The sequence below is a fragment of the Triticum urartu genome, chromosome 7 (assembly GCF_003073215.2).
Source record: "Triticum urartu cultivar G1812 chromosome 7, Tu2.1, whole genome shotgun sequence".
Lineage (NCBI taxonomy): Eukaryota > Viridiplantae > Streptophyta > Magnoliopsida > Poales > Poaceae > Triticum > Triticum urartu.
Window position 1 is genome coordinate 190,614,861 of NC_053028.1, and position 71,496 is coordinate 190,686,356.

A 71,496-nucleotide genomic window follows, 5' to 3' on the forward strand; every position below is an offset into this window, starting at 1 on the left:
CTCGGTCATGTCTGCATGTCTCCCGAACCCGTAGGGTCTACACACTTAAGGTTCGGTAACGCTAGGGTTATAGAAATATTAGTATGCGGTAACCAGAAAGTTGTTCAGAGTCCCGGATGAGATCCCGGACATCACGAGGAGTTCTGGAATGGTCCGGAGGTAAAGAATTATATATAGGAAGTGCTATTTCGGCCATCGGGACAAGTTTCGGGGTCACCAGTATTGTACCGGGACCACCGGAAGGGTCCCGGGGGTCCACCGGGTGGGGTCACCTACCCCGGGGGGCCACATGGGCTGTAGGGGTATGCGCCTTGGACTATATGGGCCAAGGGCACCAGTCCCAAGAGGCCCATGCACCAAGAGATAAGGAAAGGAAGAGTCCTAAAGGGGGAAGGCACCTCCGAGGTGCCTTGGGGAGGATGGACTCCTCCCTGGCCGCACCCTTCCTTGGAGGAAGGGCCAAGGCTGCGCCCCCCCCTCTCCCTTGGCCCTATATATAGTAGGGGGAAGGGAGGGAAACTATACCTAAGCCCTGGCGCCTCCCTCTCCCTCCCATGACAGATCTCCCTCCTCCCGCAGCGCTTGGCGAAGCCCTGTTGGAATCCCGCTACTTCCACCACCACGCCGTCGTGCTGCTGGATCTCCATCAACCTCTCCTTCCCCCTTGCTGGATCAAGAAGGAGGAGACGTCGCTGCTCCGTACGTGTGTTGAACGCGGAGGTGCCGTCCGTTCGGCGCTAGGATCATCAGTGATTTGGATCACGACGAGTACGACTCCATCAACCCCGTTCTCTTGAACGCTTCCGCGCGCGATCTACAAGGGTATGTAGATCCACTCCTCCCTCGTTGCTAGATGACTCCATAGATAGATCTTGGTGACACGTAGGAAAATTTTGAATTTATGCTACGTTACCCAACAGAAGAACGTTTTGGTACACCCCCGTACAACCCTGAAGTTGTTCTCGAGGAGAACGTGTCCAACCCTCCAGCTCCTGAAGTGGAGGTTACCAATACTGAGGCGGCCACCAATATCAACACTGAAGCCAATACGGTTGTCATGGCTGAAGCTAATGTGGCGCCTGAAGCTAATGTGGTGCCAGAAGTGAATGCACCCGAAGCCAATGCAGCACCCGAAGCAAATCCGCTGCCTGAAGCCAATGCCTCTGCTCATGTACCTCCTCCAAGGCCACACACCATCGAGAAAGCATATGATCGTGGACAACTTGTTACTGTCCACTGGTCAATCCTGGTTCCTCCGCCTGCTACCGGACCTCAGTTTGCCTATCATGTGGAGCACAGGCCTCAGGTCCAGAAGCCAAAGCCAAGGCTACCACAGTTTCCATGTACTACAACTTCACCAGGATCATTTAATTTGAATGGATTCAAGGCACACAACACATTCTTCAACAGTGCCAAGAACCCCTACACAAGGCCAAGAATCTCTTTGGACCAATTCTGGAGTTATCAGCAGCGAAGCTATTATTCATGCATCTTGTACAATCAGGGACGCATCTTCCCTCACATGCATCTTGATTGTGAAGCCATTGCTGGACTGCCATGCCTTGAAGAAGCCCTTGACTGCTTCCGTGATGCGGGTCTGCTTAATTTTGTGACTGACAAGGAACACTGGAATGAAGAACTTCTGCTTCAGTTCTATGCTACCCTCCACATTCGTGGATACAACAGGGATCCGAAGACTTGGATCCTTGAGTGGATGACAGGAGATGTTCATCATGAAGCTAAAGCTCAAGACATCATTGAGCTCATAGCCCTGCCCACTCCTGGTGAATACTATGAACCAGGTTGTCAACAACACCAGAATGCTTTGGAGAGCATTTTTCAGAAGCCAGAACCCAACATGAGCCAAATGCTAAGCATGATTAAGCCTTTGCCACGCGACGCTGAATACCCAACCAAATTCTTTGTCGAAGACCTAGAGTATCTGCCCCGTACCATTTACCATATCATCAGAAAAACTCTATGGCCTGTCAAAGGACATTCATCTGTAGCGAAGCTTGAAGGAGCAATGAAGACTTTGGTTTTCTATATCTTCAATGGCATCAGCTTCAATGCTCAAGACTTCTTCATCAGGCAGTTGGCTGCATCTGGCTCCGACATTTTTGGTCTGAAGTTCTATGCTCCATGGGTAATGCGTCTTATCAAGCTTCACTCTGCCTTCAACTATCAGCCGTCTGCGCGCAATCATCTTGTATTCTTGCCAGAGGTTGATCTGTCTGTTGAAGCTATTTACCCAGAGCCTGCTAAGGATCCAATTTATCTTCACAATGTTGATCGTCAAAGCTTCACCTAGCCCATTGAAGGAGTTCAGGCAGTCTCTCGTGTTTATCCCTTGGCTAGTAACACACGTGCCCCTCGCGCCCAAACTGATGCCACTGGAAGAACCATTGCCCAAAGGCCTCGGAAGCGATCTCGTGTTCTCAATGACCGAGAGCTTCTCATCGCACCACATCAGAAACAAGATAAGCATCATGACTGGCTTAAGCGTCAGATGCAAAGCCTCTTGGTGGACGTCAATCGCATTCGCAATCTTGCCACCAAGAATTCCTTTGTTACACATGAAACCTGTCGAAGGTCCTAGAAGAGTTTGACTTTGCTCACTGCTGAAGAAGATCTTCAAGACGATAGCTTCACAGAAAGATTCAAGTTTGACTCCACTCCTCCAAGGAATGCTCACTTGCGTTGGACTCCCTCCCTTGAAGACTCTGACTATTCTTCCTCAGCTGCCACGGTGAATGCCAGAGTTATCGATGATCAAGATGATGCCACTTCACCACCCCCACCTTCAGCGCGTCTCGACACTACACCAAGTTCTTCTGCACCGCCGGACCTCAACGAAGACCCTGCTGCTTCGCCTGCACCTCATGGGAACGAGTAGAAGCTCTGTGTCTTCAAACCTTTTTGGTCCTTCCTAACAAAAGGGGGAGAAGCATATGAGTTGATAGTCTTCAAGCGGGTCCATATGGGTGGTTGCTTTACTTTTTGCTACTTTTGCCAAGTGCTTACAACTCTCTCTTTTGAAACATTTGGTTCTTTTTGAGTTGTAACACTTCAACTTGATGGTCGTCTGCTACCTTTTTCGACACTATGTGATGCGATGATAAATTCCGCATGTGCGGCGATAAATTCCGCACGAAGTCATTTTGCAGACGTCCATTTTTCATTATGCATGTCATTATCTTCGATATATCCTTTCATGCATGATGAATTGTCTTCATAAGTAAAAGAGGAGCTCCGCAAGTACAACCTGCCATGTGCATTTGCATTCAAAAGCAAAATACTTATATGCACATCTTCAGGGGAGCCTTTCTGCTACTTACAAAGACAATACTTAAATCCTTTACAATTTCACATATTTCTATCCACGTTGAAAATTTCAACCAGTTTGTCATCAATCACCAAAAAGGGGGAGATTGTAAGTGCATCTAGTGCCACCCCCAGTTGGTTTTGGAGTATTGACGACAAACCTGGTTGAGGGACTAATGTGTTTTTGAGAATTGCAGGATAACACAGGTAGAAGTCCCTCATTGATTCGGTTTTCCTACCAGAGATGACCCCTAAAAATGTATGAAGACATTGAAGTCAAAGGTGGTATGTGAAGACATTCACATTGAAGACTATGACAAGAGAAGACATCGCGTGAAGACTATGGAGCGCGAAGACTTAGTTGTTTCATCGTTCTTTTTCTTCTTTGTTGAGTCATAGGAACCACCGTACTGTTAAGTGGGGTCCAAGTAAACCAGTCAGAATGACTGAAGTGATGCTTAACCAAAATCCTATGTCTTCGAGCGAAGACAATGAGAGCAAATCTTATCCAGAGCTGGATAAGTCCGCTTTGCTTTTAGCTCAAGTAAAGTTGCCGTGTGTGTTTGAAATCTGACCATTGGAACACGTGTCAGGTCCTTAGTGACCTAGGGTCATTTCGAACAAATCAGGTCGGGTTGCCTAGTGGCTATAAATAGCCCGCCCCCTACACCATAAATTGGTTGGCTGCTCAGAGTTAGTGCACGGCTTTTGTCGTTTGAGAGCAACCCACCTCGAAGCCTTTGAGAGAGAAATCCTTGCGAGGACAAAGCCCTAAACACCCAGAGCCAAAGAGTGTTAGGCATCACTTAAGTCTTCTTGTCTATGTGATCTGAACACTTATTACACTTGAGGATTGTGAATCCTCCAGCCGGTTAGGCGTCGCGTTCTGGGCATCCAAGAGTCATTGTGGATCGCCAGTGAACGAAGTCTGTGAAGGTTTGGAAGTCTACCTTGAAGACTTACCAGAGTAATTGGGCGAGGACTGGGTGTCCTTAGCTCAAGGGGAATAAGGTGAAGACGCAGTCTTCTGAGTTGAATCTCAGCCTCCCTAACCAGACGTACAGTTGTCACAGCAACTGGAACTGGTCCAACAAATCATTGTCTTCAATGAGCCACTGGTTCCATCCTTCCCATCTCTTTATTTGCAGATTGGTCCTTGTGAAGTCATTGCATGTTTGCATTATCTATTTGTCTTCACTGTGTGACTGCTTGTTCTGATTGGCTTCATACTATCTTCCATCCTGATCTATACTGCCTAGCTGCTATTAGTCTTTGTGCTTTCATTTCATTGAATACTTGACTATGGCTTGCTTAGTGTAGTCTACCTTCCACTGCATGGTAATAGGTTTATTTCTATCGTTTGTCTTCGAAACTTCCATGTTTTGAAGACTTTCATAAAAATCGCCTATTCACCCCCCTCTAGTCGATCACTAGCACTTTCACTCTTTTGCCAGCCGGTTGTGGCTTTTATTTTTGTTCCTTAGCTCTTTGTGAGCAGCTTTTGTTGGAGACGTTAAGACTATTGTTGAACCTATTTGCTTGCTAATAAAGGTGGCCGTATGCATCACTCTGATGCAGAGGTCGGGGATGTCCCCCTTTTCTAAAAAAAATTCCTAAGACCATGAGATCATGCAACTCCCGGATACCAGAGGAATACCTTGTGTGCTATCAAACGTCACTTTGTAACTGGGCGATCATAAAGAGATGCTCTAAAGGTATCTCCGAAGGTGTCTGGTGGGTTGGCATGGATAGAGATTGAGATTTGTCACTCTGTATGACAGAGAGATATCTCTGGGCCCTCTCGGTAATACACTATCATAAAGAGCTTGCAAGCAATGTGGCTAATGAGTTAGTCACAAGATCTTGTAGTACATAATGAGTAAGAGACCTGCCAGTAACGAGATTGAACTAGGTATGGAGATACCGACGATCGAATCTCGGGAAAGTAACATATCGTTGGACAAAGGGAATTGCATACGGGATTGACTGAATCCTTAACATCGTGGTTCAACCAATAAAGATCTCGTTGAATATGTGGGAATCAATATGGTCATCTAGGTCCCGCTATTGATTATTGATCGGAGAGGAGTCTTGGTCATGTCTACATGATTCTCGAACCTGTAGGGTCGCACGCTTAACGTTCGGTAGTGCTAGGGTAGTATTGAGATATTAATAGTGGAAAGTTTGAAGGTTGTTTGGAGTCTCGGGCGGGATCTGGGACATCACAAGGAGCTATGGAATGGTCCAAAGGTAAATACTTATATATGGAAAGTTGTTGTGGGGTTCCGAAAAAAGTTTGATTTTTTCGGTATTGTACCGGGAAGCTTCCAAAAGGTTTCAAAGGACTCCGGAGGGGTTCACTACTAGGGAAAACCATATACACAGAACTTTAGCAGTAGCGCATGTTAAAAAAGCATGCTAGTGCTAAGTAACAGTAGCACGTTGGCGTAAACAGCGCTATAGATACAATTGTTGTAGTAGCGCGCCTGAAGATAAAAGCGCTACTACTAAAATTCCCACTACTAAGCCGATAGGCTACACATAGTAGTAGCGATGTACTGTGAATAGCGCTACCACTACTTGCTTTGTAGCAGCGCGTTTATGCAGGGGCGCTACTGCTAAAGGAAATAAAATTAAATGGAAAGCAAAAAGAAAAGTAAATGAAAATGAAAGAAATAGAAAAAGGAGAAAGGAAAAAAATAAAATGAAAAGAAAAATAAATGAAAAGGGGGAAAAAGAGAAAGGAATAGCAGTAGTGCATATCCGGAAATGCGCTATAGCTAACTTAGCAGTAGCACACTTCCCGGAACGCGCTACTGCTACTTTTGACTTAACCGCACGGTTCATTCTTCCCCATGACCACTTCCCCCAAATCCCAACTCCTTCGCTGTCGCCGCCGCCGTCACCCGTCGGCTGCCGCACGCTCTCCCGTCGCTCTCCGCACACCCTCGACGCCGCCCCGACCCCGACCTCGACGCCGCCCCCGGCCCCGACCTTGACGCTGCCCTCCACCGCGCGCCCGAGCCCCGACCCTGACCTCGATGACGCCTGCCCCTCCCTCGCCGCAAGCACCCAAGGTGAGCACGCCTGCTCCTCCCCCTCCCCTACCTCTGCCTAGGGTTCTTCAAATTTTAATTGCATCAAATTAGTTAGGGTTCATCTAGGGGTGGAAACGAATCGGGTGTGGATCGGATAGTGCTCTTACCACTTCCGTTTTCATATTTAGAAAACGAATACGGATGCGGCTCGGATGTTTTCTTGATTCAGAACGGATACGAATAATAGCGATATATTGCTTAAGTGTATTAGTCAATAGCTATGTGACATGAAGTATTCAACTTGTGACATACAATAAGTCAATGATAAATAGGTTTATGAATAAACACTATTGTAATGCATAATAATTTCTAAGATTAATCATAAAACGAGTAAAATTTGACCACTTATTTGACTTTTAAGTTGGATAACTAGAATATCTGATCGAATACGTATATCGGATATTTCGGATTATCCGCTACCACTTTCCACCCCTAGGTTCATCAAATTAGATGGTAATTAGGGCAGTAGTTCCTAGGTACTAATTAGTTAGTAAGAACTAGGTACTAATTAGGTACTAGTTTATTTTTATTTATAGTAAGTTTATTTTTAGTAAGAACTAGTTGAATTAATAGAACCAGTTGAACATGTCACATTTGTTGTTATTTTTTTAGTTAAAGCAATTATTCCTGCATCGACGTCGACGATGCCTATCCCGCATCCTCGTCGTCGACTCGGTGGAGGACACCTGCTTGACCAGATGGGCCATTTCCGGGACTGGGCTCCGCCGGGCTGGTACTGGGAGGCGCTACCTACCGGGGGCGCAGCTTGGTGAGAAGTCAGCCCGTCGTTGAACCAAACCTTCTTTGGTGGCGGTCGCGTGGGCCAGTGACGGTCCAGAGGCTTGAGGACCCCGCGGAGGTGGTACGTCACCATGTCAGTGAGGAGGACGCGCACGTCCGTCGCTACTTAGTTGCGTTGGAGCACATGTTCTCCAATACCTGGCAGGTTCTCCAGGGATCTCATTGGAGCTATGATCCTGTGATGGTTCCTTCTCTTTGGGTGTCCACCGCCCGCGCCGATACCCGTCGTTCACTAGGGTTTTAGTTGTATTAGTGATGTTATATGTATGATACTATTCGGGATGTATTAGTGATAATATTCGACGATGTACGGAGCAAGAGATGATTTACTTTTGCTTATTGAATGCATGCTAATTTGAATACTTATTTATTTTACGATTTGGTTTTGCTTATTGAATGCTCATGTCAATATGAGTCCTATAAGATATTTTGAAATGTATATCTTATGTTACTCAAATAGGATATGTGCTTGCCCAAGTGGCCGGTCATGTTTGCAGGTTACACCTCCGAGTGGCCTATGTTTTGCCGGAGTGTTGATTCATTTCCGTTCCGGCAAATTTTAGGCACTCGATATGTCCTATTTTAGCAAAGGTCATGCCAGATTTTTTCCATGAATTTTGGCATGACTTGTGCCAGAATATGTACGAAATATCGAGTGCCCCGGATTTGTGTGTTAAGTATCCTGGTAGTTGCCTTCGATCGATTTTCAATTAATGTTTCAACTATGAACATAGTAAATGTCTGACGACGAAAAGTATTTCGGTATTTGCGAATACTGTGAAGACGAGTGCGACCTATGCGACATAATCTTCCTAGATGATGATAGGCGCTTCAGCATCAAGCTAGACGAGAACTTCGAAGTGGATACAGTAAGTCACAACGACAAGTATTTTTTTGTAATTAAGCATGACATCAGCTTCATTTGCTTCAACTTATAATTTATTTTTTACTATTCTACTAGCGTATCCCCTGCCATGCAAGAGTTTTTGTTTTGGATAAGATAGGTTTCAGTCCTATGAAAACTACTATGGAGGTAAAGAGAGTTTACTTGAAGACCGAGCATGGTTATACTTTCCATGCAAAATTATACAACGCAGACAACTACACCTATTTTGAATGCAAAACTTGGCACGCACTATGCAAGACTTATGCATTTGAGCCTGATATGGTTATCACCTTTGATATTCGTCCGGAAGATGATATTGAAGGTAATATCGACATCTGGGTCGATGTGCAGACGCCTCCAGTTATACCATTATGTGAGTTTCTCAACCATATTTATGTCTTCGATATTATTTATTCAAAAACAGTTGATAACTAATTTCTATTGACAACTTTTTTGCATTCAAGCAAACATGTCCGGTGCTTGGTAGACATGACCATCCACTGTCCCGGGACTGAACTAAATTGCGAGGAGATAGGTCATTATGTTTCATGGCTTGAGGATCTTCATACTGTCAAGACAAATTATTTTCCTGGACTTAAAAATCTTAGTACTAAAAACGTGCGACCAATAGTGTTCGTATTGAACTATACGGTCACATCTAAATAGGAAAGATGGTAAAATGTTTACTATTTGTCCTCAGTGCATCTTTTGCATACATTATTTTTTAAGCTAAACTTCATTGCTAAGTATGTTACTATACTATGTTCTTCAACAGACTCCTGATGAATGTTGTGTCTCATTGGATCGAGACTAAAGGTCGCATGAGAATGGTTAGCTTACGGCCAAGACATCCTACACTGCACTTTAGTGCATTCAGGATTTCTAAAAGCGAGGAATGCTTAATAGTGAAAGACTGGAGCAAAATTATGAACGATCGCTGAGAAGTACTAGGGGGCAGCAATTAGAAGCGTAGCCCACAATTAGGAGACATGTTCATCTACATGCTCCAACATGATGAAGCAGGAGTGCTACACATGTTTTATGCTATTTTACCTGAGAGAGAGAGAGCAGCAGCAGGAGTGATTAGCTAGCTAGAAATGAGTTTGAAGATGATGATGTGCTACACTATGACTATGATGATTAAATAGCTAGTGTTGGTGGTAATGACTATGATGATTATTATTAGCTAGTGTTGGTGGTGATTAGATAGCTACCGCAGCTAGTGTTGGTGGTGATTAGCGAGCTAGAATGAGTTTGAAGATGATGATGTGCTACACCATGACTATGATGATTAAATAGCTACTGTTGGTGGTAATGACTATGATGATGATTAAATAGCTTGTGTTGGCGAATTAGACTCAAGTGGAGGCAACATGTGGTGCACGTCAAAAGTACTACTAGTCCAAACTAGATCAAGTTAGGATTAGTAGTATACTTTTGACATGCACCACATGTTGCCTCCACTTGAACCTAATCCACCTTCATTTGACACACTGTTATGGACATAATGATATAACAACCTCAAAATTGGTATTATACCAAAATTTGTATAATGGCGTATAAATACACTAAAAAAGAATACTAGTAGCGATGGAGAGTAAACACGCTACTACTAGCTATATTAGCAGTAGTGCGGGAGTGAACAAACGCTGCGGCTATATGTCTTAACAGTAGCGTGTGTCGCACGCGCTACTGCTAAGGAATAGCTGTAGCGCCTTACTAGTAGCGCGGTGTCCCGTGCTACTAGTAGGCATTAAACCCACGCTACTACTATGCTTTTCCCTAGTAGTGGTTCGGAAGTCCGTAAAGGGTTCCACCATGTCCCATACAGTAGCATGGAACATAGGGGGCGCCTAGCCCCTACAAGGCCCATGCGCCTCGGGAAGGGAAACCCTAAGGGGGAGGGCCCTCCACTTGGCTTGGAGGGCACTCCTTCCCCCTTGGTGGCCGCCCCCTTCCTTGGGAGGGGGGCTAGGGCTAGCACGACCCTCCCTCACCCCTATATATAGTGGGGAGGCACAGGGGGTAGCCAGCCCCTCCATGCTTGCCCCGTCTCCCTCCCGTTACTCCTCCACGTTCCGACAGCGCTTGGCGAGGCCCTGCCGAAATTCCGCTGCTACCCCCACCACACCGTCGTGTTGGTTCATATATCATCTACCTCCTTTCCCTCACGTGCTGGATCAAGAAGGAGAGGACGCCGCTGAGCCATACATGTGTTAAACTCGAAGGTGCCGTCTGTTTGGCACTAGATCAGATTGGATCGCGATTGGATCGTGAAGAGTATGACTACATCACCCGCGTTACGACGCTAACATTTTCAGTCTACAAGGGTATGTAGACACACTCCCCTCTCGTTGCCTTGCATCTCCTGGATTAGATCTTGGGTGTTTGGATGATTTTTTTTATTTTCATGCTTTGTTCCCCATCAGTGGCATCAAGAGATAGGTCTATGCGTAGATGTATATGCACAAGTAGAACACAAAGAAGTTGTGGGTGTTGATGTTCAAATTGCTCACTTCCTTTGTCTCATTTGGATTCGGTGGTATTGTGGGATGAAGCAGCTCGGACCAACCTTACTGTCAACGCACAAGAGACCGGTTCCACTGACTGATATGCAACTTGTATTGCATAAAAGTGGCTTTGTGGGTGTCTGTCTCTCCCACCTTAGTTGGATCTGATTTGACAATGATGGTCCTGGTAGAAGGTTAAATGACAGCTTGTATATCACCATTGTGTTTTTGCGTATATAATAATGGTTCTTATAGTTTGCCCTAGCAACCAGTAAAAATTGCAACAACAAAGTAGAGGACGTCTAACTTGTTTTTGCAGGGCATGTTGTGATGTGGTATGGCCAAAACATGATGTGATATCTGTTGATGTATGAGATGATCATGTTTTGTAATAGGTTCATGACTTGCATGTCGATTAGTACGGCAACCTACATGAGCCGTAGGGCCATCTTTAATTTGTTGTATGACCTACGTGTCAATCATTAAACGCCATGTAGCTGCTTTACTTTATCATATGTGTTAGCAATAGTTGTAGAAGCAATAGTAGGTGAGACAACCACGTGATGACATGATGATGGAGATTGTGGTGTCATGCCGGTGACGATGGAGATCATGTTGGTGCTTTGGAGATGGAGATCAAAAGCACAAGATGATAATGGCCGTATCATGTCACATATTTTGATTGCATGTAATGTTTATCTTTTATGCACCTTATTTTTCTTAGGACGACGGTAGCATTATAAAATAATCCCTTCACTTAATTTCAAGATAAAAGTGTTCTCCCTAAAGTATGCAACATTGCAAAAGTTTGTTGTTTCGAAGCATCTCGCGATGATCAGGTGTGATAGACTCTACGTTCACATACAATGGGTGTAAGCCAGTTTTACACATGCAGAATACTTGGGTTAAACTTGACGAGCCTAGCATGTACAGACATGGCCTCGGAACAGAGAGGGCCGAAAAGTCAAACATGAGTCATATAGTAGATATGATAAACATAAAGATGTTTACCATTGATGACGACCCCATCTCATGTGATGATCGAACATGGGTAGTTGATTTGGATCATGTAACACTTAGACAACTCGAGGGATGTTGATTTCAGTGGGAGTTCACTAGTAATTTGATTAACTGGACCAATTATCATGAACATAGTCTAAATGTCTTCACAAATTATGTTGTAGATCAATAGCTCGCGTTGTAGCTAATACGTCTCCGTCGTATCTATAATTTTTGATTGCTCCATGCCAATATTCTACAACTTTCATATACTTTTGGCAACTTTTTATACTATTTTTGGGACTAACATATTTATCCAGTGCCCAGTGCCAGTTCCTGTTTGTTGCATGTTTTTTGTTTTGCAGAATATCCATATCAAACGGAGTCCAAACGGAATAAAAACTGGCAGAGATTTTTTTGGAATATATATGATTTTTGGGAAGAAAAATCCACGCGAGATGATGCTCGAGGGGCCCACGAGGCAGGGGGCGCGCCCCTGACCCTCGTGGCCACCCCATAAGGCGGTTGATGCCCTTCTTTTGCCGCAAGAAATCTAATATCCGGACAGAGATCGTGTTAAAATTTCAGCCCAATCGGAGTTACGGATCTCCGGGAATATAAGAAACGGTGAAAGGGAAGAATCTGGGAACGCGGAAACAGAGAGAGACAGAGAGCCAAATCCAATCTCGGAGGGGCTCTCGCCCCTCCCTTGCCATGGAGGCCATGGACCATAGGGGAAACCCTTCTCCCATCTTGGGAGGAGGTCAAGGAAGAATAAGAAGGAGGGGGGATCTCTCCCCCTCGCTTCCGGTGGCACCGAGTGCCACCGGGGGCCATCATCATCACCGCGATCTACACCAACACCTCCGCCATCGTCACCAACATCTCCATCACCTTCCCCCCTCTATCTACAGCGGTCCACTCTCCCGCAACCTGATGTACCCTCTACTTGAACATGGTGCTTTATGCTACATATTATTATCCAATGATGTGTTGCCATCCTATGATGTCTGAGTAGATTTTTGTTGTCCTATCGGTGGTTGATGAATTGCTATGATTGACTTAATTTTCTTGTGGTTATGTTGCTGTCCTTTGGTGCCCATCATATGATTGCGCGCGTGGATCACACACTAGGGTTAGTTGTATGTTGATAGGACTATGTATTGGAGGGCAAGAGTGACAGAAGCTTCAACCTAGCATAGAAATTGATGCATACGGGATTGAAGGGGGACCAATATATCTTAATGCTATGGTTGGGTTTTACCTTAATGAACATTAGTAGTTGCGGATGCTTGCTAATAGTTCCAATCATAAGTGCATAGAATTCCAAGTCAGGGATGACATGCTAGCAGTGGCCTCTCCCACATAATACTTGCTATCGGTCTAGTAAAGTAGTCAATTGCTTAGGGCAATTTCGCAACTCCTACCACAACTTTTCCACACTCGCTATATTTACTTTATTGCTTCTTTACTTATAAACAGCCCCTACTTTTTATTTATGTACTCTTTATATTCTTGCAAACCTATCCAACAACAGCTACAAAGTACTTCTAGTTTCATACTTGTTCTAGGTAAAGTAAACGTTAAGCGTGCGTAGAGTTGTATCGGTGGTTGATAGAACTTGAGGGAATATTTATTCTACCTTTAGCTCCTCATTGGGTTCGACACTCTTATCGAAAACGGTTGTGATCCCCTATACTTGTGGTTTATCAAGACCTTTTTCTGGCGCCGTTGCCGGGGAGCAATAGCGTGGGGTGAATATTCTCGTGTGTGCTTGTTTGCTTTATCACTAAGTAATTTTTATTTGCTGTTCTTAGTTGTTCTTTATATTTAGTTATCGATATGGAGCATGAAATACCAAAAAAATTAGGTGTACTTTCTGCCCATGGAGATGAGGAACCTCCTAAAACCCTCGATGCTGGTTATGTGAAAGATATTATGTACTACTTTAATAATCCTAAGAAAACCCCATTCAATTATGTAATGGGAGTAACGTTGGATCAACATGAATACTTTAGGGATTACCGCTTGACACAAAAAGGGAAACTATTATGGGATCAAATTCATATATTGAATTGGTATGCTAGGCAACTATGCTTGAGATATGATTATACTTGTTGCTCTAAGATGAAGGCTCCACACCTTCCCTTTTTATGCGAATTTAATGATAATAAAACCTTATCTTCTTATGCTAGAGGTATATATGATTACTATGATGTGGAACAAATAGAAGAATTTGTTTCTTTTATGGGTGCTTATGAAATTGAATCTATGTTTAAAGAGTTTGAAGATTTTGATGATTCGGTTTATAGACCTGAAAATTTAGCTATCCATAAATATTGTTATGAGAATTATGAATACAATTACGATATTAATGCACTTATTGAGAAAGTCTTCGCTGTCTAAGAAGAGACTAATATTTTGCAAGAATCTATAGAAGAAGAAGTTGATGAAACTGTGAGCTCATTGGATAAAAAGATGAGGAGGAGAGCGAAGAACAAAAGGAGGAAGAGCGGATTGATCACCCATGCCCACCTTCTAATGAGAGTAACTCTTCAACTCATACATTGTTTAATTTCCCTTCGTGCTTACCGAAGGATGAATGCTATGATAATTGCTATGATCCCGTCGATTCTTTTGGAATATCCCCCTTTGATGATGCTTGCTATGCTTGTGGCCAAGATGCCAATATGAATTATGCTTATGGAGATGAACTTGCTATAGTTCCTTATGTTAAACATGAAATTGTTGCTATTGCACCCACGCATGATAGTCCTATTATCTTTTTGAATTCTCCCGACTACACTATATCGGAGAAGTTTGCACTTATTAAGGATTATATTGATGGGTTGCCTTTTACCGTTGCACATGATGATTTTGATGAATATAATATGCATGTGCTTGCTGCTCCTACTTGCAATTATTATGAGAGAGGAACTATATCTCCACCTCTCTATGTTTCCAATATGACAAAATTGCAAGAAGCTGTTTATACTATGCATTGGCCTTTACTATGTGTGCATGAATTGTTCTTTTATGACATGCCGATGCATAGGAAGAGAGTTATAATTCGTCATTACATGATATATGTTACCATGTCCTCACCACTAAATTACAAATCATTGTTAATTAAAATTGGCTTTGATATACCTTGGGATCCGGGTGGATCCATTAGTTGAGCACTATATGCCTAGCTTAATGGCTTTAAAGAAAGCGCTGCCAGGGAGACAACCCGGAAGTTTTAGAGAGTCACTTATTTCTTGAGTGCTTTTATATAGTTTAAAAACAACAAAAATAAAGAGGGGAACCCAAAACTTTTTCAAAAAGGAAAGCGAAAGTGAGAAAGACAAGCATTGTTGAAGTGGGAGCTAGCTTTGAACTTTGTTCATGCTCATGGAAACTTTGTGAATCTTGATTACAGAAAATTTTCAATAAAAATAATTATCCCCTTGTACAATTCCATTGTATTATAAAAATAATGTGCCAAGGTTTGCCTTTAGGATGTTTACATTTGCTTGATGGTTTGTACGGTGCAGGACAGAAACTTTGGCTGTAGTGCGCGATTTTACATTTTTTGCTGGAACGTCAAATGGTTCTGATTATCTTTGAATTGTCTTCCTATACAAAATTTTTATTTTTCCTAATTTTGGTAGAATTTTTCAAGTATCATAAGTATGGTGAATGTTCATATTATTACAGACTGTTCTGTTTTAGACAGATTCTGTTTTTGATGCATAGTTTGCTTGTTTTGATGAAACTATCGATTCATATCAGTGGATTAAGCCATGAAAAAGTTATATTACAGTAGACACAATGCAAAAACAAAATATGAATTGGTTTTCAACATTACTTAGAGTAGTGATTTGCTTTATTATACTAACGGATCTTACCGAGTTTTCTGTTGAAGTTTTGTGTGGATGAAGTGTTCGATGATCGAGAAGGTCTCGATGTGAGAAGAAGGAAGAGAGGCAAGAGCTCAAGCTTGGGGATGCCCGAGGAACCCCAAGTAAATATTCAAGGAGACTCAAGCATCTAAGCTTGGGGATGCCCCGGAAGGCATCCCCTCTTTCTTCAACAAGTATCGGTATGTTTTCGGATTCGTTTCGTTCATGTGATATGTGCAATCTTGGAGCGTCTTTTGCATTTAGTTTTCATTTTTATTTTATGCACCATGCTGGTATGAGATAGTCCTTGGTTGATTTATAGAATTCTCTTTGCACTTCACTTATATCTTTTGACTATGGCTTTATAGAATGCTTCATGTGCTTCACTTATATCATTTGAAGTTTGGATTGCCTGTTTCTCTTTACATAGACAACCGCCATTTGTAGAATGCTCTTTTGCTTCACTTAGATTTGTTAGAGCACGGGCATATCTTTTTTGTAGAAATAATTAAACTCTCTTGCTTCACTTATATCTATTTGGAGAGATGACAGGAACTGGTCATTCACATGGTTAGTCATAAAATCCTACATAAAACTTGTAGATCACTAAATATGATATGTTTGATTCCTTGCAATAGTTTTGCGATATAAAGATGGTGATATTAGAGTCATGATAGTGGGTAGTTGTGGATTGTAGAAATACTTGTGTTGAGGTTTGTGATTCCCGTAGCATGCACGTATGGTGAACCGTTATGTAACAAAGTCGGAGCATGATTTATTTATTGATTGTCTTCCTTATGAGTGGCGGTCGGGGACGAGCGATGGTCTTTTCCTACCAATCTATCCCCCTAGGAGCATGCACGTAGTACTTTGTTTCGACGACTAATAGATTTTTGCAATAAGTATGTGAGTTCTTTATGACTAATGTTGAGTCCATGGATTATACGCACTCTCACCCTTCCATCATTGCTAGCCTCTCTAATATCGCGCAACTTTCACCGGTACCTTAAACCCACCATATACCTTTCTCAAAACAGCCACCATACCTACCTATCATGGTATTTCCATAGCCATTCCGAGATATATTGCCATGCAACTTCCATCATCATCATATACATGACTTGAGCATTCATTGTCATATTGCTTTGCATGATCGTACGATAGCTAGCATGATGTTTTCATGGCTTGTCCGTTTTTTGATGTCATTGCTACGCTAGATCATTGCACATCCCGGTATACCACCGGAGGCATTCATATAGATTCATATCCTTGTTCTAGATATCGAGTTGTAAGTAAATAAAAGTGTGATGATCATCATTATTAGAGCATTGCCCCAGTGAGGAAAGGATGATGGAGACTATGACCCCCCCACAAGTCGGGATGAGACTCCGGACTTTAAAAATAAATAAAAGAGGCCAAAGAAGCCCAATTAAAAAAAGAGGCCAAAGAAGCCCAAATAAAAAAACGAGGCCAAAGAAGCCCACCAAAAATATATATAAAAAAATATGAGAGAAAAAGAGAGAAGGGGCAGTGCTACTATCCTTTTTTCCACACTTGTGCTTCAAAGTAGCACCATGTTCTTCGTATAGAGAGTCTCTTGAGTTATCACTTTCATATACTAGTGGGAATTTTCATTGTAGAACTTGGCTTGTATATTCCAACGATGGGCTTCCTCAAATGCCCTAGGTCTTCATGAGCAAGCAGGTTGGATGCACACCCACTTAGTTTCAGTTTGAGATTTCATATACTTATAGCTCTGGTGCATTCGTTGCATGGAAATCCCTACTCACTCACATTGATATCTATTTATGGGCATCTCCATAGCCCGTTGATACGCCTAGTTGATGTGAGACTATCTTCTCCGTTTTGTCTTCTCCACAACCACCATTCTATTCCACCTATAGTGCTATGTCCATGGCTCACGCTCATGTATTGCGTGAAAGTCGCAAAGGTTTGAGAACGTCAAAAGTATGAAACAATTGCTTGGCTTGTCATCGGGGTTGTGCATGATGTGAATATTTTGTGTGGTGAAGATGGAGCATAGCCAGACTATATGATTTTGTAGGGATAACTTTCTTTGGCCATGTTATTTTGAAAAGACATGATTGCTTTATTAGTAGGCTTGAAGTATTATTGTTTTTATGTCAAATGATAGACTATTGCTTTGAATCACTTGTATCTTAATATTCATGCCATGATTAGATTACATGATCAAGATTATGCTAGGTAGCATTCCACATCAAAAATTATCTTTTTTATCATTTACCTACTCGAGGACGAGCAGGAATTAAGCTTGGGGATGTTGATACGTCTCCGTCGTATCTATAATTTTTGATTGATCCATGCTAATATTCTACAACTTTCATATACTTTTGGCAACTTTTTATACTATTTTTGGGAATAACATATTGATCCAATGCCCAGTGCCAGTTCCTATTTGTTGCATGTTTTTTGTTTCGTAGAATATCCATATCAAACGGAGTCCAAACGGAATAAAAACTGACGGAGATTTTTTTGGAATATATATGATTTTTGGGAAGAAAAATCCACGCGAGACGATGCTCGAGGGGCCCACGAGGCAGGGCAGCGCGCCCCTGACCCTCGTGGCCACCCCGTAAGGCGGTTGATGCTCTTCTTTCGCCGCAAGAAATCTAATATCCGGATAGAGATCGTGTTAAAATTTCAGCCCAATCGGAGTTACGGATCTCCGGGAATATAAGAAATGGTGAAAGGGAAGAATCTGGGAACGCAGAAACAAAGAGAGACAGATCCAATCTCGGAGGGGCTCTCGCCCCTCCCTTGCCAGGGAGGCCATGGACCAGAGGGGAAACCCTTCTCCCATCTAGGGAGGAGGTCAAGGAAGAAGAAGAAGAAGGAGGGGGCTCTCTCCCCCTCACTTCCGGTGGCACCGAGTGCCACCGGGAGCCATCATCATCACCGCGATCTACACCAACACCTCCGCCATCTTCACCAACATCTCCATCACCTTACCCCCTCTATCTACAGTGTTCCACTCTCCCGCAACCCGCTGTACCCTCTACTTGAACATGGTGCTTTATGCTTCATATTATTATCCAATGATGTGTTGCCATCCTATGATGTCTGAGTAGATTTTCGTTGTCCTATCGGTGGTTGATGAATTGCTATGATTGATTTAATTTGCTTGTGGTTATGTTGCTGTCCTTTGGTGCCCATCATATGATTGCGCGCGTGGATCACACCCTAGGGTTAGTTTTATGTTGATAGGACTATGTATTGGAGGGCAAGAGTGACAGAAGCTTCAACCTAGCATAGAAATTGATGCATACGAGATTGAAGGGGGACCAATATATCTTAATGCTATGGTTGGGTTTTACCTTAATGAACATTAGTAGTTGCGGATGCTTGCTAATAGTTCCAATCATAAGTGCATAGAATTCCAAGTCAGGGATGACATGCTAGCAGTGGCCTCTCCCACATAATACTTGCTATCGGTCTAGTAAAGTAGTCAATTTCTTAGGGGCAATTTCGCAACTCCTACCACCACTTTTCCACACTCGCTATATTTACTTTATTGCTTCTTTACTTATAAACAACCCCTACTTTTTATTTATGTACTCTTTATATTCTTGCAAACCTATCCAACAACACCTACAAAGTACTTCTAGTTTCATACTTGTTCTAGGTAAAGTAAATGTTAAGCGTGCGTAGAGTTGTATCGGTGGTCGATAGAACTTGAGGGAATATTTATTCTACCTTTAGCTCCTCATTGGGTTCGACACTCTTATCGAAAACCGTTGCGATCCCCTATACTTGTGGGTTATCAAGAGTAGCTCCCCTGAATTTTAATGCATTCCTAGAGAAATAAAAGTTGAAAGATGATGGAAGCAACTATCCGGACTGGTATGTAATTTGAGAATTATCCTCATTGTTGCACAGAAGGCTTATGTCCTTGATGCACCGCTAGGTGAACCACCCGCTCCCAAAAATCTGGACGCTATGAATGTCTGGCAGACTAAAAGTGATTACTACACGATAGTTAGTGTGCCATGCTTTACGTCTTAGAACCAGGGCTCCAAAGACGTTTTGAGCACCACATACCATATGCGATGTTCCAGGAGCTGAAATTAGTTTTTCAGGCTCATGCCCGGGTTGAGTGGTATGACACCTCCGGCAAGTTCTTTAGCTATAAGATGGAGGAGAACAGCTCTGTTAGTGAGCACGCGCGTACTCAAGATGTTTGGGTACTACAACTGCTTGAATCAGTTGGGAGTTAATCTTCCAGATGAAGTAGCGGTTGACAGAGTTCTTCAGTCACTGCCACCAAGATACAAGGGCTTTGTGATGAACTATAATATGCAAGAGATGGAGAAAACGATCTCCAAGATCTTCGCGATGCTTAAGGCCGCGGAGGTAGAAATAAAGAAAGAGCATCAAGTGTTGATGGTTAATAAGAACACTAGTTTCAAGGAAGGCAAGGGAAAGAAAGGGAACTTCAAGAAGAATGACAATACAATTTCCTCTCCCATGTAGAAACCCAAGGCTGGACCCAAACCTGAGACTAAGTGCTTCTATTGCAAAGGGAATGGTCAATGGAAGCGAAACTGCCCTAAGTATTTGGAAAATAAGAAGGTTGGCAATGTCAACAAAGGTATATTTGATATACATGTTATTCATGTGTACCTTACTAGTGCTCGTAGTAGCGCCTAGGTATTTGATACTGGTTTGGTTGCTCTTATTTGTAACTCGAAACAGAAGCTATGGAGTAAATGGAGATTAGCTAAGGACAAGGTGGCGATGCGCATCGGAAATGGTTCAAAGGTTGATGTGATCACCGTCGGCACGCTCCCTCTACATCTACCTTTGAGATTAGCTTTAAACCTAAATAATTGTTATTTGGTGCCTATGTTAAGCATGAACATTATATCTGGATATTATTTATTTTGAGATGGCTATTCATTTAAGACATAGAATAATGGTTGTTCTATATATATGGATAATATCTTTTATGGTCACGCACCCCTTGTGAATGGTTTATTCTTATTGAATCTCGATCGTAATGATACACATATTCATAATATTGATGCCAAAAGATGCAAGGTTAATGATGATAGTACCACATACTTGTGGCACTGCCGCTTAGGTCATATTGGTGTAAAATGCATGAAGAAACACCATGCTTATGGACTTTTGAAATCACTTGATTATGAATCATTTGAAACATGTGAACCATGCCTCATGGGCAAGATGACTAAAACCCCATTTTCCGGTACGATGGAGCGGGCAAGTGACCTGTTGGAAATAATACACACCGATGTATGCGGTCCGATGAGTATTGGGGCGTGCGGTGCAATATCGTTATTTCCTAACCTTCACAGATGACTTAAGTAGATATGGGTATATTTACTTAAACACAAGCCTAAAACATTTGAAAAGTTCAAGGAATTTCAGAATGAAGTGGAGAATCATCATAACAAGAAAATAAAGTTTCCGCAATCTGATCGTGGAGGCGAATATTTGAGTTACGAGTTTGGCGCATTTAAGACAATGCATAATTGTTTCACAACTCACGCCACCTGGAACACCACAGCGTAATGGTGTGTCTGAACGTCGTAACCGTACTTTATTGGATATTGTGCGTTCTATGATGTCTCTTACTGATTTGCCACTATCGTTTTGGGGCTATGCATTAGACACAGCCGCACTCACTTTAAATAGGGCACCGTCTAAGTCCGTTGAGAGGACACCGTATGAATTATGGTTTGGCAAGAAACCTAAGATGTTGTTTCTTAAAGTTTGGGGATGTGACATTTATGTCAAGAGGCCTCATCCTGATAAGCTCGAATCCAAAGTGGAGAAGTGTGTCTTCATAGGATACACTAAAGAGACCATTAGGTATACCTTCTATCAAAGATCCAAGGGCAAGATTTTTGTTGCTAAGAATGGGTCCTTTCTATAGAAGGAGTTTGTCTCAAAAGAAGTGAGTGGGAGAAAAGTAGAACTTGGTAAGGTAATCATACCTTCTCTCTAATCGGAGAGTACGACATCACAAAAAGCAGTTCCCATGATGCCTACGCCAACCAAAGAGGAAGCTAATGATTATGATCATTAAACTCCGGATCAAGTTACTACTGAACTTCGTAGGTCGACCATGACACATTTTGCACCAGAGTGGTATGGTAATCTTGTCCTGGAAGTTATGTTGTTTGACAACGGTGAACCTATGAACTATGAAGAGGCAATGATGAGCCCGGATTCTGACAAATGGCTAGAGCCATGAAATTTGAAATAGGATCCATGTATGAGAACCAAGTCTGGACTTTGGTAGACTTACCCGTTGACTGGTAGGCCATCGAGAACAAATGGATCTTTAAGAAGAAAACAAACGCTGATGGTAATGTCACTATCTATAAAGCTCGATTCGCTGCAAAGGGTTTTTGGCAAGTTCAAGGAGTTGACTGCGACGAGACTTTCTCACCCATGGCGATGCTTAAGTCCGTTAGAATTATGTTAGCAATTGCTACATTTTTCGATTATGAAATCTCGCAGATGGATGTGAAAACCACTTTCCTTAAGGCAGAATTGTATATGATCCAGCATAAAGGTTTTATGGATCCTAAGGATGCTAAAAAAAGTATGCAAACTCTAGCGATCCATCTATGGACTCATGCAAGCATCTTGGAGTTGGAATATATGCTTTGATGAGGTGATAAAAGCTTTTTGGGTCTATACGAAGTTTATGAAGAAACTTTTATTTGCAAGGAAGTGAGTGGGAACTCTATAGCATTTCTAACAGTATATGTGGATGACATATTGTTAATTGGAAATGATGTAGAATTTCTGGAAAGCATAAAGGGTTGTTTGAAATGAGTTTTTCAAAGGAAGACCTGGGTAAAGCTGCTTACATATTGGGCATTAAGATCTATAGAGATATATAAAGACACCTAATAAGACTTTCGCAGAGCACATACCTTGACAAGATTTTGAAAGAGTTCAAAATGGATCAGTCAAACAAGGTGTTCTTGCCTATATTGTAGGGTGTGAAGTTGAGTAAGACTCAAAGCTCAACCATGGTAGAAGAAAGAGAAAGGATGAAAGTCGTCCCCTATGTCTCAGCCACATGCTCTATAATGTATGCCATGTTGTACCGTACCTGATGTGTGCCTTGCCATGAGTGTGGCAAGGGGGCACAAGAGTGACCCAGGAGTGGATCACTAGACATCGGTCAAAATTATCCTTAGGCACCTAAAGAGGACTGAGGAAATGTTTCTCGGTTAAGGAGGTGATAAAGAGTTCATTGTAAAGGGTTATGTTGATGCAAGCTTTGACACCGATGCAGATGACTCTGAGGTGCAAACCTGATACGTATAGTGGAGTAGTCATTTGGAATAGCTCCATGTGGAGCATGGTAGCAGCATCTACAGTATGACATAGAGATTTGCAAAGTACACACGGATCTGAATGTTGCAGACCCATTGACTAAAACCTCACAAGCAAAACATGATCAAACCCCAGAACTCATTCGATGTTAATCACTTAGCGATGTGAAGTAGATTATTGACTCTAGTGCAAGTGGGAGACTGTTGAAAATATGCCCTAGAGGCAATGATAAAATGGTTATTATCATATTTCCCGTTCATGATAAATGTTTATTATTCATGTTAGAATTGTATTGACCGTAAACTTAGATACATGTGTGAATACATAAACAACACCGTGTCCCTAGTAGGCCTCTACTAGACTAGCTCGTTGATCAAAGATGGTTAAGGTTTCCTAATGATCGACCTAAGTTGTCATTTGATAACGAGATCACATCGTCAGGAGAATGATGTTATGGACAGGACCCAATCGTAAGCTTAGCATATGATCGTATCACTTAAGTTTATTGCTACAACTTTCTTCATGTCAAGTATCTATTCCTAAGACCATGAGATCATGCAACTCCCGGATATCGGAGGAATAACTTGTGTGCTATCAAACGTCACTTCTTAACTGGGTGATCATAAATATGATCTATAGGTATCTCCGAAGGTGTCTGTTGGGTTGGCATGGATCGAGACTGGGATTCGTCAGTCCGTATGACGGAGAGATATCTCTGGGCCATTGTGACGCCCCCGATTTGACCGTACACTAATCATGCACGCAAATGTGTACGATCAAGATCAAGGACTCACGGGAAGATATCACAACACAACTCTACAAATGGAAATAAGTCATACAAGCATCATATTACAAGCCAGGGGCCTCGAGGGCTCGAATACAAGAACTCGATCATAGACGAGTCAGCGGAAGCAACAATATCTGAGTACAGACATAAGTTAAACAAGATTGCCTTAAGAAGGCTAGCACAAACTGGGATACAGATCAAAAGAGGCGCAGGCCTCCTGCCTGGGATCCTCCTAACTACACCTGGTCGTCGTCAGCGGGCAGCACATAGTAGTAGGCACCTCCGGTGTAGTAGGAGTCGTTGTCGACGGTGGCGTCTGGATCCTGGGCTCCAACATCAGGTTGCGACAACCAGGTAGAAGGGATAGGGGGAAAAGAGGGAGAAAGCAACCGTGAGTACTCATCCAAAGTACTCGCAAGCAAGGAGCTACACTACATATGCATGGGTAAATGTGTAAAGGGCCATATCGATGGACTAAACTGCAGAAAGCTAGAATAAGAGGGGGATAGCTAATCCTGTCGAAGACTACGCTTCTGGCCACCTCCATCTTGCAACATGTAGAAGAGAGTAGACTGAAGTCCTCCAAGTAGCATCGTATAGCATAATCCTAACCGATGATCCTCCCCTCGTCGCCCTGTGAGAGAGCGATCACCGGTTGTATCTGGCACTTGGAAGGGTGTGTTTTATTAAGTATCCAGTTCTAGTTGTCATAAGGTCAAGGTACAACTCCAAGTCGTCCTGTTACCGAAGATCACGGCTATTCGAATAGATTAACTTCCCTGCAGGGGTGCACCACATAACCCAACACGCTCGATCCCATTTGGCCGGACACACTTTCCTGGGTCATGCCCGGCCTCGGAAGATCAACATGTCGCAGCCCTACCTAGGCACAACAGAGAGGCCAGCACGCCGGTCTAAACCTAAGCGCACAGGGGTCTGGGCCCATCACCCATAGCACACCTGCACGTTGCGTACGCGGCCGGAGAGCAGACCTAGCAACCTCCATTACAAAGGAAGTCACGTTACGCGGTCCAACCTGGCGCGCGCCGCTCAGTCGCTGGCGTCATGAAGTGCTTCGGCTGATACCACGATGTCGAGTGCCCATAACTGTCCCCGCGTAGATGGTTAGTGTGTATAAGCCAGTGGCCAGACTCAGATCAAATACCAAGATCTCGTTAAACGTGTTAAGTATCCGCGAACGCCGACTAGGGCCAGGCCCACCTCTCTCCTAGGTGGTCTCAACCTGCCCTGTCGCTCCGCCTCAAGTAACAGTCGGGGGCCGTCGGGAACCCAGGCCCACCACTACCTGGATGGAGCCACCTGCCCCTTTAGCCCCCATCTCCGAACAGTATCACAGGTAAGGTAACTGTGTAAAGTATATTGTATATGCCCGTGATCACCTCCCGAAGTGATCACGGCCCAGTAGTATAGCATGGCAGACGGACAAGAGTGTAGGGCCACTGATGGAACACTAGCATCCTATACTAAGCATTAGGATTGCAGGTAAAGGTAGCAACAGTAGTAGCAAGGATAGGCTATGCATCAGGATAGGATTAACGGAAAGCGGTAACATGCTACACTACTCTAATGCAAGCAGTATAGCGAAAAGAGTAATAGCGAAAAGAGTAGGCGATATCTGGTGATCAAAGGGGGGGCTTGCCTGGTTGCTCTGGCAAGAGAGAGTGGTCGTCAACACCGTAGTCGAACTGGGTAGCAGCGGCGTCGGTCTCGGTGTCTAGCGAGAGAAGAGGGGGAAGAAACAATAAATATAATGCAAGCATATGCATAGTGATGCATGACATGACAAGTAACGACGTTAGAGGTGCCCTAACGCGGTAGTAGGTGATACCGGTGAAGGGGGATGACATCCGGGAAAGTATCCCCGGTGTTTTGCATTTTCGGACCGGTGAACCGGAGGGGGAAAGTTGCGAGTTCGATAGGTTAGGGATGCGTGGCGGACGAACGGGCTGCGTATCCGGGTTCGTCTCATTGTTTTGAGCAACTTTCATGTAGAAAGTATTTTCATCTGAGTTACGGTTTATTTTATATGATTTTTAAAAAGGTTTAAATCAATTTTAGAATTTATTTAATTAATTTAGTTCAACATTATCCAAAACAGTGTTTGGTGACGTCAGCATGACGTAAGGGTGACGTCAGCGGTCAACGGTCCACAGACCAGAGTCAAACCTGACCAGTGGGTCTAGTGGGACCCACTTGTCATAGTTTGAGACTAACTAATCAGGTTTTAATTAGTTTATTTAATTTATTAGGTTAATTACTGATTAGATTAATCTAAATATGATTAATTAACATAATTAAATCCTTAATTAATTAATTAATTTAATTATTTATTTATTTAATTCCTTTTTTCTTTTGTTTTTTTTGTTTTCGTTTGAGCGGGTGGGGCCCCTAGCCAGTGGCTCTGTTGAGCCATAGTTGGCGCGGGCGTCGGGCACATGCGCCTTGGCGTGGCCGAACCCGACTGAGCGCTGCGGTGCGCCAGGGGCCACGGCGCTGGCCAGGAGGCCGGAGCGGCGGCCGCGGGGGCGAGGGGCGGCGCGGGGACACGGCGGCGGTGGCCGGCGAGCAGTTGCAGGGTGGAGCTGGCGGTGAGAGAGGGCCAGCAGCGGGCGCGGCTGGAGACTACGTGCGTGTGGGGATGGGGAGCTCGGGCGAACAGGGGCATGGCCGGCGCGGGGTAGCGAGCAGTGCGAGGCTGCACGGCGAGGGCGAGGCGGCATCAGTGGGGCGCGCGGGCGAGCAGGGAGGAGGGGCACCGAGCGCTGGGCGCGAGTGGGCCGCGCGCGTGCACCGCGAGGAGGCCGGGGCGCGTAAAGACGCGGACGCGGCGTGCGTGTACAGGGGCGCGGAGGACCATGGAGAGGCGCAGGGCCGAGCGTGGTCGGCGCGCGGTGGACGGCGCCGGCGACAGAGAACGAGGGGAGAGAGGGGGGACGGGGCTCACCGAGCCCTGTAGTTGAGCAAAGCCGGCTCGAGGAGGAGTCGGGGCTGGCGCGACGGGGCGGAGAAGTTCCAGGCGACGAGCAGCGACGGCAGGGTATTCCGGCGACAGTGAGGCCTTCGGGCGGCGGCGCATCCAGATCGGAGAAGAGGGGAAGGCGAGGCGGTACGGCGATGGGCGGCGAGGTTCGAGGGCGACCCGTGGGCAGGATGACGGGGACGGAGAGGTAGCAGTCCGGCGGGGAGGGGGAGGCAAGCCGGCGAGGTTGCGGTCTGGCGAGGGGGCCTCCAGCGACGGAGAGGAGCGCGGCGATGGCGTCCGGTGATGGATCGCAGGGGGGGTCGAGCGGTGCGGTCGATGGGGTTGATTCCCCCGATCCAATCGGGGGGACAGAGGGAGGAGCGGGGTGTGGGGAGGGGAAGTGGGGCGAGTGGGGTGGGGTTTCGATCTAGGGTTTCTGGGGGGTGGGGGATAAGGGGGACTGGGGGTGGGCCGGCCTGGGTCGGTTGGTTCGGCGGCCAGTTGGGCCGTTCGGCCCAGTTGGCTAGGGGGGTTTCCTCTTTCTTTTGTTATTTTTTTTTGTTTTACCTTTTATTCATTTCTCTTTTATTTTAGTTGCACTATATTTTTGGTTTAGTAAAATATGAAAACAGCTCCAAAAATAGTGTGTCAAATTAATCCACTGTTCTAAGAAGTTTTACCTCAGAATAAAAATAGTTTAGTATTTGGTAAAATATATTAGGAGTATAACTAATTGTTTTGATGTTGTTTTAATCACTTAAGGGTATTTAAATATTTTATAAAGATGTTGTTACTCCACCAATAATATCCATGATTTACTTGTCACATTAAGAACATTTTAGTTTTGACTTTTGAAAACTTTAATTGTTTGACTTGATTTTAAATTTGAATTCGAACCGTTTTTGAACCATCGCGAGATTGATAACAGTAACCGAGGTGACGTGGCATCATTAGCATGGAATTACTGTAGCATGATTACCCGGGCGTCAGAGCCATCTCGATAATATAACATCATAAACAACTTGCAAGCAATGTGGCTAATGAGTTAGTGTGAGGACCGGATTTTCGGGGTATTAATTTCCCAAAAGCGGCCCTTGTGCTCACCAGCCCCAGGATTACTGTTAGCTGATGAGGCACCAACTTGTTACAGAAACTCCAAGCAAAATATAAGGTATGTAGTACAAGACCATTCTGGCCTATGAGTACAACGAATGGTTTCTAGTGGTTGATGGCGGAAGCGGTTTGTGGGTCATCAGTGTCTATGGGACTCCATTTCCCACAGGAACAGCTGACCAGGATAACTCCTATCTTCGCGAGGCTGCTATCTCCATTGCGTAGGTTCCGGGGCTGTCATCGCAACGCTCCTGTCCATGCAAGAAATCTGGCCAAGACAATAGCCAGGGACAAGCCAGTGAGTACTTTGAATGTACTCGCAAACATCATGAACACTGGTATAATAAATCAAAAGATAATCATGCTCTGAAACATGCCATGATCACTACGTCAGTCATAAATGAAACTCATGATGCATGCAAGCAGGTCAATCATGTCAAATATGAATATGCAATCAGGGAGTAAAAATAGAGTGCACCGATCGGGTGTCTGAAGCGACGCTTCGAAAGGATAATAATATAAAGCCTGCCTCAGTCGGGCGTCTGAGCGACAACACATAAAGGGCTTATAAATAATTGAAATAACAAGCATGCCACAGTCGGGTGTCTGAGCGACACCACATAAAGGGCTTATAAATAATTGAAATAACAAGCATGCCACAGTCGGGCGTCTGAGCAACACCATATAAAGGGCTTATAAATAATTGAAATAACAAGCATGCTACAGTCGGGCGTCTGAGCGACACCACATAAAGGGCTTATAAATAATTGAAATAACAAGCATGCCACAGTCGTGTGTCTGAGCGACACCACATAAAGGGCTTTATAAGTAAATGAAAATAACAAGCATGCCACAGTCGGGCGTCTCAGCGACACCGCATAAAGGGCTTATATATAAAAATAATCACAGTGAATATCTAGGAGGTAGAACCGTCCCAGGGATACTCATTAATTTCAAATAATACAAATGATTAGTCCACAATAATAATCATAATCATCATATGTCACATGTCATAATCAATGTTCTGGTTTAGTAGTTTCTCCTCCGAAGACCGACACTAAGACCGACACTTGACCCATCCCAGACTGTAGTTCTTAACCATTGACACGGCTATTCGAATAGGTATAATCTCTGCAGAGGGTGTACTCTTTACCCACGAGTAACGGATTCCTTTAGTCCATCAGGACTAATTCCGGCTACGGTCTTTTAATTGAAAACCCACCTAACCGCACACACCAGCCAAACTCACCGGTGTCTGGAATCACCCTTGACACCCGTTAAGCAAAACTCTAAGTGGGGAGGCTACAACCTCGACTTAGCATGGGATCACAAAATTTATACCGCGCGCAAACTGGGGGAGCTACCCCCTTCGGCTACAACCGAAAACACCCATGCCCCCGAACCAGGTGGCATGCCTACCGGAGGCCTCCGGTATCTTCCACCATGGCCTCTCTGTACGGTGTGTGCTAGGAAAGGGGTTGACAACTTACTGAACCGTACCCTACTTGTGGCAGGGACAAGTGGTAGTACGAAACAAGTATGGGGGTTACCGGAACAAGACTCGATCTATGGTCGACTCAGGAGGTTTAAGTATTTCCTGCATGGTTAGCATAACAAATATGTTTCAACCAACAGACAAAGTCACCACTCTTCATGCCTCACTTTGCCGTACCGGACACAACCGTCTCAACGAAGACCGGAGACAAGCTCGTGTCTACCCAAGACAGAGGCTCTCCCGACTTCCTCCCGGTAGGCAAGAAAGGTATACGAGGGTGTCTACTATCACAATATATCGAATGCCAACAACCCAGAATTCAGCAATATGCACTTATGAGTATAATCATATCATCACATGAAATAACGAAAACTTCGTGTCGAGGTGGTGTTGCGATCGTATCAAACAACACACAATAATATTATGACATGGTTCAAAAATGGTTGCCTTCAAGGTGTGGAGAGGTGAGGTGCTCTCCAAAACTTTTGAAAGTTTTCTTCTCCCTCTCCAAATTCCTATTTTAAATAAATTTAAATTAACACATACTTTAAAAACAGTACAAAAAGGTTGTTTGGAAAATTTTGAAATAAATATGAAAATAAACTAGACCAAATTTGAGGAACAACAGAAAAAGAATCAAGTCATTTGGACTTATATTTAAAAAGATAAGCCCAGTCAAAGTTTAGTCAAAGTTCTGTTATTTAAAGAAAACAGAAAAAGGAAAACGGTTCGCCTGGAATACGTCTTCTGTGAGTGGTCGCGTACTTACCCGAAATACGCTTCCACCAGAGGAAAACACATCGGACGGGTTGCGCCACTAGTGGCTTGGGTTGGCTCACCGACAGGTGGTCCCCACCTGTCGGGTTCATCTTCTCCCCCCTATGCGCGCCTCGACAGAGACAGGGGCCGTTTCCAACGGCGATCCCCAGTGACACAAGCCACCATTCGACGCCCTCACGATATGGGGGTGATCGGGAGGAGGCACCGCATCCACCTGCAGTGGTTAGGGGCGCGGGGAAGCTTGAGGGTGAGAGCACCTTCCTCCATTGCGGAGTGGAAGCTTCGGGAGGGAGTGGAGCTTTGCACACCTCGACTCCCGGGCGAAATTGGATGCTGGAAAGGGTCCTCGGGGTCATGATGGAGCTAATGGTGGTGATAGGGCAGAGGGAGGGGCTCTGGTGGTGTCGGGATGAACAGAAGGGCGGCGGTGAGCGTCTCGGCCGGAGGTGAAGGAGATGGCCTCTGCGGGTCAATTTGATGTGCGGGATTGGTCTAAGGGAAATATACGGTGCTACCTGTGGCTGACAGAGCGAGGGGGGTTCGTTTTATAGGCGCCAGAGGTCGGTTCGTCGGCTGCCCGAGGATAAGCACGACGGCGGCGGCACTATTGCAGAGCAGGGGAGGTGGGGGCTGGCTGGCAGGGCTTGCAGAGGTAGGCGATGGGGTTGTGGATGAGCACGGTGGGCGGGGGTACTCGGGGACGCGCCAGGTGGCCCGTACGGCACCGACCACAGCAGGCGGCGATGGCGGCTAGCTTCTGGCTTGCCGGAGACGTGGCGAGGGGCTGTGGTGCTCGTGAGGGGGTACAGGTCGAGGCTTGGCCCTACGCTGCGAGCGGCAGAGGGTCAGGAGGCACGGAGTAAGCGCGACGCGGCGGCTCAGGTGCGTGGCTGCAGTTGGCGCGCTCTGGGCGCGCCCAGTGCAAGCCCACCAACTGCTCGGCGAAATGCCATGGCACCCCAGAGGGCTTGGATGATACTGCAAGTTACCAGACTAGTTAGGGTGGTTACTAAACCTCTAGTGGACAAGCTGGCTAGGCAAGTAAAGCAACTCTATAATGCTAACTAAAATCTATGCCAAAATAGTTCATGCACTCCAACTGTTCGACGAAATGCTAGGGGCACCCAGAAGGTTTTGCAAGTGACCAAAGTTTCCAGATCAGAGTCTCTTTAGGTACTAGAAGACATGGCATGGTTGGTTTGGGAAACATCAAAACTTGATAGTGCAAGTTTTTGAGAAAGCCAAATCTGGACAGAAAGATAAGGGTATTTTTGCATGCACTTAAAATCCTCCAATGGGTCCACTCTCCTGGACTTAAGGGTTTTGTAGGGTGGTCTAAAAGCAGGAAAAAGAATCATGGGTAAAAGAGTAAGTAAAAATATGGTTGCAGTACAAATCACCAAGCTGGACCAGAATGAAGATGGGGTTGATTTACTCGAATTTTTCAAAGAACATCAGTGGATTTTTGCATAAAGTTGAATTATATACTGCCACTGATATCCCATAATTTTGGTGGAAGCTTTAAATAAATATTTAAATAGGTTGTAGTGCAAAATTGCCAACTATTCCAGATTTGAAAATTTGGCGTAGAGCTCAAAATATCCAATGAATAAAAGATGTTTTTCCATAAAAGTGATTTAAAAACATCACATGACATCCCCAAATTTTGGTTGGAATTTTAAATAAATTTATCAAAGGGTTGTAGTTCAAATGGTACCCTAAAACCATGGGATACCATTTTTAAAGAAATAAAGATCAGGAAAATAATTATATAATTAATTCCTCTGATAAAAAGAAAAGTTTTCTTGAGAGGGTATACAAGTCCAACAAAACATTTGGAAAGTTTTCACTTGCGGTAAAAACTCCATACTAACCAAGAAAAGAATGGTTCTGAAATCAAAAGGAAATCCAGAAAATAAAAATTTTATTTCCTGGCAAAATTTTAATTAATTTAAAACAAGGTCAAAAATTTTGGGGTGTCACAGTTAGTCACGGGATCTTGTATTACGGAACGAGTAAAGATACTTGCTGGTAATGAGAATGAACTAGGTATGGAGATACCGACGATCGAATCTCGGGCAAGTAACATATCGCTGGACAAAGGGAATTGCATACGAGATTGACTGAATCCTTGACATCGTGGTTCAACCGATAATGATGTTCGTTGAATATGTGGGAATCAATATGGGCATCTAGGTCCCGCTATTGATTATTGATCGGAGAGGAGTCTCGGTCATGTCTACATGATTCTTGAACCCATAGGGTCGCACGCTTAACGTTCAATAGCACTAGGGTAGTATTGAGATATTAATAGTGGAAAGTCGGAAGGTTGTTCGGAGTCCTGGTCGGGATCCGGGACATCACGAGGAGCTCCAGAGGTAAAGATTTATATATGAAAAGTTGTTGTCGGGGTTTTGAAAAAAGTTTGGTTTTTTCGGTATTGTACCAGGAAGGTTCCAAAAGGTTTCGGAAGTCCGTAAAGGGTTCCACCACGTCCCATACAGTAGCATGGGCCATAGGGGGGCGCCCTGGCCTTATTGGGCAGGCGCACCAGCCCCTACAAGGCCCATGCACCCGAGGAATGGAAAACCTAAGGGAGGGCCCTCCACTTGGCTTGGAGGGCGCTCCTCCCCCTTGGCCGCCACCCCCTGCCTTGGGAGGAGGGCTAGGGCTGGCACGCCCCTCCCTCATCCCTATATATAATGGGGAGGCGCACGGGACAGCCAGCCCCTCCATGCTTGCTTCGTCTCCCTCCCGTTACTCCTTCATGTTCCGTCAGCGCTTGGCGAAGCCCTGCCGGAATTTCGCTGCCACCATCACCATCCCGCCTCGTGTTCGTTCATATCTCATCTACCTCCTTTCCCTCACTTTCTGGATTAAGAAGGAGAGGACGCCGCTGAGCCGTACATGTTCTAAATTCAGAGGTGCCCTCTGTTCGGCACTTGATCGGATTGGATCGCGATTGGGTCATGAAGAGTACGATTGGATCAACCGCGTTACGACGCTAACGTTTTCGGTCTACAAGGTTATGTAGACACACTCCATTCTTGTTGCCTTGCATCTCCTAGATTAGATCTTTGGTGCTCGTAGGATTTTTTTTGATTTTCATGCTTCGTTCCCCGTCACAAACCCCTGGTTTGATGCTTTGGTGTCCCAAAAAGTTGGAATATTCTTTCAGGTGGAGGCGACGTTTTCGTCGATAGTGAGGTGCCTGTGGTGACTTCATCAATCTCAAGACCCGTCGGCTCAGTCTCTTCCAGATGTTCATAGGAAGAGTATGCATGCATGCGTTTATAGAGGTGAGTGTATGTACGTGTTTTTGAGCGTGTGCATATGTACCGTGTTTCTCAAAAAAGACATCAACACTCAGATAGCCCCAATACCATTATCCAATTTTGAGCCTCAATATCAACTTCCAAACGGTGCCTGATTTCTCTTTCTACTCGTGCACCGGCCGACAAAATAAACCCTGCATCTAAGTGTATCTGCCGTAGATACGTCTGTTTGGCAGACAAGTTAAATTCTGTGCTCCTTTGGTCCGGATCGAGCGAGCCTTCTTTTGGTCCGGATCAACAAACTCGAGCAAGCCTTCCTTTAGTTCGGATCGGACAAGACGACGGGTGCCAAGTGCAAAGTGAATTGGGAGATTGTCTGTCGGCCGCGTGAATATGGTGGTCTAGGGGTCCTCAACACCGACAAATTTGCGAGGGCCTTGCGTTTGAGGTGGCCATGGTTTAAATGGACGATGCCTCACAAGATGTGGGTGGGATTGGGAAACCCATGTGACGAGGAGGACCTTGACTTCTTTTATGCATCCACAACCATCACCATGGGGAATGGTGCTAAAACATCTTTTTAGGATTCTCCTTGGCTTCATGGATGCAAACCCAAGGATGTCGCTCCTCTCATTTTTGAGGCCTCCTCGAGGAAGAATTGGAAGGTGCGCGAGGCTCTAAAAAATAATGCGTGGATCCTCAAGATCAACACCTCCACGGTCGTATCAGTTGAACACCTTCGGCAATTCTTCACTCTTTGGACGCTTTTAATTGATGTCCACCTTGTTGAACATGCCGAAGACACCATTGTGTGGAAGCACATGACAAGTGGGCATTACTCTGCGGCCTCCGCCTACAAGGCCCAATTTCTAGGATTGGTCCTCTCCCCCATGGATCAAATGATTTGGAAGGCTTGGGCGCCGCCAAAGGCTAAATTCTTTGCTTGGTTGGCTATCTAAGATAGAATTTGGACTGCGGATAGGCTTGCAAACCGGGGATGGTCAAACTGCGGGCTTTGCACTCTCTGCAAGAGAGATCAAGAAAGTGGACCACATCTCTTCTTCAAATGCCGATACACCATTCGGCTATGGAACTCGGTCATCGCGAAATTCGGCCTTCACCACTTGGACACTACTACTTGGCAGCTACATGATTCGGTAGAGGAGTGGTGGACAAATATAACCGGTGCCGGAGTCCCCAATAGGAAGGCTATGGCCTCTCTTACCATGCTCGTGTCATGAACCACTTGGAATGAGAGGAATGCCCGTGTTTTTCGACAGAAGAGCGCTCCGCCAACAATCTTGCTCAACTTCATCATTTGCGAGGCAAACCTTTGGGTCACTGCCGGTGCAAAGAAATTAGGGGCTATTATTTTATGCGAGTAATCACTCATGCCGTGTAAGAGTGACTTCTATAACAAACTCTCTTCTTATCTTAATTAATAGATGAGGCAAATCTTTTGCCTTCGTTTCAAAAAAAAATCTGTGCTCCCTAAGCAAAAGCAGTGCACAAATTACGCACTTAACTGAGAATCGGGACTTGAGAAGCAGCGCCACATTACTCGTCAATAATTCAGTAATCGCTTCGCCCAGAGCATCGTCACCACAGATAATAATTTGTGTCCCTAAAAAATAATCATTTGGGTGGATAAACTCAGACGCATCTATTGTGACAAACTATGTGCGTTGAAAGCTACCGGAAAGATTCCAACGAACCACTCGCACACACTATATAGAGGCCACAAGAACAAGCCTACTGAACGTCCTCAAGAAGAAGCAGAAGCTTTTAGCCCGCAACACCATGGAGTCGCTTCTTCTTCTTCTCGCAGGCTCTCTCATCTTCCCTCTTGTGACTCCTGCCAGGGAGATCACCAACGCCTGCACCTCACAAGCTAATGGTACTCCCATAATACTCAGTAATATTGGCAGTGTATTTATCTCTTCCCCAGTTAGTTTTCCGTCCATCATAGCTTTTTTATTATAGAGGTTTCCATCATCGTAGATACCATCTTGTTGCGCAGTACACAACCTAACTTGAACCGTTCATGGGACCATGATAAGTAGACGGATGGATGGCTTATGGTTGAATCAGGGCTGGATACTATGTCGTTTGTTCTTTTGGCGTTGTAGAGCTTAGACAGGCAGCATGTGGTGATAACTATATTAACCACCTTCACTAACCATGGATCGCAGGTGCCAGGTTTGTTAAATAGATTAGCATACACATTCCCAGGAACATCTATAGTATAGGAGAGTATTTGAAATTCATAACGCATATTTCTATAGAAATTCAGGCGCCAGATAGCCAGCGAACCAGATAATTAGAGAGATATCAACCGTTAAGCTACAAGAAAGTAAGCAACAGTGCTTAGGAAAAGAGAAGGTGACCACACAGAGCAAACCAAGCAGTGATAAGTGGCACGAATAGACGCTTGCGTGAACCAGCCTGACTCTCCCTTCCCATAACTGTCGACGAATCAATTCAGTTTACTCCATTTGACGGGTTTCCTCTGGCGTTGGACTTTCGGGTAGTACAATCATGGACAAATTGGTAACCTGTCAATAATTGATTAAGACTTGAAAGTTGTGATGTGGAGACAAATGAGAGGGCATGGCAACCGGTGCTCCATGGGATGGGAGCATCGTCTGTTGGTGCCTGGATGAGACCCCATTGATGAGAAGGGAGAAAGAGAAAAAAAAACAGGAGATTCCGCGACAAATTTCGGTTGCAGCTGGTGACAAAATGGATAGGGTTTTAGTACATTACGGAAGGCGTGTATAATTGATAAAATGGTTTGTGACAGAATTCATTCATAGAATGTTAGGCCAGATTCTCCTGTTTGCTAATCTGCTGACGATCCCTTTCGTTTTGTAGTTCTCCACGTCAACACCAGACCGTGACTCCGTACCAACTTATATCCAAACATCGCTGGAATGAATAACCCGACGCGTCATGGTCGTGTGCGTGCAAAGTTACGTGCAGTCCGCTGCTACCAAAATATGCAGGGCCGGACGGTTTGTACCCTACCACCGGTGAGCTAGCAATCATCGGTTGGACGGACGGACTAGCTCCATCTGAAAGCAAACCACATTTTTTTAAAATATTAGTACAGACACAAGCGCTCATATACACGCGCATATACTCATCCCTATAAACGCACACATGCACACCCTACCTTTATGAACACCTTCAAAAGACTGAGCCGGCATATCATGTTAAGATTTACAAAGTCACCATAGACGTCTCGTCGTTGACGGAAACGTCTCCTCCGACTGAATGCAATGCGAGTATCCGGATTTAAACCCTGGTGAGTGGGGATACCATACAGTCTCTCTAACCATCGAACCACAGGTTGGTTCACGAAAGCAAACCACATTGAGTAGTCAGAAAACATGGCGCCACTCTCTTAGTAAGAGTAGAGTTGGAAATTTTATAAACCATTACTATCAGTTAATCCCAGCAAACAGTAACATGTTAAGATAATGGCGTGAGTAATACTAACAAACTATACGATGGTCGTTTGTTGCAGATTTTCAGCACATGAATGGCACCGGCATGCACCTAACGCTGCACCACCCGCAGAGCCCCTGCTCGCCGGCGCCTCTGCCGTCGGACCTCCCCTTCTCCGCCGTGATCGCCCACGACGAGGCGCGCATCGCCCGCCTCGCCTCGCGCCTCGCCAAGACTCCCTCCCGCCACCCGACGTCGCTCCGCCAACAGCACCGCGAGAAGTCCTCCGGCGATAACCACCTCGCCGACTCGCTGTCCAGCTCGGTGCCGCTCGCGCCCGGCGCGTCGGTGGGCGTGGGAAACTACGTCACCCAGCTGGGCCTCGGCACGCCGGCGACCTCCTACGCCATGGTCGTCGACACGGGGTCGTCGCTCACGTGGCTCCAGTGCTCCCCCTGCGTGGTGTCGTGCCACCGGCAGGCCGGCCCGCTCTACAACCCGCGCACGTCCAGCACGTACGCCGCGGTGCCGTGCTCGGCGCCGCAGTGCGGGGAGCTGCAGGCCGCCACGCTCAACCCGTCCGCGTGCTCCGCCTCCGGCGTCTGCATCTACCAGGCCACCTACGGCGACAGCTCCTTCTCCCTCGGGTACCTCAGCAGGGACACCGTCTCCTTCGGCTCCGGCAGGTTCCCCGGCTTCTACTACGGGTGCGGCCAGGACAACGAGGGCCTCTTCGGCCGGTCGGCCGGGCTCATCGGCCTCGCGCGGAACAAGCTGTCGCTGCTCTACCAGCTCGCGCCGAGCCTCGGCGACTCTTTCTCCTACTGCCTGCCGACATCGGCGTCGACCGGGTACCTGTCCTTCGGGTCGTACAGCCCGGGACAGTACTCGTACACGCCCATGGTGTCCAGCTCGCTCGACGCCTCGCTCTACTTCGTCAGCCTCGCCAGCATGTCCGTCGCCGGGAGCCCGCTCACGGTGTCGCCGTCGGAGTACGGAAGCCTGCCGACGATCATCGACTCCGGCACGGTGATCACGCGCCTGCCCACGGCCGTGTACACGGCGCTGAGCAAGGCGCTAGGCGCAGCCATGGGCGGAGCGCCCCGCGCGCCGGCGTACTCCATCCTGGACACGTGCTTCAAGGGCCAGGCGTCAACGCTGCGCGTGCCGGCCATGGACATGGCGTTCCCCGGAGGCGCGACGCTCAAGCTGGCGCCGGGCAACGTGCTGATCGACGTGGACGAGTCCACGACGTGCCTCGCGTTCGCGGCCACCGACAGCACGGCGATCATCGGGAACACGCAGCAGCAGACGTTCAGCGTCGTCTACGACGTCGCGCAGTCCAGGATCGGCTTCGCGGCCGGCGGCTGCAGCTGAAGAATGGATGAAACGAACCGCACCTGCATCGCATGCATGGACCCAACTAGGTAAATCTGCAACCAGAGCACGCCAAGCTACTTGCAAATACAATTACACCAAAGAAGATAAACAATGTCATAAAGCAATGATGCATGTGAAATAGTACTGTGTCAAACACAGGCAGGGCAACTGCTGTGTTTGCTCTTCTTCTGTCTTTACAAGTGCTTCAACCACTGTATTGTAAATGTACAAAAAGTATTGCAATGGCCTAAAGATTTGGGATTATGGGATATGATACACTCATGACTTGTTAATGTGCGTTCTCCAACGATTCATTGATTCCCTGTTTCCATTCGACGAACAATTTCCTTATCATAAATTTTGCAACAAATGACAAATGCAGAACATTAGCCAAACTATTCAATTGGTTTGGATGTTTTGCCGCCTCCAATAATTGCTACTCTCTCTATTCATAAATATAAGATGTTTTGGATACTTTAATATGGACTACATACAGGCTGACACGAGTGAACAAGCACACTAAAACATGTCTATATACATCTGATTCAGAAAAAAGTTAAAACATCTTATGTTTGTGAACGGAGAGTACATGGATGGATGACAAGTACTTCTCGATGTGGAGGAAGCTGCCCATGATGGATGGCAAGACTGCCAGGACATGCATATATCGAAAGTGACAACAAAACAAAGATACTGATAACTAACCGGTGTTATTCTCTTCTAATAGAATTGCAATCTTCTTGATAAGCTTCGTAGAAGAAAAGGAAAAACTAACACCAATTATACGAGAAAGCACAACTAGTTTACATTTACATGCAGATAAGGACTTCGTCCATTTATAATCTGTTAATCTCTCGAGTGAAGAAGACCAAAAGCTTGTGAAGCAGCAAATTCCATGCAGAGCACAGATAGATGATCCAAGAAATCATCCTACATATAGAATAACCAGTATGCTCTCATTTCAACGGTCTGTAAATCAGCTCTTCAATGGTTCAGAAATCCCTGATGGGCATCCATTACGTCTCCAGGTCTTCACTGTTATAAGGGTACAATCAGTGTCGGGCACTAGATTGTGGGTCCTCATAAGAAAAACAGTAGCTTCCGAATTGTAACTAAATTTATGCATACATGTTATAGTAATGTTGTTCATGTGTCATACAGTATGAGTTGGTTCCGAACAAAATCCACAGAAGTAGTTCACTTCATAAAGTACACATAGCCAACCAAGAACCAACTAACGTCATATGCTAACAGCATAAAAACTCACAAGGGAAAATTCAGAGGTCTCCGTATTACACAATTGACATGATGCCTTAAATTTAAACCATGTCTGTATCGCAGAAAGTAGATGATGTAAAATGCTGCAGGATGACCAGTTCTACATGATGAGTGATTGCTATCTAGGACTAACAGATCTCGATGCCGATAAACCGATTTTATCATCTTTTGGACTAGAACCAAAAATGGAGACTAGGAATCCTTCAGAGCCAACTGGTGAGGGCTCATGTCAATGGCTGGGGCCTAACATAAATTGTTCGCCAGCATACACCACAGGACAGCTGAAAGGGACCATACGAGTCTTGATGTGGCATAATGGCAGCGGTGTGCAAGACATCCAAATGGCTTTGGGGTTTGCTTTGTCTTAGTTGGCTATGGCCTACAGATAGGATAATATGAAAGGGTTCTTTGACATTGACACATGAGCTGTGAAAGTGGAACACTTCTATGTGGTACCCACCAGGCAGCTGGCTTTGACAAGAACAATTTATGATATTCAGTTTCTTATTGTTGGATTCTTTATAAGGCTTTGACAAGAACAATAAGTGAAGGCTGCACAAAATAAAAACAAAGAGCAACAAACATGTGCTGGTTGGTGTTTCACTCTCTGATGTTGCCACATTAAACATATTTTAGGAAGGCAACTTAAGGGCCATGGTCTGAGTTTTGTGACAGAAGCCTATGTCATAATAATTTTGTCATACACAAACCAATTTAGGTTACACGGTTCAGGTTCACAGCAAAATTTGGAAGAGATGGCACTGCAGAGACCTAGACCCTTGTACCAAAAGTTGGATGAACCATGTTTCTGGAAATTACACTTAGGCCCCGCTTGGAATGTCTGTGAAATTTTACAACTGTAAATTGTTACACCTGGATATTACTGTACACCAGTAAAATACAACCGAATACATTTCCGCCTGTAATCCGCCGTCAGATTGCAACACCCAAGCGGCCCCGATGTGTCTCAGCACTGTATCATCCAACGATGATTGAAGAAATACAACAAACATCCAAAGGATGGGGAGGGGGCAGAGGTGACCGCGAGCATGGTGCGGATCTGGCCGCTTGGAGCAGGAGGAGGGAGCGAGCGGCCGCCGCTCGCCGCCGTCAACATCACGTTCAAACGGCCGCCTGCCCTTAGACCCCGCGCATATCGTGGTCGCCGGGGACCTCGCCGGCTTCGGAGCGGACGGCACCAGACAGTTCACCCAAAAGCTCAAGGTAATGGAGAAAGGTGGGCAATGCCATACCCCCCCCCCCCCCCTCACGTGTGGCTCCCTCAGGAACATGGATCAAAAGTGGGTTGCGGTTTTATTAGAGTGCCCCAAATGGTCTTCGACTTGCCTGCAATCACGTTGATAGCGCCAACGACGACTTGGGACATGTCCACGGTCATGATGACAACGGCCTAGGGTGGCGTGGAAGTCAGGATGCAAGCTGGACGGGACTACCCGCTTGGCCGCAACGCCGCCCCACAAAGTATGCCCGCTAAGCGCTGTTGGACAAACCGTATGGTCATAAGTGGGCTCAAGCGATATGGCCGCTTTGTCCGGCGGGCGCCGCAGCATCCCGCATCTCCAACTAAAACATAACTCGTACTATGAGCTCTATCCAACCGGGAGAATCCCTGAAAATTCACAGCAGTAAATGAGCAAGCCGCATCTACTGTACATGCACAGTAAACTCGCACCCTGAAAATTGCGCGGCCGGCAGCGGTCGGCAGGCAGCATTGCCTCAGGTGGCGCGGGAGATGGACTGTGTGGACGTGCAGTAGGGAAGCTGTGTTGGGACCGAGAGTATATCGACCAAAGGGGGGTGAATGGGAGATTAAAAAAATTCTTCGAATGTTTGAATTGAACCGAATCACAGCGGCGGAATAAGTTCGGTAAAGCAAAAGCTAAACATGCACTTCAGAGAAGAACAAATCTTTCGAGGAAAGATGCGATAATTGTTCGTGCATAGTAGAACATAGGTCTGACTATTACGATGGTAATCCAGTAGGTCAGCAGATATTGTAGCATGGGAAGATATATGACAACAATATAACCGATAGGAATACTAGCTAGGAAAACAGGTATAACACCGAATGAAAACAAGCTGAATAGATAGAGACAAACACAAAGAAGACCATGCTGACAAACAACCTAAGTACGAACTAAAAGGATGCGAACCGATAGAGTGAAACAGAGGAAAGCACGAAATACTAAAATAGATCAAATAAGTCTATCGACACAGAGCACGGAAGTAAACTGCTAAGGGAAAAGCAGTAAAGTAAAGTGAACAAGTGGTACTTGATGGCGACAGATGAATTTGATAGACCAGTTCGTCCTTCTACCAAAGGACTATGTCTGACTTGTGATTGAACACAAGAGCAAACATGATGCGGAGCATCCTACGGACATCACCATGTCAAGAGTCCGTTTGGCAAGTGACAAGTGCCACATCTAGTTCACATACATAAAGGCGAACCATCTCCTTTACGCGTGTTCACTTGACCCCTTCGAGGATGGTATACTACTTGACAGTTGACACCCCTCTCGTGTGCATACATAGGTATTATTAGAACTTCAGGGATGACAAGGAGTGCAAGCGCAAGGGAACGACTACACCATCCAAGGAAGTGGAGAAGGAACCGTCAAGAGGAAGGCCAAGTTCCACCAACACCGACGGGAAGATCTCGAGGAAGCCAGAAGCCAACAACACGAAGGAAGAAGACGCACCCAGGCGACCCCGTGTGCTCGGTCCCTCCTGACCCAGTGCGCACGACCCCTCCGGAGAGCTACTGGACATACTCCGCGCGCACGAGCCCAGGACCCCGTGCCCACGGTACAAGCCCGTGTGCACGGGCTAAGTCGTCAGGCCGCTGGATACCCCGTGCGCACAGGCTGCACTTACCCCGTGCACACGGGGCTGCCTGTGTGCAGCTGTTGGGCTTTGCCCATGTATTCACATTTCGCCCCTCCTTACCCCTTCATGTCTTGGACCTATATATACTGCTCCATTTAGGGATAGCTAAGAATAGATCTAGACATTAGAGCTTAGCTCATGTATCTCCCCTTATGGGATTCCGAGAGAGAGAGAAGACTCCATGGGAGTTCAAGACCTCCATTGGAGAAGATCCTTAGGGATTCAAGACCCCTTCAAGGGAAGATTCCTCCATGGAATTCAAGACCCATCTCTCCTAGAGATGTGGATGAACTACCTTGTATCTTTATTTCCCTTGTTGTCTTTGGATCTTGATGCACCTCTTGCATTGCTTGTGATTTGAGGAGTACTTGGAGTGAATCTTGTCCATTAGAGTGTTCTTCTTGTGTTTTCCCCTTGTGTTCTTGGTGTTCTTCCTCAAATCGACCTCCAATTAGGTGGCCTGATGTTCACGATTTGGAGGTGAATTTGAGGAAGAACATCAAGAACACAAGGGGAAAACACAAGAACACTCTAATGGACAAGATTCACTCCAAGTACTCCTCAAATCACAAGTAATGCAAGGGGTGCATCAAAATCCAAAGACAACAAGGGAAATAAAGATACAAGATAGTTCATCTAGATCTCTAGGAGAAATGGGTCTTGAATTCCATGGAGGAATCTTCCCTTGAAGGGGTCTTCAAATCCCTAAGGATCTTCTCCAACGGATGTCTTGAACTCCAATGGAGTCTTCTCTCTCTCAAGAGGAATCCCACAAGGGGAGATACATGAGTGAAGCTCTAATGTCTAGATCTATTCTTAGCTATCCCTAAATGGAGCAGTATATATAGGTCCAAAACATGAAGGAGTAAGGAGGGGCGAAATGTGAATACATGGGCAAAGCCCAACAGCTGCACACAGGCAGCCCCGTGTGCACAGGGTAAGTGAGCCTGTGCGCACGGGGTATCCAGCGGCCTGATGACTTAGCCCGTGCGCACGGAGTATGTCCGGCGGAGTATTGAGCCGGCGGCGATAGCATGCCATGATTGTTTATAATCCTTTATCAATTGGAAAGCGTGGGTATTTCACTAGTTATGTGTAGTCCTCCACTTGACTAGTGTCATAAAGTGAAGAAGTCAAGCAATAACTTCATTTCCTTTTCAGGGCCATAAGTTAGTATTCCCCTAGGTGGTACGTGCGTTGCTGGAAATGGTGAGATCATCAATTGTGACAACATATGGCATGGTATCATGGCTAGCAGCATGTAAGTCGTACCAGCATTCAAGACCCCAGTGGTAAAACCAATTACCGCAAGTATCTTATGATCTTTGCCGAATTCAGTTTTCCAAAAGTAAATTGGGTTGAATTTTAATTTTATAATAACTAAGATTTTGAAACTATCTTTGGAATATATAAGTCCAAATCAAGCATTCGATCAAATGTGAAATATAGAAGGGCTGGTGAGTACTAAGAGAAACCAAATTCAAAAAGTTGACTTTTTTAACAATAGGGCTGAACCCATTCACGGCTACAATAAGGAAAACAATAAGTAGAACAAAATGTTGCTCACGAGTAAAACATGGTATGAACTATATAAGTTTGCTACTGCAAACCATAATTTATTCATTTGACATTATCTTGACTTCACCGACGGTATAGTAACTAATCTTACAAAAGTAAATTCTAATCTGAAAACATCAATCTTATGTATGCTATAATCTACTCGTTGAGATCCAGGTAAGAGCTTACCAGTTTCCATTTGAGAGGCTTCCTTTGCAGCAGATAACCCAAGTTGATTTTTCAGTATTGAAGCAACAAGCAAGCCCATCTCTCTCAAAAAGTTCAACTCATCTCCTCCACCATCAGCATCCACTACTACCTTAAATCTTCAAACCATAAACTTTACTAACTCTCAATGTGAGCATCCCATAAATATGTTTATGGTACTTGATTCCTCATAGGTATTGCTCCTCTGGGTTCATGGTACTCCAGCAGTATAATAGCTCTTGAACTACTAATTGTCCCTTTTTCCATTTTATGAGATAGCATGAGAACCCTACACAAGGGCTATTGCAAAATTACAAGTCACGCGTAATGGTTGTAAGGCAATGTACAACAGATTCTAAAAGAGAAGAAGGTCACTTATTCTTAGGATCCTAAAAGCAGTGCAATGAAACTAGGGGTTTTATCATTTATGCCACTAAGTTTCAACTGCTCAAAAATGACATCGCTGCATTAGGCGCATGCTAAAAAATGCCACTAGACACCATTACTGTCAGCTCAAAGCCTGTTTCCCATGATATATGACCAAAATAACCATGGACCAAAATGTCAGCTCTCCCTCTATCTCACTACAATAAAGTGTGGGTCCCACTCGACCCCCAACAACGTTCTTATTTTCCTCTAAAATTATTTGCTTGCTTACTCATGACAAGTGGGGCCCACACTTATCATTGTGAAATAGAGAGAGCTGACATATGGGTCTAGGGGTACTTTGGTCATATAACATGGTCAACGGGTTTGACCTGACAGTAACGGTGTCTAATGACATTTTTGAGCAAGCATCTAATGGAACGATGGCATTTTTTAGGTGTATAATGGCATTTTTGAGCAAGCATCTCACAAAACGATAGCATTTTTAGCAGTTGTAACTTCTACTGGCAAAACTTAGTGGGACACAACTAGTGGCATACATGATAAAAACCCATGAAACTAATCATACCAATATAATCAAGCTGAACAGAAAAAACTAGCTTTTTACTCACTACCAGCCCTATGAAGATCAAATGCTGACAACGTTGATGTTCAAGTAACAACAGAACTTTCATTAAATGGATATATCAAATCTAAGACCACATCAAGACACAAACAAAGAACATTTGTACCAAGTACCTACCAACTACCCAGACTAGTAATTTTAAGCATAATACCCCTGAATATGCTACCGCTCTTTTTCTACCTGATTCTGAGCATTGAAGCGCTGTTTAATTCCTATTGTAATCTATCTAAGGGAAAGCTTCTCAATTCAGTATGAATATTAAGCTCTGCATCTAAGGGCATGTTTGGCTGCCATCCATAAATTAACTCAATTTTGTGCCACAGGTGGATGCGATCATACTAGCACTAAAGCACCGGATCCCATCAGAACTCCGAAGTTAAGCGTGCTTGGGCGAGAGTAGTACTAGGATGGGTGACCTCCTGGGAAGTCCTCGTGTTGCATTTCTTTAAAGAAACTCCGCCTATGTTGTCTCAACATAGCCGGTCCCAAGCCCAGGTAAAGGAGGAGGGTTGTGATAGGCTTGGCGAGCCAACGTAAAAACTCAGCCACTCTTATGGAGATGAAACCCAAAAGATTTTTGTTGTTGTTGTTGTGCCACAGGTACGGCAAGTGGCAGTTTTGTGGCGATCAAATTGGTCACCACACTTGTGGCAAAACTTGGGTAAATAAAGGTCTATGATAGGTGGGGTATAAATACAATGTTAGACAAGTGTGGAACGCCACAAATGTGGCTGCTACCAAACGTTTCTTGCACCTGCCAAACATTTGGAAGAGTGAAAAAAAAACATGACATAAGTTTTTAGGGTAGCGAGATCTTCTCAAACCTTCATTGCGGAAAGAATATGAGATGTCAATTGAGGAAGAAGGCAATTCAATCGGTATCTGAGCTAGTTGTGAGGTCATCCACAGCAGAGTCTTCATTACTGATTTGCTCAGAAATAGCCCCTTCACGCTTCTTAAATAAAGCAACATGCTTCTGGTAATCTTCAAGCTCCTGTTCCAGCTGCTCAATAAATTTACTGGTATGTTCAAGAGACTGTTCATACCTATATTTCTCCAAGGCCTGTGGACATGGGAGTATAGATACATGATGTCAAGTCAACTGAACAAACTAAACGATAGTATGCTCAGATAGAAAAGGAGTACCATGAGAACAAGCAGATTTGTCGGTATAGGACTAGTGATGATTACCTTCTGCTTAGAAAGAGTATCAGGAGGTGACATAACCTTTGGCTGCACATAATTCTTTCCACGATAAAAGATAATGGTATTATTAGGTTTAATATCAATAACTGTCCCTTTGCTGAGCCTCGCCAGCTCCTCTGCGTACTCATACACTTGCCCAGGTCGACAGGGCTTGCAGACTACTTGCATAGTCTCATGCTTCTTCCAGTGGAGGTGCATGTTGAGAACCACACCACCAAACACCCCTCTCCTCCCAACAGGAACATAGTTCTTTTTCTTCTCCCCAGTCCGTTTCAGATAGAACTTCTCCTCCTCGGTCAGAATCTCAGGGTCGTGAACCGGCTCTGGAGCCCTCGGGGCCTCGTACTTCCTGAGTTTCTCAATCAGCCATTCTTCTTTCCTCTTGGCCTGAATTCATATGAGAAATTGACAATGCAGCACTTCAGCATTTCTCATCAACTATACATACGAAAGGGAACAGAGTGGTAATATATAACATGCTAAAACCAAGCAACCTTTCCGAGCTTGTATCTTATCCTGACTTCGGGGTTGGGCGATTTCATCTTCTTTTTGGCCTTGAGGCGGAACCACTTGAGCTGGTTGACCTTGGACTTCTTGGACATCTTCTTCTTCGCCGGCGGCTGATTCTGCACTCCATTCTGCTTCGTGTCCAGATCTCCGACCGAGAACCGCGCAAAGCCACCGTCCGTGTTCAGCGTCACCGCCGTGCTCCGGTGCCTTACCGGCGAGAGAAACCACCATCTCCGCGCAGCTCCCGCGCATCCATCAACCCCCAGGGAAGGCCGGAACAGCGGGCAGGGGCGTGGGGGATTTGCGCCGTGGAATCGCATCCAAGCATCGCTGGTTAGGAGGCAACAGATAAATCAAACCCAAAATACAAGATGGCGATGGAGGCATTAATAGGAGGAGTGGCGATGAACCGTGGAGAGCGTAGAGCGACGGCGGGGTGCAGAGTCCGGCGGCCAAGGAGCCGGGGGACGAGGGACGCCATGGCGGACCGAGCAGTGAAGGCGCTCCGGTCGCCGGACACCCGAGGTGTTCAGTTAGGGCCAACTGGGTTTGTTTGTGTGTTTGGGCTAGCAGGGCCTGTGGTTGGTTGGTAAAACCTTGGATGGGCTTATAATGGGCCACACGTCTGCTACACAGAACATGGGCCGGAGATCGTCGGCCCGAAACTCAAAATTACACTCGGCCACCGTCCGATCACGAATCGGCGGTTGCCCAATCTCCTGCTGCGCAGAGCGGTTGCGGCCCAGCCAGGCCCGCGTTTTGGTGGGACTTTTGTCTCCTTCCTTCCTGCCGCCGCTATCCGTCGTCGTCCAGGTGGGGAATGCCGCGGGGGGACACGAGGCGCGCCGCTCGTGTCCCTCCTCCTCGCCCCGCCACGACAGCGCCTCGACCTCGGCGCCTCCCCGTCCTCATCAACGCCACGCGCCAAATGCTATCCCCCCGCCGCCTGCCGCTCGTCGCATTGCTCCCCTCTTCGTCCGATCGGTCCGGTGGCCATGGGTACGATTTTCTGCTGCAACTTTTCGTTTTCTGTACTTTTACTTTGATCTTCGAGCGCACGTCGAGTCCTCGTTGCTCCTTGCTGCAAAGAATTTCGCCGTATTTTTGGGGTTAATTTAAGTGTATGTGCTTTTAGCCCTCCTTTTCGTTTCGTCGTTGTGGTTCGTAATTCGGCGACTTAGGGGATCGGCTCTCACGTCATTTTGTAGGCAGTTCATGGAATCAGTTTAACTAAATCAGGCACTTTTGATGATTATGTGTGCAGCTACCAGCAGCAGCAACAGCAATCCATTCAGCTTCGCGTTGAGGGGGCTCCGAGACCGTGAGGGTGGCGATTGTGGCAGCTACTACAGCATCCCCGACCTAGGCGATCAGCGAATAGGTATTGCTGGGTTGGACAAAATAACATTTCACATAGAAATTAATGATGCTTCCACGAGAGAACCGGCCGCTAGCTCGGTGGCTAGATCTTGCCGTGGTAAACTCGCACACCCCGCGTTCGAATCCACGCGTGAAATCCACTGAAATGTTTGGACAAAACAGCATTTCACATACGACTAATGCTTCCGCAACCACGCTAACGGTCAAACCGCTTCATACAAATAATGCTTCCACGACCACGCTAACGGTCAAACCGGTTTGTTATTCGGACAGTAACACGTGCTTGTATAAACTGCATGAAAATAAATATGCCATAATAAAGGGGGTAGAATATATCGTCGCATGCAAGAATGGCATGCAGGGCCAGGCGCATGTTACATGTGGGTTGTGGCTATAGTTGTGTAATAATGATATTCTCTAAGTTTTCTGTTTTAGCGTTTGTACCCTAGGCTTTTCTTTTTACAACAATTCCATTGCAGTTTTATTATAGCAAAATGTCCATTTTTAACCGTGAGCTATGGTGCTGGGTCCAACATAAGCTCTGAACTATGAAACCGTCTATGTCAAACACTGAACTTCTAAAATCATTTAAACTGAACCCTTCCTTGGTTTTCTATAATGTTTTCTTAATTTCTGGTTTCCAAAAAATGTAAAACAGTTGATATATGCAGTAAATGTTATGATATTATATCATGCAAAAATATATTTTACGAAATGAGAATAGATAAACAGAGTCCTGTTTTGTTACAGAGGACAAATACTCAGATGTTTGGATGAAAATTTGCAGTTTCTCAGTCTTCCATACTTCAAAGCTTTCTGAAGTTTCATAGGTGCAAAACCACCCTAAATATTGCGGGAAGGCTTGAAGGGTGGTTGGTCTCCAAGGGTTACCAATAATCTGAAACAATTCATGCCTAAGGGAAATGCTATAAAGTGAGAACCATTAAAACTTCATCATACAGTATAACTATTTGTGTTCTATACAAAAAAAAACACAAGAGATAAAGGAATTTGTCTTTTCACTTTTACACAGGACACATATATTCATCCTGTTGATTGAATTTTTCGCAGATTATCATTTCAGAGCACTCTCTACCCCTATGAAATTTATAATTTTTTAGAATCCTATAATACAAAATCAACTATCAAGTATCTATGTCTCAGGTTAAATGGTTTCATAAAGTTCGGTGTTTATTATAAACAGGTTGTATAGTTAAGGGTTCAAGTTGGACCAAACAACATATTTGCAAATATATTGAACATCATAAGAAAATGTTTGTCAAAGCTGCATTTAGGAACTGTGAAGGAAGTACATCACCTATTAGAGTGCTTGGTGATGCCTTCTCCAGATAAACTGCCATACACCATTCGTGTTCTTCTTGAATCTGCGGTGCGTAATTGTGACGAGTTCCAAATAACCAAGGAGGATGTAGAGAAGATCATGGGCTGGGAGAAGACCTCCCTGGAGCAAGTTGAAATACCATTCAAACCCTCACGTGTGATACTTCAGGTACGTCTGTACAAGGATCTAACATTAGCTGATTTCCCATATAAAACTCTTTGCATGCAGTGTTTTCTAATGATACCTCGGCTTAGGATTTTACCGGTGTGCCTGTCCTTGTTGACTTTGCAAGCATGCGCGACGCAATGTTGGAATTAGGTGGCAATCCTGATAAGATTAACCCGATGGTATTAAATTATTTCCTATACTATATTAATTTAGCCAGAGCGTATTTCCTTTCACATATTCTTTGTAATTAATATACAGTTCCGTATTTCTGCTTTTAGGTTCCAGCAGACCTTGTAATTGATCACTCAGTAACTGCTAATGTGGTGAGGTCACAAAATGCGATACAGGCCAATATGGAACTGGAATTCGAGAGAAACAAGGAACGGTTCGCCTTCCTTAAATGGGGGTCTTCTGCATTTCACAATATGCTTATCATACCTCCTGGTTCTGGTATTGTTCATCAGGTGAAAGGAATAACATCAAGAGTTCTCTTTTTTTATGTTTGAACTCTTATCTTATGTTATCTAGTGTAGGTAAATCTTGAGTATCTTGCCAGAGTTGTTTTCAACAGAGATGGCCTTCTTTATCCCGATAGTGTTCTGGGGACTGATTCCCACACTACAATGATTAATGGACTGGGTGTTGTTGGTTGGGGGGTTGGAGGGATTGATGCTGAGGCAGCTATGCTTGGTCAGGTACATGCTCAAATTCTTTTGGCCTTGACATGTGCTTGCATATGCAATTTCCTGGAAAACAGTATGCTGAGTGATATTTGCCTGTTTCTTGTGCTAGTTTTTCAGTTTGAAACAATTTGTCGCAGGGACCAAATCAAGTATGATGTTTATAATTGTTTGACTATTGCAACTAAAACTATTGCATAAATGGTGCAAGGACCCTGTTTTGCATGTTTTGCCAGTAATCAGCATAACATTTTATTCCATTATCACCATACTTAATATAAAAGCATGATTGTTACTACAGAAGGAATTAAAAGTTATTAGCAACCTGGTAATCTGTAATATGGAACACATAAATTGCTTCCTATCAGAGTCTAGAGATAGTGCCTTTAGCTGATTCTTCGCAAAGATAGTGCCTTTAGCTGATTCTTGATGTTATGTTCGGAGCTCGAACCACCTTCAGGCAGATAGTTTTATTTGATCGGGAGCACAGGGTTACAAGAGATTAAATTATCAATTTTATTCATATATGTGCATTTGCACGTGCACGATTACTAGTTATCAATAAAACAATTAATTTTAGTCTAGGTAGTTGTTTGGAACATGTAAATGATCCTGTCAGTCTGTTGCTGCAGTTTTGATGAACATTAAATGTTCAGCGACTACCGAGCCATGAATTGATAGTACATGAGAACAAAATTTCCCCACAAGCTCAGTGAATGCTTTATATATTTACCTCTTCTATATTTTGTCCGCAGCCCATGAGCATGGTATTACCTGGTGTCGTTGGATTCAAGCTACATGGAACACTAAGGGATGGGGTCACAGCAACTGATCTAGTTCTCACGGTTACCCAAATGCTTCGGAAACATGGTGTTGTTGGAAAGTTTGTGGAGTTCTATGGTATTTTATTGTCTAGATCATTGGCAGATATCCTTTGTCCTGTCACAAACAGTTAGCAGCTATTATCAGGGACTTAGCTTTGTTACTGTGTAAGTGTAGGCCGAGGTATGGAAGAGCTTGCATTGGCTGATAGAACAACAATTGCAAATATGGCACCAGAGTATGGAGCAACTGTTGGTTTCTTTCTAGTTGACCATATCACCTTAGAATATCTTAAAATGACTGGAAGAGAAGATGAAACTGTGAGTATAATGGTTGTTTGTTCTTTCAAAATGACTTTGCTACATATACATTGCTATGCTTTGCAGATGCTGTTTGGAACAAAAACGTACACTAGTATATCCATGTCCTGATGGTTAACATAATTTCTACTGAGAACTACGTTCTTATTCGGTAATGCTGAATGCTTTGACCATGTAGGTATCAACAATAGAGGCATATCTACGTGCAAACAAAATGTTTGTGGATTACAATGAAGTAAGTTTAATTCTTCACTGTTATGAATATAGTGAACACCATGCAGGAATATTGACTGCGTATTCCATTATGATTTTAGCCTAAAATAGAACCGACATATTCATCATACATAGAATTGGATCTGGGAGATGTTGAGCCATGTATTTCTGGTCCGAAGAGGTAATTTATCCTGTTATGTTGTGGTATACTTCCATTCTCTTACATGGTTTTAATACAAGCTCTTCTTGCAGACCTCATGATCGAGTCACCTTAAAAGACATGAAGACAGACTGGCATGCATGTCTGGAAAATAAAATTGGTTTCAAGGTGCGTCGATCATCAGACAAATAAATTTGTTTGCTCATACTAATTGAAGGGATCTTGATGCCTAGATTATATATTTAAGTCTATTAATTCCAAGTGGTTGAGGTGTTGCGCAAGAGAGCAAACATAATATATCAAAACTTACGTTAGACGTTCGTTACAGCCTATAAGTGTGCCTCTTGTCCTGTCTTTGCAAACAAATTCCAGAATTCTGGTCTCAAGTCTGTATTCATAAAAAGTTCATGGGCTGTGCTGATACATTTGAAAATTACCAATTTTTCTCATTTTCCAATAGCTTCATGCGTTGACTAACATCCATGGTATTTTTAGGTCATAAGATATGTTGAGTGTGTTTGCTTTATCTAATGTAACTATTCTCTTGAGAAGACAGAAGCAAGGATGATTCATTCTATTTATTTCAGGGTTATGGTATCCCAAAAGATTTGCAAAATAGAGTGGTGAAGTTTGATTTTCATGGGCGAACTGCAGAGCTTAAACATGGGACTGTTGTCATAGCTGCTATCACAAGCTGCACAAACACCTCAAACCCCACCGTTATGATTGCTTCTGGGTTGGTTGCAAAGAAAGCTTACGAGTTGGGCCTCGAGGTCAGCACTTAGTTAATTATGATCAATAGTTTATAGTTACTGTAGGTGTGCATCTTCCTTCCCTGCCCTTTGGCTAGTCAGGGTACTCAATTGCCTTCTTCTGTTTGGTAAGGTCAAACCATGGATTAAAACAAGTCTTGCCCCTGGGTCAGGAGTTGTTACCAAATATCTGCTTAGGAGGTATGTTTCTACATGTCACTTAATTCATCATATGCCCCTTATTGTTGTTCCTGCAATCCGGCCTGGATGCAATTATGTATTGTAACCTCCAATCATACTGATCGTGGATGCAATATAACATTTTCAGTGGTTTGCTGAAGTACTTGAGCGACCTGGGTTTCAATCTAGTTGGGTATGGCTGTACTACCTGTATCGGAAATTCAGGTGATCTTGATCAAATCGTTGCAGATGAAATTACAGAAAATGGTACTATCTTCTTGCATGTGCCTCTTCACTCCTTTCAAAGTATCATATTGAAGACACTAGTATAATTTTTTATCTTTTTGTTAGACATCATCGCGGTTGCTGTTCTTTCTGGAAACCGTAACTTTGAAGGGCGGATACATCCATTAACTCAAGCTAATTATCTTGCTTCTCCTCCTCTAGTCGTTGTATATGCTCTTGCTGGCACTGTAAGTGGAAATATTGTAAATGTTTGCAATGATGCTTTCCAGCTAACGTAAAAATATGTAACTTATAGGGTATTTTGTTATGTATGTTTTGCTATTAATATCCATTAGCATAGTGGTTGTTTTGTATAGTTAAATCATGTTGCCAATTAGAAACTGTTATAATAGAAAAAGAAAAGTGGATCCTGTTCCCCAAAACGGTATGGATTCTTATGTTTAGAGTGTCGTGTTTAGGTTGATATCAATTTTGAAGAGGAGCCAATTGGAACTGGAAAGGGCAACAGACCAATTTTCCTAAGGGACATCTGGCCATCTAGCGAGGAAGTATCAGAAGTAAGTAAGTTTTCTTGGAAAGCAATTGATGCACATCACATTGCAAAGGTTGAATAGGCAGCATTCACATATGCACCTTTGCTCAAACAAGATTCAATTTAGCAATGGAGCTGCACTCCTGTTGGACATTGGCGCTTCTAACTGTTAGAGACACACTCGGGTATCACCCTTATACACACGGGTGCTACCCTTGTACTATATATATACAAGAGGTGGAATACCACAAATATCCTAACACACACAGACACACACAACATATCCAGACACACTTGGGTATCACATTCATACGCACGGGTACTGCCCTCACTACGTCTAACACAAACGACGTACATGAACTTATTCAATGGTGATTCTAATTGTTGTGTGCTGACAATGCAAATCACAGATTGTGCATTCCAATGTCTTGGTTGATATGTTCAAAAGTACTTATGAGGTAATCACGAAAGGCAATCCCATGTGGAATCAACTGGTGGTTCCAACTACAGATGTTTACTCTTGGGACCCTAATTCAACCTACATTCGTGAGCCTCCTTTCTTTAAAGGCATGAGTATGGATCTACCTGGGCCTCATAGTATAAAGGATGCCTACTGCTTGTTGAGCTTTGGTGACTGTGTAACGACAGATCATATTTCACCAGCTGGGAGCATTCACAAGGATAGCCCAGCTGCCAAGTATCTCGTTGGCCATTCTGTGAAGCACAGGGATTTTAATTCGTATGGCAGCCGTCGCGGAAACTATGAAGTAATGATGAGGGGAACCTTCGGCAATATTCGGATTGTCAACAAGCTTTTGGACGGTGAACCTGGACCAAAAACAATTCACATTCCAACAAGAGAGAAGCTTTATGTCTATGATGCTGCCATGGTTAGTTCCTTTGCACAAAAAGACTGGTCTTGGTTTTTTCCACTGTCCATAATTCCCATATTCATGAATTAGTTGATGGCTATTTCTCCTGCTGCAAAAGTTTTTAAAACTTTCTATTTGTGAAAAAGAGCAGTTGTGCTACTCATGTTTCTTCTTTTCTCCATACTATTGATAGAGGTATAAGAATGATGGGCAAGACACAATTGTATTGGCGGGTTCTGAATATGGGACTGGAAGTTCGAGGGACTGGGATGCAAAAGGCACTATGTTGCTGGTAAATATTTTAGTACAGAAGTTTCGTGCCTTGCACGTCCTCACTTTGTAGGCTCATGGAATAATGTGTCGCCGCAGGGAGTTAAGGCTGTAATTGCCAAAAGTTTCGAAAGAATCCATCGAAGCAATTTAGTCGGGATGGGTGTAATTCCTCTGTGCTTCAAGTCTGGAGAAGATATGGACTCAATTGGTTTGACTGGACAAGAACAATACACTATTCATCTTCCAAGCAGTGTTCATGAAATGCAGCCCGGCCAGGATATTGTTGTTACCACAAGCACACGAAAATCGTTTACATGTACGCTTCGCTTTGACACAGAGGTAAATGGAACCTTTACTTATTACTCCTTCCGTTTCCCTGAAAGCTGTAATATTAGACATAGATATGATCTCTAAAACACAACTTTTACTAATAAAATATCATAATATATTTATTAAATCCAATAACAAATTACAAAGTACTTCTCAGAATATACTGCATATAATTTTCAAGTATCTAATCCTCTAGGAGCCTTTAATTTTCTGTAAACTAATTTCCTTTTAAGGATGCTAACTAGTGCTGCTTCTGTCTGCAAGGAATGTGAAATTGAGAAGTAAATTATATGATATATATTCTGGAGTTGTTCCTGTACTGAGAATACTTCATGCCATCTAAAACCAACCTTCTCTCTTTTGCTGCATCTATTTGTGCCCTATTATTGACGCCACATTAGGTCGACGTTTGATCATATAAAAGATACTGAGATAAACATAACTCAGGAAATTCTTGAAATATATTATGAAACTATAGAATATATTTATAAGAAATGTACAAAAGAAAGAAAACTGTTTAAATCTATATTTTCAATATCGTGTGAGAATTTATGCTAACAACCATTTCGAGATCTTTTAGGTTTCCACTCTAGCCAACCCAACTTGTTTGGGACTGCTAACTTTCACGCACCCCTATCCATGGCTATTCTTTGGTGATATTCCGGTCCTTCAGGTCCCTCTTTATGGACTCCTCCCATGTCAAGTTTTGTCTACCCTGAGCCGGTCCCAAGCCCAGATAAAGGAGGAGGGTTGTGATAGGCTTGGCGAGCCATCATCAAAATTCAGCCACTATTATGGAGATGAAACCCAAAAGAACTTCGTGTGAGAATTTATGCTAACGAAAAAATACTTCAATCTTCCTGAGCTTTAATGCAATGTCTTCAACATTTCCTTATTTATAACATCTTAGGATGCAGTAGAACGTTGATTTTTGTATGATCAAATTTCATTTCTAATGAAATATGCACAGTTTAGTAGACAGGCTGTATGATATCGCATTATTTTTATTATATATAATTTCTTCAAGTAGTATGCATACAGAATTTAAGGTTTTTCCTTAAACATGATTTTGCAGGTGGAACTGTCTTACTTTGATCATGGGGGAATACTACAATATGTTATGCGAAAACTTATCAATTCAGCATGTTAGTGTCTTCGAGAGCACGTTTGCATGGGAAATTAAAGCATGAGGTCCAGAACTTTCTTCTTTTGGCGTTTCCTTGTATATATTAATTATGTCCTGTAGTATGAATTTTATGATGCCTTTTGTCTTAGCTTTGAAATAAGGTGATTACAATAAACAACCGATGTTCAAGCATGATTTGTATGTACCTGACTATCCTTTAGCATGCATGTGAGATCGGATAATAAAGAATACGTCACATGATAATACTCATTATGTTCATTTGCAGGTTCTTATTTATTTGACTTTACAACTGCACCATATTAATGAATATTATAATAGAATTATATTTTTGCATTATGCAGTAGTTTTTAGAAATCAGTAAGAATGTATATATGCTGTTCATTGGTCGATAAATCAAGTGTACTAGCCTTTAAAAATGATATAGTCTGGAATTAATTTACTGCAAGCACGATTCTACTATTTGGAAACTTTAGTGTGGAACTAATTCTGATCCATAGACGCAAACTAAAATTTACTATTCAATCTTACTAGTATATATAGTATTGTTAGTGTGTCATGGTGGCGAATTTACCTGTGTTCACATGACATATTTTCTGCTGGGTATTGTTGGCAAGTATAGCTTTGGAGAGACATTATATAATATTGTTGTGAAAGTACAAGATTCTCTCAAGATACATGGTAATTTGCTTGCCTACAGAATGGCTTTATTTATTCCTTCTTTTTCCTAAAACACACAAAAGGTATGTGTTTGTTCTATTCCTTTTCTGGAGCCATGGCATTGAGGTCAATGTCAAATGGCCTGCGCCTACCTCCATCCGCAAGGGGCGGCGCTACCGACGAAGAGCCACCATCCTCCTTCTCAGTGTGCTGCCTCTTGGACGATCCTCCAGCCTCCTGCCTGGATAGCCACCCCTGGTTGAACAGCTTGGTGTAGCGTTCCATAAGCAGTTCTCTGGTGGACATGAACATGCCACCACCTTGCCTGGGTTCCTCGCCGCCACCTTTGGTTCCCTGCCTGTTTGGGTTCTGGCCTTTCTGGCTCTGATGTGCCTCCCATGCTGGTTTCATGCTGCTGGTTACCAGCCTGTTTAGACTCCGGTCTATCTGGTGCTGATGTGCCTCCCATGCTGCTGCTGCTTGCTCATTCTGGGCCTGGATCCTCTTGTCCTTGTTGTGCGCAGCCATGTGCCCGCCCAGAGCTTGATGTGTGGGGAATTCTGCCTTGCATTGCTTGCATGTGTAAGAACGCTTGACCATGCTTGCACTGGGCACCTTCTCCTTTCTACGTGCCTCTGTGCTTTCTTTGGACTTCTTCCTCCCCTTCTTCCTTGGTACCTCGACATTGCCATGTTCGTTGCGGACTACCGCATCTCCTGCCATCACTGCAACAGAACCATGGTGCTCGTTTGGGAGCATCACGTCATCTCCTGCCATCTCTGCAAGGGAACTGCCTTGTTCGCTATGGTGCACCGCATCATCTCCTGGCATCTCAGCAACTGAGGTGCCATGTTTATCACCGAGCACGACATCAACTCCTGCCATCTCCGCAAGGGAACTGCCTTGTTCGCTACGGTGCACCACATCATCTTCTGCCATCACCGCAACAGAACCGTGGTGCTCGTTCGGGAGCACCACGTCAGCTCCTGCCATCTCCGCAAGGGAACTGCCTTGTTCGCTACGGTAGACCGCATCATCTCCTGGCATCTCAGCAACTGAGGTACCATGTTTATCACTGAGCACGACATCATTTCCTGCCATCTCAGCAACTGAGGTGCTATTTTTATCACCGAGCACGACATCATTTCCTGCCATCTCAGCAACTGAGGTGCCATGTTTATCACCCAGCACGACATCATGTACTGCCATCTCCACAAGGGAACTGCCTTGTTCGCTACGGTGCACCGCATCATCTCCTGGCATCTCAGCAACAGAGGTGCCATGTTTATCACCGAGCACGGCATCATCTACTGCCATCTCCACAAGGGAACTGCCTTGTTCGCTACGGTGCACCACATCATCTCCTAGCATCTCAGCAACAGAGGTGCCATGTCTATCACCGAGCACGACACCATCTCCTGCTTTGTTCCTTACCAAATCTTCTTCAGGAACATCTAGTTCGCTGGACTCACGCTTTCTCTTGTGAGACTGATCCTGCGCTACCCCATCACCACGTTGCTTAAGCGTGAGCATCACGTAAGCCATCATTACTTCAAATCTACTTAATTCGGGATCACGCTGGCTGTACCTGGCCACGCGACTGCTGTCGTTGGCAGGTGGCAACAGATTACCGTTGCGGCTCAGCAGTGGCGACAGATTACCGTTGCGGCTCGGCAGTTGCGACAGTTTAGCGTTGCTGCTCGGCAGTGGCGACAGTTTACCGTTGCGGCTCGGCAGTGGCTTGGGCCTGGCAGGTGGTTTGTAGCCTTTGCTTGGACGGCTTTTGAGATGACCAGAACCCTTTTTGTACCCCCTATTGGGATGGCTTCGGAGATGACCGAACATGGACTTGTCGTTCCTGAAGAGCTTCCCGCACTCGGGGCACGGCACGTCGGCACTGCTCCCATGCAATTCATAGTTGTTGCTGCTAGGCTCAACTTGAGCACCTTGTTTAACGATGAGCATCAGATCATCTCCGTCTTCCTCTTCTTCGCCTAGAGGCCCTTCTTCTTCAACAGATCTGTCGGGATCTCTTGAATATCCATCACCGGATAGCAGTTCGTCTTCATCTTCTTTTGGGTATCTGTCACCGGATGAGAAGGCTTCGTCACCAAGGAAGCCCTCTTGGGTGAAGGCATCAGCAGGAGCAGTGAAGCCCTCTTGGGTGAAGGCGGCAGCGGGGGGGCTGCTGAGCTCGTCGCCGGCATTGCTGGACATGACGCTGCTGCTGCTGGGTCGCCCGATCGGATCTTGACACAAAAATTCGTCTCCAATCCGGGCAGCAGCAGCAGCAACGACCAGCTGGCGGTTGCTGCCTGCGGCCGCGGGCAAGCAGAGAGAGGCAGCCTGCAGCAGCAGCACCAGCGACAAGAGCAGGACGCAGAGCAGGCCGCTCCGCTTACTCATGTAGAGACGGATCAGAGGAGGAGGCGGAGCGAGGGAGGGGAGGGGATGGGTTCGGTGGCTGGGTGGGGAGACGAAGGCGATGGCTGCTTAGCTGGGCGCTGCGGTGGAGAAGTGGGAGAGGGATAGCCGCCGGCGCTTCGGGTGGCAAGGAGCAGGAACGGACGCATATATATGATGAACGAACGCGTTCCTTCCTCGGTCGGTAGTAATGGTGGTGGGAACTGGCAAGCGCAAATCCTTATCTGGGAGACGAGGAGGAAGCCCACCGCGGCGAGTAGGTTGTGATCATGGCTCTCTTTTTTAGGAATAAAAACGGCTCCGATCTGATTTTGATCGGTTGCTATTTCTGTTTCTTCTGCTCAAATCGTCGTGGCGGGGCGTCGGGAATTCGGGTGGGTGGCCGCGGCGTGCCCCCCCGCCCCCCCGGCCTGCCCATTAAACGCTGGCGATACACATCCTGCTAAAGTATTTAGTGTACTCGATTAATGAGTTGCCTTGCATGCATGCATATACGGGGGAGTGCAGCTCCCCGCCGGCCCCGGACGGCCTGGCTGGGTATCCGTCGCTTCTCGGGGTTTTTATTGCTTGTAATAATGACTTTATGTAAAGCTCCTTTGCTCTCTCTATCTGCTTATTATTACGAGTTACTATTATCTTCGGGATATCGAGTTCCTCGAGAGCACCAGCGATGTTGTTTGTTTGCGTATGGTGTGGTAGCTGCCAAGGGCGCGCGCATGCAAGCGGGAGGTTGTAGCCGCTGTTTGCCTTTGACCACCAGGAATGCCCAAGGAGCCACTGGCATATGCTCTTTGGTTTGACTTTCGATCGCCGTATAGATATTCATTGGCATATATATAGATATTCATTGGCATATATATGTAGGCATTAATTGCAAGATATGGCCAATTGTGTAGTGGTTTTTTATTGTCTTCTCTGTATAGTGCAAAGGGCTGAGAGAAAGCTAGTATTTCCACCATCCCACCATGCATGCTTTAACCGTCCAAAAGATAAGTGTAGATTGTGAAGAAACTCGGTCTACTCCTGGCACCCAGATTTGAAATTTATCGAATACTTTCATGCTAAAATCTGGGATTAAATGCCTACCCAAAAAAAATATAGTAGCATGTTTTGGTGGTGAAACGCAAGGAAAACGGGGCAACTAGTTATGCCCTGCCATTGTATTGGATGGTCAACAACTCAACATACCTATATCCAGCTGTAAATGAGCTTTTGTATTGTCAAATAACCATGCATATCTGTGGGACGCTGCTCTGCTTTGGTGCCTTAAGGCACCTGCCTTTGGGCCTATGACAGGTGGGCCTAACAGGTGGCTGGCCCACCTGTCATAGACTCAAAGGTAGGTGCCTTTAAGGCACCGAAGCTCAATCCATATCTATGATTATATGGGTAAATTTTTGGCAACTTTTTTCCGAACTCGTTAGTTCGCACAGTTGGCTACCAGAGTATTATAATGTTTGGAATGACGGTACCTTAGTGTCAGCTAGTAAGCCCACTAGATCCCTTCCTTCCACCTATTGTGTCCCTATCGCAAGCGACCTGAGGGGAAACCCTAGCTGCCCCGCTCAACTCCTCCCTCGCTCCCTTGTACCCTCCTCGCCACCGTCTCGATGCGTTGGCGGCCGAAGCCCGGCTAGCCTTGGCAGGGCCTTCTCTCTTTCTCTCGCTTGGGGTGGCTAAGCACGGGCCGAGGTAGTCAGGTGGCGGTGCAGCGCTTGCAGAGGGTGCAACGATGGCTCACGGCCTTCTGGAGGCGGCGTAAAGGGTTGTGCACTAGTAGAAAAAGGGTATTCTATCCCGGTTGGTAAGGGCCTTTTGTCCCGGTTTTTGAACCGGGACTAAAGGGTCGTTACTAATGCCCTGGCCCTTTAGTCCCAGTTCAAACAGGAACCGGGACAGATGGGCCTTCACGTGGCCGGTGCGTCGAGCCCAGGCAAGAGGGCCTTTGGTCCCGGTTGGTGGCACCAACCGGGACCAATAGGCATCCACGCGTCAGCATTTCAGGGGCTGAGGTTTTTGTTTTTTTTGCTTTTGGTCCCAGTTGGTGGCACCAATCGGGACCAATAGGCATCCACGCATCAGCATTTCAGGGGCTGAGGTTTTTGTTTTTTTTAGGGGGGGGGAGGGGTTGGGGGTTTTGGGAGGTTAATTTAGGTGTTTCATATATTGTGTTAGCTAGCTAATTAATAGAGAGAAGTGTCCTCTCTTATGTCCGTGCTTGGTCGACGCTACGTACTATATATGTATAGAGAGGACTAGACACGCTAGCTAGCTAGTAAGCAAACGAAGAAAACAGAAGATTGTCATAAACATATATGCATACAGTGAGAAGTGATATCGACCACCTCTCCTTCTCCGAGAGATTGGTCGAACAACAAGTTCTCGTATATCTATCCGACACTACCGGCTACATATATACAATAATTATTTCTTAAAATATAATCTCCTAATTATATACGAACACAGGATCCACATAGTATTCTCCGTCTTCAGCGATCACGTGGTCAAGGAAGAATGTCGCCAATTCCTCTTGAATTGCTCGCATACGATGTGGTGCTAGGAGTTCATCCCACATTCGAAAGATCTAATTTGAAGAAGGGGGTCAATATATATATATATATATATATATATATATATATGAAACTCAACACAAATGATGGTAATAAAATAAAATTGTGAATATTATTGCTTACGCACTTCATATTGTTCATCAAAGTACCCTCGTTCACAGGTCATGTGGCGGATAGACTCGCAAACGTAGTATCCACAGAAATCATTCCCTTGTTTCTGTCACAACCACTTTACAAGAAATAGAGGTCAATCAAACTGATAAGCAAGCATGCCAAATGGTATTGAGGAAACTAGCGCTTGAATGACTAGGAGATGCGCGGAACATGTTACTATAGTACTTACTTTCGGGTGTCTAAATTGCAGCTTCTTCGGCAGTCCCGGAGCTTTTTTGGTGAATTTTCTCCAAACCCTGCATACAAAGAAAACAATTACTTGATATCAGGAAATGAACAAAGTTGTTGATATGGTGGATAATGATCGATTTAACTGTTGGGGAACGTAGTAATTTCAAAAAAATTCCTACGCACACGCAAGATCATGGTGATGCATAGCAACGAGAGGGGAGAGTGTTGTTTACGTACCCTCGTAGACCGGCAACGGAAGTGTTGACACAACGTAGAGGAAGTAGTCGTACGCCTTCCCGATCCGACCGATCCAAGTACCGAACGTACGGCACCTCTGAGTTCTGCACACGTTCAACTCGGTGACGTCCCTCGAGTTCTGATCCAGCAAAACGTTGAGGGAGAGTTTCGTCAGCACGACGGCGTGATAACGGTGATGATGTTCTACCGACGCAGGGCTTCGCCTAAGCACTGCTACGATATGACCGAGGTGGAATATGGTGGAAGGGGGCACCGCACACGGCTAAGGAACGATCACGAGGATCAACTTGTGTGTTCTGGGGTGCCCCCTTGCCTCAGTATATAAAAGAGGGAGAGGGGGAGGTGCGGCCGGCCCTATGGGTGTGCCTGGAGGAGTTCTACTCCAACCGGGAGTAGGACTCCCCCCTCTTGCCTTGTTGGAAAAGGAAGGAGGAAGGGAGAAAGAGGAAAGGGCCCCCCTTCCTTGTCCTATTTGAACTAGGGGGGAGGGGGCGCGCGGCCTGCCCTGGCCGGCCCTCCTCTTCTCCCTTATGGCCCATGTAGGCCCAATAACCCTCGGGGGGGTTCCGGTAACCCCCGGTACTCCGGTAAAATCCCGATTTCACCCGAAACGTTTCCGATATCCAAATATAGGCTTTCAATATATCAATCTTTATGTCTCGACCATTTCGAGACTCCTCGTCATGTCCGTGATCACATCCGGGACTTCGAACAACCTTCGGTACATCAAAACACAAAAACCCTAATTACGATCGTCATCGAACTTTAAGCGTGCGGACCCTATGGGTTCGAGAACTATGTAGACATGACCGAGACACGTCTCCGGTCAATAACTAATAGTGAAACATGGATGCTCATATTGGCTCCTACATATTTTACGAAGATCTTTATCGGTCAGACCGCATAACAACATACGTTGTTCCCTTTGTCAACGGTATGTTACTTGCCCGAGATTCGATCGTCGGTATCTCAATACCTAGTTCAATCTCGTTGCCGGCAAGTCTCTTTACTCGTTCCGTAATACATCATCCTGCAACTAACTCATTAGTTGCAATGCTTGCAAGGCTTAAGTGATGTGCATTACCGAGAGGGCCCAGAGATACCTCTCCGACAATCGGAGTGACAAATCCTAATCTCGAAATACGCTAACCCAACAAGTACCTTCAGAGACATCTGTCGAGCACCTTTATAATCACCCAGTTACGTTGTGACGTTTGGTGGCACACAAAGTGTTCCTCCGGTAAACCGGAGTTGCATAATCTCATAGTCATAGGAACATGTATAAGTCATGAAGAAAGCAATAGCAACAAACTAAACGATCAAGTGCTATGCTAACGGAATGGGTCAAGTCAATCACATCATTCTTCTAATGATGTGATCCCGTTAATCAAATGACAACTCATGTCTATGGTTAGGAAACATAACCATCTTTGATCAACGAGCTAGTCAAGTAGAGGCATACTAGTGACACTCTGTTTGTTTATGTATTCACACATGTATTATGTTTCCGGTTAATACAATTCTAGCATGAATAATAAACATTTATCATGATATAAGGAAATAAATAATAAATTTATTATTGCCTCTAGGGCATATTTCCTTCATTAACTTACTTCTCGAGCATTTGAGTCATGTCCGCATAGTCCTGGGGATCTTTTTGTCTCGAGTCTAAGACGGTTACTAGTGCCTGCTCAAGCTTAATCTCTAGGAGAATATAGTGGAAGCTGCGCACGCATGCATAACTCATCAATTACATTACTATAACCTGGACTAATAAGGGAAACCGAATATGCACAAGACAGTAACACTCACTTGAAGTTGTAAGGAAAGAGTATTATATCTTTGTTTTCATTTATTACCAGTGATCATAGCAAGTTGGCCTCGGTATCTTCAGCACGATATTTAACCTCACTTGCATCTATGAGATTTGTGTTAATGAACCCAATATCATCGATTTGTCTTTTCTTCAATTTGGCGATCTTCAATCTGCATAATATAGTGAGGATAATTATAAATACATGCAATGAAAGAGTTGACCTATATAGAGAGACTTAATGACAGAAGTAGTACTACTTACAGACAGTAGCAAGTGACCGTTGCTTTATCGAGGGCCTTTTGATTGAAAAACTGGAAGAACTCCTCAAATGGAACATTCAACAGTTCAATTCCGACGAGGTCATGCTCCTCTCTAACTCTCAGCAGCAAAGTATTCCTCCCCTCAGACTCTCTGCAGGTTTTTATGTACCAATCATGGAATCTTCGCATCATCGTTGTTAGAGATCTTTCACCTTTGACGAGAGGCTTCCCGTACTCGTATATGTGTTCCTCCACCTCCAAGAACTTATAATGTACATTGTCGGGCAGGTAATCTCCAAGATTGTTATAACCGGGCACCATCCTCGGATCATTAGTAGGCACCTTGAGCGGGGGGCACGATTGGTTCGCTTGTTTGCCGAGCTGGGGAATTTTTTTCCCAGCTCGTCGTTCTTTTAATCTTTGATCACTGACAGTACTTCCCGACCGCTCCGCTTCGACAAATGACTTTTCAATAATGCGCTCATAGTTGCCTTTGGGTGGAGACTTTGCTGGTTTTTTCAGGGCAGCCAGAGTGCGCTTCGCTTTCACTGGATCTACCTTCTCCTTCGGAGGTGGATGTTTCTTTGCTTTCACCCCTTCAAAGAAGTTCCTCACTTCGGCTCGCGCGATGTCAGCGTTCTCCTCCGGGGTCCTCTCGTATGGTAACTTCTCTGGAGTCTTCAGAGAAGGACCGAATCTGTATTGCCTCAGCCACTTCGAGAAAATCATGCACGTCCTTAATGTACTCGGAGGTGTGTCTGCCACCGTACATCCATTGCCGGTTCATCTACGTGCATTATATATAATTAAGTGTGTCAAAAATCATTACAGAACATCATGAATAGATAATTAAGTGACCAAATTAATAGAAGTTCATCATCACATTAAAACCAAAGTACATACATAGTTCTCATCTAACAACATATAGCTCTCCAGTGCATCTAATTAATTAAACCATACATTGAAACTATGTAAAACATTTCAATGCGAAAACAAATGCGATCATAATCGCAACCAAGGTAACAATTGATCCAACGGCATAATGATACCAAGCCTCGGTATGAATGGCATATTTTCTAATCTTTCTCATCTTCAACCGCATTACATCCATCTTGATCTTGTGATCATCGACGACATCCGCAACATGCAACTCCAATATCATCTTCTCCTCCTCAATTTTTTTTATTTTTTCCTTCAAGTAATTGTTTTCTTCTTCAACTAAATTTAACCTCTCGACAATAGGGTTGGTTGGAATTTCCGGTTCAACTACCTCCTAGATAAATAAAATCTATGTCACGTTGGTCGGCATAATTGTCATAAACAATAAATGAACCAAATAGTTATAAAAAGATAATATATACCACATCCGAATCATAGCCATGACGAGGGCCGACGGGGGCGGATACCAAAACCATCGCACTATGTAATAACAAGCAATAATAAAAGTAAGAAAATTAGACAAGTATCTATCTAGCTAAAGTAAGATTTTTCTTTTCTTTCAGAAAGAAGATAAGAACAAGAGGCTCACCACGGTGGTGCCAGCGACGAGATCGGTGCGGGCGATCCACGGCGGCGAAGACGGGAGTGGGACGTGACGGGCCGCTAAACCTAGACAAATCTCGAGGAAAATGGAGCTTTGAGGTCGAGTTTCGAGAGGAGAAAGCTTAACTAGTGTGGCTCGGCCATTTCATCGAACACCTCATGTGCATAGGAGGTGAGCTAGAGCACCACAAAGCTCTCCCCTCGCCGGCCAGAAAAACAGAGCAGTGTGGAGTGCTCTGCTCGCTGGCGAGTGGGTATATATAGGTACCTCATTGGTCCCGGTTCGTGGCATGAACCGGTACCAAAGGGAAGCCTGTGGTCCCGGTTCAAGCCACCAACCGGGACCAATGGTGTTGGGCCAGGAGCGAGGCCCATTGGTCCCGGTTCGTCCCACCAACCGGGACCAAAGGGGCATGACGAACCGGGACCAATGCCCCCATGAGGCCCGGCAGGCCCTTGGCCTCATGAACCGGGACAGATGGTCCCATGGGTCCCGGTTCTGGACTGAACCGGGACTAATGGGCCACCTCGGCCTGGACCAAAGCCCTGTTTTCTACTAGTGGTGGGCGGCGGTAGTGTGCGTCGTATTGACTGGCCTTCCTTCGATGGATCTGTTGCTCGGCTGGATCTGGTGCCGAGGGCAGCCTGGTCGACGGGGCCTGGCCGCATTGCAGCGGCGCCTAGGCCGGTGGTCGTCGGCTATTGCAGCCTGCTGGCGATGCATGCTTGCGAGATCTGGTCGTATATGGCGCCTGGTTGTCGTTGGCGTCGCGGGGTGGTGACGGAGGCCATCAGATGCATGGGATGTGGTCCATGGCGGCACGGTGGCCTATCGGTGGTGCGGCGCTCTACAAAGGTTGGCAGGTCGCATCTCGATGGCATCTCGTCTACGAGCGGCCCTTGTGGACGGTGCTTGAGCTCTTCTGAGGCGACGGGTGGTGGCTAGTTCGGCGCTTCCCATATATGGTGTCAGGCAGGGAGATGTGGTGGGGTTGTCGGTGTTGAAACCGACAGATCTCAGGTAGGGGGTCTCATGTTGTGTGTCTGAAGATCGATGGTAATAAGGGACAATGAGGACACGATGTTTACCCAGGTTTGGGCCCTCTTTAAAGGAGGTAAAACCCTACGTCCTACTTGATTGTATTCGATGGGTATAGGGGTTACAAGAGTTGATCTACCTCGAGATCGTAATGGCTAAACCCTAATTGTCTAGCCTATGATTATTCTGATAGCCTCTACGAACTAAACCCCTCTAGTTTATATACACACCAGAGGGGCCTAGGGTTGTACAGAGTCGGCTTGCAGAGGAAGGAAACATTACACCCGGACACCAAACTTGTCGTTCTACGCACATAGGAGTCCTACCCAGACACGAGGGATAGCCTTCTGCTTTATCTTCACGGCCCATCAGTCTGGCCCATATCGAATAGACCGGACACCCGAGGACCTCCTAATCCATGACTCCCTCAGTAGCCCCTGAACCAGTCTTCGATGACGATGTGTTCGGCGCGCGGATTATCTTCAGCATTGCAAGGAGAGTTCCTTCTCCTGAATACTTTAAGTTAACTTCCTGCATAAAGGAACTGTGTTCGGCTCTGCATAATCAATACAACCCTTAGCCATGAAGGCAAGACATCAAAATAGGAATAGTGTCTTTTACTGATAACTTTTTCGGTGAAGCGTCACACTTGACTCTTTAACATTATTTTGAATCATTTTCACGCTTCCCGTTTCGCGTTTCGAGGTCTAGCCTCCATTGGCACGTCTCGTCAAAATAGAGATCATGCCCGCCCATTACGGGATTCTCATCAATATGATTTGGGTAATCCAACCGCAACTTACACACAATCTCGTTGGGAACATGCAAGTTTTATGGCTTAAGAGGGGGACATTTGGTATTTTCACCGTCTATAAAAGGATAAAGATCCCTCCTTTTTCTTCACGCCTTCCTCTAGCCCCTGTCTTCCAACCTCCAAGCTCCAGTGCTCACAGCTCCGATCTTCTCCACCGCTGCCACCCTCCCCAGCAATGGCCGGGTCCGGTTCCAAGGGCAAGTGGGAGGCCTCCTCTATCACCGAAAAGGACGTCAAGGACCTCCGGAGCACGGGCTATCTATCTGCGGATATCGCGCATAGGATCCCTGACAAGGATCAGGTTATCCCCACTTCGGAGCCTGGTGAGAGGGTCGTGTTCATGCCCCATTTCTTCCGAGGGCTAGGATTTCCCCTCCACCCCTTCATCTGGGGTCTTATGTTTTACTACGGGCTAGATTTCCACGGTCTAGCTCCAAATTCCTTCCTCCATATATCGGCTTTCATAGTCGTGTGTGAGGCTCTCCTTCGCATCCCCTCACACTTCGGCCTATGGCTCAAGGTCTTCAATCTAAAGCCGAAGGTGGTCGACGGACAGCATGCGGACTGTGGTGGGGCTATGGTAAGCAAGATCCCCAACGCCGTCTGGCCCAAAGGGGATGTGGCAGTAGGAGTGGTTCTACATCACCGAACCCCGCCACGTCGGACTTCAGATCCGGACCCCCCACGAGACTCACCTCATGGACCACCAAGGACCTTGATTGGGGGTCCAAATCGGAGGTGCAGATGCTATAGAAACACATCTCCAATATGTTGGGCGAAAACACCGGTCTCACAAATGTGATTCAAGTGATGCTCTTTTGTCGCACCCTTCCCTGCCAACTCCGGGCCTCCCCCATGTGGGAGTTCAATCCGGAGGAGCCACGGACCCTGAAGCGCTTCTTCGGCACCACACACGAAGATATATGGAAGCAGCTCTTCAAGGCTCAGAAAAAGTGGCTGAAGAAGACTGAAGACATCGGGCTCGACATCGAGAACCCGACCACGGTGGTAAGCATAATCTTTCTGAAGACCTATTCGGTCAATATTTCAGATATAACAAAGGTTATATGCCTGCTTTCTGTATAGGCTGGACGGCAAAGGCGGAGCATATCAACTGTCCAGCGCCGCTGCCTGAGAACCCGACCACACCCTAGCTGACGAAGATGTTGGTCCCGGCGCCCTATCAGGCGCCGGAGAAGAAAACCAAGAAGAAGAAAGGCAAGGAGGCCGAGGGCGGCCCCCACCACAAAGGTCCCTCGGAAACAGTGTCCGGAGAGACCGAAGCCCTCTCTTCCTATGAGGGAAGTGAGGAAGAAGAGGAGGAGGAGGCGGAAAGTGACTCACCCCGTAAGGGAAGGAAGAAGAAGATGGCGGCCTCCGAAGACCCAGAGGGGGAGGCGCCCAAGAGAGGGAAGCTGATCCTCTCGGACAGTTCGGACTCAGAGTCCAAACTAGTCCCCAAGAAACCTCTCAGGGTGAAGCCCCTGGCCGAATCATAAGTATTCAGAAACTCACTGTTTATCTTCGGTCCACTTGCTTCAATTATGTAAGTTATTTTATTATTTGCCTTTCAGCCATCCCCGCAAGCTCCCGCATACTCCATTATCGGAGGGGAATTCTCTACCGCCGGAGATGACAGAGAGTGACACGACGCCGCGAGCCCCCTCGCCTATCGCCATGGAGGACACCGAAGTGTCGTCCCGAAGGACCTCTCTTGGCCGAGGGGGGCGGACGAAACCGTCGAGAGGGCGCCCGAGGTTGATACCTCAGTCGCCGAAGACCTAGGGGAGGCGGCCCCTATGACAACCGAAGGGGGTGATGTTTGTAGTGGTGGCGGGAGGGATGGGTGGCACCAACCAGGTTGGCCCACCCGTCGACGACGCAAGGGGTGACTGTCATGGACGTGGTCTGTACCTACAATTTCACCAACTGCCTTCCCGGCCTAGTGCCTCTCGGTCCCGAACCGCTCTGATCTAGACGGTCGCTAACGGTTATGTTGGTGGTTCATGCATGTTGTTGGGAAACATAGTAGAAAAACAAAAAAATTATCCTACGATCTACCAGGAACACTATAAAGATGCAATGAATGGTTTGATTAGATCATTACCGATTCTGAGTTGTAGTGGAAGAAGACAAGTCGGTGTAGATCGTACTTGGAGTCCCTCGAACTGTAGATGAACGATCTGTCGAATCACCAATGAACAGTCCATCGAATGAAAGACTGAAAGCACAGTCTCTCCATAGATTGCAAGCATACGGTCTTCATGATCTGGCAACGCTTTTGCCGTCCAGAGCTAATCATCGATGGAGAATTAGAGGGAGGAGATTAGAACCACACTTTTGCCGTCCAGAGCTAATCATCGATGGAGAATTAGAGGGAGGATATTAGAACCACACTGGGCTTCTAATTATGAGAATTAGAGGATCTAGGTCTAGTTTTAATTGATCAACTAGAACTGGAACTAGGGAACTAGACGAGGCTCCAAAACTTTTTGTGTCTAAATGTGTCGAAAATCTCTAGTATATATAGGTTGGAGAGGGGGGGACGCCACACAAGGGGAGGATTTCCTCTCCCCTTGCGCCGACCCTATGGGGAGGAGGAATCCTCCCCCACTCCAATTTGGGCTCCCAATATGGCCAAAGGGGGCGCCACCCCCTATTGGGCCCTTCTTCCACCACTTAGCCTTTTAAGGCTCGTTAATATTAAATTAAATATAAAATCCTCCTAACAATTATGAGTCTTTTTTATTATTAATTAACATCATAAAAAAATTCCACCTATATATTATTTATTGAAAATACCCGGTATTGCCCGATAAACTCTGAAACCCTTCTGGTGACCTCGGAACGTTTCTGGATCCTTTCTATTCTGAATATTAGGGAAACTATTTCACAAATATATTCTCATTATTCTAGTCCTACTAACACCTAGCAGATCGTGATTACCTTAAACTTGTGACCCTGTAGGTTTCGTAAAACATAGACATGAACACAACCCTTTTCGTTCAATGACCAATAGCAGAACCGTGGACGTCCATATCGATCCCTATGAGTACATGAATGACATTTTAGTGAACCTTTGGTTATGATGTGATATTCCCTTTGGTTCACAATACTTTACAAAACCCAATGTGAGATATATCAGTATCATCTTGAGTCATTCACATGCTCACTATACCGGTCTCCCTGTTCCCAGTTTTGTTCTTCTTTTTCGTTGTCATGTTCCGGCATCCCCGTGACATAGTCATCTGTATCTGTTCAGACGATGATGGATGTCGTCACAACGAGAGGGCCCTAAAAATATCTCTCTATAGGAGGAGCAAATTCCACTCTCGAGCTATCTAGTCCTTTGTCAAACTTTCTGATGAACTTGTAAGTTGTTTTTATGATCACGGTGTTACTAATGACATTTGAGCAGCCCCAAAGTTTAGATACTCTCATGGTCTAAGGAACTAAATTACATGTTAACACCCCGTGTTATAACAATTGACTTCTGACGGTATTATCTCAATGTATAACAAACAAGATTGGGTCGATTCAATATGATCGT

At 45.1% G+C, this 71,496-nt stretch overlaps 4 protein-coding genes and 1 non-coding gene across 11 annotated transcripts; 3 read left to right on the forward strand and 2 right to left on the reverse strand.

Annotated features, from left to right (window-relative positions):
• Nucleotides 1–35,041: 35,041 nt before the first annotated feature.
• On the forward strand, nt 35,042–38,400 carry LOC125521470 (aspartyl protease family protein At5g10770-like). Of its 2 annotated transcripts, XM_048686520.1 has the most exons (3): nt 35,064–35,191; nt 36,169–36,326; nt 36,824–38,400. In XM_048686520.1, the coding sequence occupies exon 3, from the start codon at nt 36,835–36,837 to the stop codon at nt 38,119–38,121; it is 1,287 nt and encodes a 428-aa protein (XP_048542477.1). In that variant the 5' UTR covers nt 35,064–35,191; nt 36,169–36,326; nt 36,824–36,834; the 3' UTR covers nt 38,122–38,400. The 2 variants fall into 2 exon arrangements, with proteins under 2 accessions (XP_048542476.1, XP_048542477.1); XM_048686519.1 differs by lacking the exon at nt 36,169–36,326 and having other exon boundaries at nt 35,042–35,191.
• A 272-nt stretch (nt 38,401–38,672) lies between these two features.
• Nucleotides 38,673–47,368, reverse strand: LOC125521471 (uncharacterized CRM domain-containing protein At3g25440, chloroplastic). Of its 6 annotated transcripts, none has more exons than XR_007289300.1 (6): nt 47,215–47,368; nt 46,789–47,134; nt 46,280–46,681; nt 45,913–46,151; nt 44,059–44,365; nt 38,673–39,154 (listed from the first exon to the last, which is right to left on the reverse strand). XR_007289300.1 is itself a non-coding variant. In XM_048686522.1 (5 exons), exons 1-4 carry the CDS (start codon nt 47,283–47,285, stop codon nt 45,960–45,962), a joined length of 1,011 nt encoding a protein of 336 aa, XP_048542479.1. In that variant the 5' UTR covers nt 47,286–47,368; the 3' UTR covers nt 38,673–39,159; nt 45,913–45,959. The 6 variants fall into 6 exon arrangements, 2 of the variants coding, with proteins under 2 accessions (XP_048542479.1, XP_048542478.1); XR_007289298.1 differs by having other exon boundaries at nt 38,673–39,159; XR_007289299.1 differs by having other exon boundaries at nt 38,673–39,159; nt 44,059–44,376.
• LOC125526067 lies at nt 45,414–45,532 on the forward strand. Its single transcript, XR_007291535.1, has one exon. It is a non-coding gene; the product is annotated as a 5S ribosomal RNA (ribosomal RNA).
• A 249-nt stretch (nt 47,369–47,617) lies between the features above and the next one.
• Nucleotides 47,618–56,464, forward strand: LOC125521472 (aconitate hydratase, cytoplasmic-like). The gene is made up of 20 exons (XM_048686523.1): nt 47,618–47,803; nt 48,069–48,185; nt 49,534–49,694; nt 49,781–49,873; nt 49,973–50,158; nt 50,228–50,389; nt 51,130–51,274; nt 51,374–51,516; nt 51,695–51,751; nt 51,831–51,910; nt 51,982–52,057; nt 52,477–52,662; nt 52,775–52,842; nt 52,970–53,088; nt 53,173–53,294; nt 53,526–53,624; nt 54,010–54,489; nt 54,665–54,763; nt 54,841–55,083; nt 56,150–56,464. Exons 1-20 carry the CDS (start codon nt 47,800–47,802, stop codon nt 56,222–56,224), a joined length of 2,715 nt encoding a protein of 904 aa, XP_048542480.1. The 5' UTR covers nt 47,618–47,799; the 3' UTR covers nt 56,225–56,464.
• A 371-nt stretch (nt 56,465–56,835) lies between these two features.
• Nucleotides 56,836–59,697, reverse strand: LOC125521473. The gene has a single exon (XM_048686524.1). The coding sequence runs from the start codon at nt 59,282–59,284 to the stop codon at nt 56,975–56,977; it is 2,310 nt and encodes a 769-aa protein (XP_048542481.1). The 5' UTR covers nt 59,285–59,697; the 3' UTR covers nt 56,836–56,974.
• Between the last annotated feature and the right edge of the window lie 11,799 nt (nt 59,698–71,496).

Bases quoted from the DNA above. Each gene is read 5' to 3' on its own strand.
- LOC125521470 (XM_048686519.1), top strand. From the start codon at position 35,095: ATGGAGTCGCTTCTTCTTCTTCTCGCAGGCTCTCTCATCTTCCCTCTT. The intron at 35,192-36,823 runs GTACTCCCATAA...CGTTTGTTGCAG, and splicing joins CTGCACCTCACAAGCTAATG to ATTTTCAGCACATGAATGGC.
- LOC125521471 (XM_048686522.1), bottom strand. From the start codon at position 47,285: ATGGCGTCCCTCGTCCCCCGGCTCCTTGGCCGCCGGACTCTGCACCCC. The intron at 47,135-47,214 runs GTTCATCGCCAC...CCTCCTAACCAG, and splicing joins GTCGCTCTACGCTCTCCACG to CGATGCTTGGATGCGATTCC. The intron at 46,682-46,788 runs GTTGCTTGGTTT...ATATGAATTCAG, and splicing joins TAAGATACAAGCTCGGAAAG to GCCAAGAGGAAAGAAGAATG.
- LOC125521472 (XM_048686523.1), top strand. The intron at 49,695-49,780 runs GTACGTCTGTAC...ACCTCGGCTTAG, and splicing joins CCTCACGTGTGATACTTCAG to GATTTTACCGGTGTGCCTGT. The intron at 52,663-52,774 runs GTCAGCACTTAG...CTGTTTGGTAAG, and splicing joins CTTACGAGTTGGGCCTCGAG to GTCAAACCATGGATTAAAAC.
- LOC125521473 (XM_048686524.1), bottom strand. From the start codon at position 59,284: ATGAGTAAGCGGAGCGGCCTGCTCTGCGTCCTGCTCTTGTCGCTGGTG.